This window comes from Melospiza melodia, unplaced genomic scaffold (genome assembly GCF_035770615.1).
Source record: "Melospiza melodia melodia isolate bMelMel2 unplaced genomic scaffold, bMelMel2.pri scaffold_55, whole genome shotgun sequence".
Classification (NCBI taxonomy): Eukaryota; Metazoa; Chordata; class Aves; order Passeriformes; family Passerellidae; genus Melospiza; species Melospiza melodia.
Genome location: NW_026948799.1, coordinates 2751903 through 2823991, shown reverse-complemented (window position 1 = coordinate 2823991; position 72089 = coordinate 2751903). Strand labels below are relative to the sequence as shown.

Genomic DNA, 72089 nt, shown 5'->3' with positions numbered 1-72089 from the left:
CAGAGGAGCTGAGCCCCGGGGCTGTTGGCCAAGGCCCAAGGAGCATTTCTCAGCTGGCGGGGCGGCCTGAGAAGGGGAGGGGGAATGCAGCAGCACAGGGCCATGGAACCAAGGGACCATTGTGACACTGTGGGGCCTTGTGAGACCAAGGGACCATTGTGACACTGTGGGGAATCATGGAATCATGGAGACCACTGTGACATTGTGGGGCTTCATGGAACCAAGAGGACTGTACTAACACTGTGTGCTTCCATGCAAGGTAGGGAACATTGTGACACTGAGAGGCCCCATCAAACCAAGGACCATTGTAACACTGAGAAGCCTCATGGAATCTAAAGGAGAGACCATTAGGACACTTCACAGCCTCATGGAACCAAGGGGCCATTGTTACACTGTAGGGCACCATGGCACCAAGGAGACCATTGTGATACTGAGAAGACTCATGAAATCACGGACACCATTGTGACACTATGAGGCCTCAGGGAATAAGCAAAGCATTGTGACACTGTGAGGGCTCATGAGGCCTCATTGTGACCCTGGGGCTCCCTACAGAACCAAGAGGACCATTGTGATACTCTGGGGCCTTGTGAAACCAAGAGTTCATTGTGACACTGCAAGGCTGCATGGAACCAAAGCTCCAGGGTGACACAGGGGCCCCTCTGTCACAATGGTCCATTGTGACACTGTGGAGCCAATGGAGACCATTGTGACAATGCAAAGCCCCAGGGTGCAAGGTCCATTGTGACACTGCAGGATCATGGAACAGCGGAGTTACGTGACATTGTGGGGCCTGGGGAACCACGGAGACCATTGTGACACATCAAGGTTTCATGGAATCATTGGGATCATTGTGACACTGTTGGACCCATTGAACCAAGGGTCCGTTGTGACACTGCAGGTCTTCTTGAATTCAACAGGCTATTGTGACACTGTGGGGTCCCACAAAACTAGCAGAACATAGAACAGGTCTGGCTTCACCACAAGTCTGGCTGACTGGTCCAGCTTTCCCTGACACATTGAGAGTCTCCTCATCTGCTATTGAAACACTGGGGCTCCATGCTTTTCTTCCCATGGAAAATAACTGGACTTGTCCTCCAGGCTCCCATGGCCAGAATTGGGATTTCACCTCCAAAAATTCCATATATCCAGGGATTGTTCCAATAGCAAGATTGCCAGGACAAGTCTGGCTGGCAATGGTTTCACAAGGGTCACCTTTCATCTGTCCCCAAAAAACTGGTGAAGGCTCTATGCTTTCCTTCCTATGGGAAAGAGCTGTCCTTCTAGTCCAGGTGCCCATGGCCAAGATTGGGATATCACCTACAACATTCCCTGTTGTGAGAGACTGGAGGAGATTGCTGGCTCAAAACATTTTGTTGGGAGGGGGGTCACAGGGGAGGAAGGACGAGGTCCAGCCTTGCCCTGCTCTGTAAGCCCAGCCCTGCCCTGCCCTGGAACCCCAGCCCCTCCCTGCCCTGGAACCCCAATCCCCCCAGAGCCTCTATCCCAGCCCAGGAGTTTCTGTCAGTCCCTGGCACAGCACAGACAATGCTCCACAGCCACCTCTGGAGCCCCAGCCCAGCTCCTGAGGGACCAAATGACCCCAAGTCCCACCTGGAGGAAGGGCCCAGGAAGACCAAGGGGTACAGAAGGCTGACCACAAGGCAAGCACACATCTTGACCCTGCCTCCTCCTGGAATTTCCATCTGAACAGTGTTGGAATCCAGGAGTTTGTAGCTCTGTGTGTACTCCTCTGTATCTTTTTTGTCTTTCTCTCTTTCAAATTCCCTCTTGCAAATTTTGATTAACATTACATTGAACAGTCTTGTAGTTTGTGAAGTTGAATGGGCCAAGGTAATGCTTTCAGGAGTGTTTTTTGTTGACTGGATGTTGTAATAAACCTTTGCCAAAGTTTTTCTCCTTTTATAAAGTTCGCAATAAAGACTGTTTAGTTGTTTGGAGCTCCTAAGAATTTCTTGTTGGTATTTCTCCGGTACATCCAACTAAGAGTACAGAAACAACTGTAATTCCTTTTAAATGTCTCATTGAGGGAGTTTTTTGGGGAATGGCAGTAAGGGCTTGTCTGTCCTGCTTGGCACAGCCCAGACAGGGCTTTCCCAGCCACATTCCACACTCCATTTCCCAGCTGGAGCCGCTGCTGCCTCTGAGTTGTGCTGCCCCAGGGACGCTCTCCTTGTCTGCCCATTCCCCCACGGTCTCTGGGCAGGGATGGCCTCAGTGGGGGCTGCTGACATCCTCAGCACCTTGGAGGCTGCTGCTGAATTTTCCTGCTGCAGAGGCTTGTTCAGCCTTCAGCTCTTCGGTGCAGGAATTCAGTGTCCCAGGGCTCATTGACATTCAGAACACCTTAACAAGCCAAGCCTCAGGGGAAAATTCAATTTAATGTTCAAATCATTTGCGGTTAATTTGACAGATTTCAGCAGTGTGTTCAAAGTGAATGCATTATATTTAAACATACAGTGAGAAAATATTTTTTACATCCTGTATAGGATTTTTTCCTGTTCATAAATTGATATGTGCAATCTCCAATTGTCACTGAATCCAAGTACCTCCTCATGCAGTTTGAATGGATATGAAAATCAAGACCCTCCATGGCTGACAATCAATCAGACTCTGTCCCTACCCCCACCCCACCAATTCCCCATTCAAGCCCTGGCACTCAGAACAGCCTTGTGCATATCTGAGCTCCCTCCAGCCCAGGCCGCACCTGCAGCTTTCAGATCCTTGGCTCCAACTCCCACCTGCTTTCCTTGGAGAAGGAGCTGTCCAAGACACAGAGGGATGTTCATTTCTTGTCAGCCAACAAAGTCGGGGGAAGGTACAGCTCCATCAAAGGCAAACATCATTTCTCTGCTGTATATTAAATCTACTTTCCACAGCTGACAGTCTCAGAGCAATGGAAAACACCTTCTGTGCCCAGCACAGATCCAAATGTTTCCCCAAACCTTCCCTGCCCCGATTCTGCCCAGATTTGCTCTTTGCACACATGAGTCACAGGCTGAAGTCAGGAGCTCCCTCCATGCCCAGAGGAAGGAAAAGAGAGAAAGGGGATGAAGAGCTGTCCTGTGTAGAGCCAAGGTCCAAGTGCAGCCCCTGCAGTGGGAACCACAACTCATCAGGTTTGTGTCCTTTGGGTTCAGGGACTGGTGACACTCAGAGGCACGGAAAGGTTTCATGCCAACAAACACAATTTGAACATTTGAACAGTTTAATAACCATCACAGCTCTTTCCTTAGCTCTCTGTGTTGTCCCAGCAGCATCTGACATGTGCCCCGTCCCCCAGGGATTTTTGTACATGAACAGTTTTAGACAAAGACATAAGGTAATTCTGTGATAGATAAAAACACAATTAAAAGGATATTTATTATATATTTATTTGAACTTCAGAAATATTGGGCAATTTTTTCCAGCTCAAAACATGAAGCCAGCCAGTTGAGGGGCACTTGAATGACCAGAGAGCATCTAGAGGAGGAAATCAGAGAGCAGTAGAAGTACATAGATCCACCTGCTGTAATAGAAGAGATGTCCTTAGACATTGCCATTTCAACAGAGGAGCTGAAAACACCTGAAGGAAAAGGGAGAGGAAGTAATAAACAAAATATTGGTCACACCAGTAGAAGGGAAGATCAGTATTTCTCCTCCTGCCATCAGTACACTTCCAGGAAATTCCTGTTCCTGGTGGGAAAATTGTGCCATTTCTTAAAAGTACTCAAATGACCCAGATAATAAAGATTTGTTTGTATATGATGAAACTAACAGGTATTAAAACCTGAGCCCCTTTCCAGGCAGACATCAGTTGTGCGCCCATGAACAGGCAGTGCCACTTGTGCCCTGAGGTGCCCAACTTCGAATGGATCTCTCCAAGAGCACCTGAGGGAGAGCAGAGCGCCTTGCAAGCTGCAGGTCCGTGACAGCCCCGCAGGGCTCCTGTCCCATCAACATCTACTCTGCTCCAGTCTGAAACAGGGCCCAGCATGGTGCTGGGATCCCAGAGAGCGGAGGTGTGTGCTGGAATTGAATGCCCTCCCCATCTCGCAGCAGCCCTGCATTTCCCTCCTGCAGCCTTGATCTCCAACACAGCCATGGAGGCTCTTTGGGCTCTGGACTGTTCCTGCAGCCCCCAAGGACAGCTGAGCTCTGCCTTAGGCACAGTCAGGCCTGGCCAATGCAGCCCATGCTCAGCAATTGCTTGTGTGTGCCTGGCCTTGCTGTCAGCCCTGGCAGCGGCTGTGTGGCCCCTTTGTGGCCCTGTGCTGGCCCAGCCATGGTGGCCCAGCCCCTGTGCAGGCCCAGCCCAGGCCAGGAGCATTGCGGCTGGGAACGGCCCCTGTGCCGTGGTGCCCACAGTAGCCTTGGGGCTCTGTGCCCCATGGCCTCCCTGCTGGGCAGCCTCTGCCAGCTCCTGCAGAGCCCGTGGCACCTGTGGGGCTGCACAGACAGCCCTGCCCTGGGCTGTGCCGGCCTCTGGGCCAGCAGAGAGGCAGCCAGGGCTGGCCATGGCTGGGAGCAGGCCCTGAGCCCCGCAGGAGGATGGAGCTGGGCCACAGCCAAACTCAGCCCAGGACAAAGCTGGGCTCAGCAGCCACGGCTGCCAAGGGCTGGGCACAGAGACTGGCACTGACAAATGTCCTGGGCCCCCTCCCTGCTCTGTCCATGCTACCAAAGGCACAGAGCAGCCTCCTCTCTGGGCCGCTTGCCTGTTTGCAATGCCTTGCACAGGCACTGGCCCTGCCCCACAAGGCCTGGCCTGAGTCCTGCCCCTGCACACTCAGCCAGGCTGAGATGGACACTGATGGTTTCTGGGCCAGGGTCTCTGAGCCCAGCCCAGCTCCCTGCAAGCTCTGCCAGCTGCCCTGAGCTCTGGGCAGCACCAAGGGCCTCTCCCCAGCCCAGCCCAGCCCAGCCGGCTCTGGCCCCACAGCTCTGCTCAGGCCGGGCTGCTCTGGGCACTGCCTCACGGCCTCAGCCCCTGGCAAGGGCACAGCAGCAGCTGCAGCTGCCACAGGACTCAGCCCCAGCCATGGGGGAAGGTGCTTGGCCAAGGCCAAAGGGGGCTCCCTGCCTGCCTTGCTCCCCTCAGGCTGAGGTGCTGAGAGCTCTTCAGCCCCTGCTGCCATCCCATCTACCCAGGGCAGCACAAGAGCCGCAGCCTTGGGGCCCTCAAGAGCTGCTCCTGCTCCAGGCCCAGGGCCCATGCCAGAGCTGGGGCAGCCACAAAGCTGTGCCCAATTCTACTAATTGCTGCTCTGATGGGGATGGATCCTCAGCCATTTGGAGGTTGCTGATGAATTTTACGACTCCAGAGGCCTCTTCTTTCTGGATCTCCTCAGTTCAGGAATTCAGTGACAAAAACTGATAAGTATTTGCTCAAAGGACCTGAACAAGGAAAGCTCTTGGGAATAACTTAGATTTTCAATTTTTCTGTGGTGTACACATTTCTAAAATATAGTAAAAGTTTATCTGCTATCTTTAAAAAAAATCAGAGAGAAATGTTTTTTCCTCTTTCCTTTTCCTCTTTATTGGTTTATATCTACAATTTACAATTGATATTGACCCCCAGCACCTTCTAATGCAGTCTGGACAGAGATGAAAACGAAGATCCTTCATGGCTGCTGACAACCAATCCTACTTTGTTCCTACCTCCTCCCCACCATTTCCCTCATGAAAGCCCTGGGACACCTATGGATGAGAAATGGTGTGGCCAGCAGGAGCAGAGCACCCAATTTTCCTCTGTGCGTGGCACTGGTTGGGCAGCACCTTGAGTGCTCTTTGCAGTTCTGGGGCCCCCAATTTAGGAAGGACATCGAGGGGCTGGAGCGTGTCCAGAGCAGGACAGTAAGGCTGAGGAGGGGTCTGGAACACAAGTCCTGGGAGGAGTGGCTGAGGGAGCTCGGGTTGTTTATCCTAGAGAAAAGGAGGCTCAGGGGAGACAAGGCGGTGTCAGGGCACAGGTTGGACTGGATGATCTCCAAGGACTTTTCCAATCTTGCTGATTCTGGGATTCTCTGAAAGCACCCTTGGAACAGTTGCAGGAGGAGCCCTGGGCCTCCTCTTCAGGAGCTCCAGCAGCCCAGGTCCCTCAGCTTCTCCTGCAAGCCCCAAAGCCCATCCTGTCAGTCCTGCAGAGCCTCTGCAGCTCCTCCTCACTGCCCAGAACAGGGAGCCCCATAGCCAGACACAGCAGCCCAGATGTGCCCCCCTGGCCTGGGGTGCCTCTGGCAAGGGAGCAGCCCCAGGCACTGCAGGAGCCTGCAGACAATTCCTGCAGCACTTGCAGGATGATCCCGCTGCCCAAGGGACGTTCCCATGGGGCCAAGTCAGGAACTGCAATGGGGAGTGGGGCCAGAGAGGAAAGGGCAAACAGGGATGGGCTGTTTGCAGGAGAGGGAGTAGGCATGGGTAATAGGAAGAAATTTGTAACAGGAAGAGTAAAGAAAGCAAAGGTGAAGCAAAGGAAATGCTCAGGGCAGTTTGGGGGTGGCTGCCAGGCAGCCCTGGCTCTGAGCAACAGCGTCTGCAGTGGGACAGGAAACTCCAAGCTGATGGGAACAAACTTGCTGGCTGACTGCAGACGCCAGGACAAAGCTGAGTGCTTTCCCTGGTGTCCCCAGCCCTTGCTGGCCTCAGGGGCTGATGGCATTTGTGCTCCCTCAGGTTCATGTCCCCACAGCAACAGCTTGGGGGTGCTCCCACCTGCTGTGTGCAATGCAAACGGGGGCTCTTGAGGCAGTGCTGCCGTGTCCGTGCCTGCAAGGATGGGGCACCTGTGTGAGCTGGGGGAGAGGCCAGGGCTGCAGAGGGGGGATGTTGTTGGCGGCTCCATGAGGACGCTCTGGGACGCTGCCCTGGGCTGTGCAGCGCACTGGGGATGGATCAGCCCCTGCTCTGCTGCTCCTTCCCATCTCCCCCAGGGCCCTTGCAGAGCCCCAGCCATGCTGTTTGCCCCCAGCCTGCCCACGGCCAGCCTGGGCTGCTCACGGGGGTTTTCTGTGCTGAGCATTGGCCTGCCTGTGTTCTTGAGAGAGTCTGGGCAAGGAGCCTGGAGCCCCCAGGTCCTGGCCTGAGGTGTCAGCGCTGCCCAGCAGTGCCCATGGCCTGTCCCTGCTGCAGCCCCAGCACTGCCACCCCCAGGGCTGTGCCCAGCCCCGAGAGCACTCAGGCCCTGCAGCAACACCAGGGCTACCAGGGCAGCGGGGCAGGGCCAGGGCAGCAGCACTGGCAACACAAAGTGCTGCTGCTGCTGGGCACAGCTGCTGTGCCAGCACTGATCTGCCCCCAGCTCTGCACACAGACATTGCTGCGGCAGCTCCAGAGAAGGCAACAAAAGGGCATCTCTGCAGAAAACTCTCCTGGGAGAATCTTTTACTTCATTTAAAGGCACCAAGAGCATAGCCCCTCATTGACACAGTCTGTGGCCACAGGGAAGGTGGAGAGAAACAAAATGAGAAATGGCAGAAAGAATGACACCTCTTTGTGGATAGTATGAAAAAATAGAGCAAAGATAACAAACTTCCACACTGAAGCCAATAAGAAGTATCAAAGATGATTTCATTAGAAGTGATTTGCAGAAATTGGCCATCAGTTTAATGTTCCTGAAAGCATCCAGTCATCAGTCTCCACACTTCAGCCTTGAGCTCCTGGTTCCTCAGGCTGTAGATGAGGGGGTTCAGGGCAGGAGGCACCACTGAGTACAGAACTGACAGGGCCAGATCCAGGGATTGAGAGGACATGGAGGGGGGCTTCAGGTAGGCAACTGCTACAGTGCTGACCAACAGAGAGACCTCAGTGAGATGAGGGAGGCAGGTGGAAAAGGCTTTGTGTCGTCCCTGCTCAGAGGGGATCCTCAGCACAGCCCTGAAGATCTGCACATAGGAAAAAACAATGAACACAAAACAGCCAAATACCAAACAAACACTAACTGCAATGACCCCGAGTTCCCTGAGATAAGATTTAGAGCAGGACAGCTTGAGGATCTGAGGGATTTCACAGAAGAACTGATCCAAGGCATTGCCATTGCACAGGGGCAGGGAAAATGTATTGGCCGTGTGCAGCAGTGAATAGAGAAAGGCAGTGGCCCAGGCTTGGGATCTCTGGGATCTCAGGGAGGGGGCTCAGCTCATTCCCCTTTCCCATGGACTGCTTTGCCCACAGCCCCACAGGTGCCAGGGAAGCTTGGACACCCCATTCCCATGGACAGCCCTGCCTGGCAGGAATGCCAAGGGCAGTGCCTGACTCAGCTGCTGCAAATGCCAGAGCCTCCCTGGGAGCAGCAGATAATAGTGACAATATCAGGGCAGGGCAGAACCAAGAGATGTTGTGGTGCTGTGCCTGAAAAGGCAGGGCAGAGACAGCCGGGCACTCAGGACAGTGTTCCTGTGCCCAGCTGTGCCCAGCACCTCCCACACACCAACAGTGCCCTCCTGCCCCCAGCACTGCTCTCTTCAGCCCCCTCTCCCTCCCTGAGCATCTCCCTGGGCCTGCACATTCCCTCCTGAGAGGAGCCTTGTCCCTGCCAGCGCTCACAGAGCCCATCCCTGCCTGTGTGCCCTGGTTGGGGCCCTACAGAAGCCTGCCTGTGTTCAGGGCCCTGGCTGGGGCAGGCGCTGTGTGCAGCTGGGCAAGGGCAGCTCAGGAGAGCCCTGCTGGGCCCTGCAAAGGTGATGCTGCTGCTGCCCAGGGCTGAGGAGTGGCTGAGGGCCCTTTGGGAGGCTCCCAGCATAGAGACAGACCATCCAAAGTTAGAGTTCTGGAGTCTCTGTAAATGTGCAAACATTCCTTGGATGATCCAGTGTGTCCCTTTCAACTCAGAATGTCCTGGGATTCTGGGATTACAATTCCTGTTCTTTTTCTCTCATCCCCTTGTTTTTTATAATCAGAAGAGAAAAAAAATCAAAAAACCCTTGCAACAGTGTTAGAACAGTAAAGTAAAAACCAGACACTTATTGGAAGCTTCCAGGTGTCCCAGTGGGGATGGGGAACACCCGGGCCCTCATTTACACAATTTATTAAGGTTGATTAATAAAGAAAATTTACAGGAACATCCAACAGGAGATTCACTTACCCCAGTTGCACACCCCTGGCTCAATCCATTGAAGTAAGTCCAAGGGCTTCTTTGCCTTCTATTTTTGTTATGACTGCTCACATTCTGGTCAAAAATCAAAATGTTCTTGTAGGTCCTCTTCCTGATAATAAGACTATACAGGATACTATATGTATTGTATACTATATGTATTTCAGGAATGTATTTAGAAAATCAGCTTATTTTTCTAAAATCATAGAAAAAGCTTAGGGAAAATAATAGAAAATACAGGATGATAGTTATAGAAGTATATAATAGTAATAAAGTTCATTAAGAGATTAACAGACTTAAATAAGGATTATAGATTTATAACTATGTAAAAGTAATTTATAGAGCTACAAATATATGAAAAATGCATAAAATGAAAAAATCTTTTTGTCCTCACCCCAACATTCCCATCCTTCTCCAAGCAAGAAATTGAAAACACTCTCAGGAAAGCTCCTGATCTTTACAGCAATCCCAGGCTTACCTTCTTTGGGAAGTGTGCTCTGGAGCTGTATGCATGCTGGTCTGGAGCTGAGAGCAGCCTGCCCCATCCAGCCCCTCTCAGCAGCAGCCACTGCCCTGCTCAGGGTGACTCCTTCCCCCCACAGCTTCTCCCCAGCGCTGGGAGAAGCTGCCAGGGCTGACTGAGAGCGTTCCCTGGCAGGCAGCAGAGTCCCTGCCCCAGCACAGCGCCCTGGGCTGCAGGACATCCCTGGGCACCTCTGGCTGCTCTGCACAAAAGACAATCAGAGAATGTACTCACAGGGTCTGTAGGCACTGGGATGTTCCAGGTTTAGGAGATGGCTCCAGGAGCTGCAGCTGCATTGTCCTGCAGCCAGAGGTTCCTGTGCCAAGGGCTGGCAGTGATTCTGCCCTGGGCACTTCTCAGCACCTTCCCAACCCTGCCTGATTGAAGCTCTCTGTGCCTCTGTGTTGTGCCCGGGGTGGCTGCAGGCAGTGCCCCAGCCCTGCTGGGCTGGCAGAAGAGCTGCTCATCAAGAGAAATGTGCTTTTGAAGCTCCTCTTGGTTACCAGGAGCTGCCTCTGTGCCAGCAGCCCAGCCCAGCTCAGCAGCACAGGCACAGCACAAGAACTTGAATGAACCTCTGGGGCTTTTTGCTCAGGCTCTGAACATCAGTCCCTGAGAGGGAGCTGAAGAAACCTCTCCAGAACTCCAGTCAGAATCCAACTCCAAAGTTTCTTGAAGTTTTAATGGCTCCCACTGAGGGACACGACTGAGAAAGTGTCCCCAGGCCCCAGGCAGAGCAGAGAACTGGAGGCAGTGATGACAGGTGGGGACAAAGAGAAGCCAAGCCTTGGTGCCCTGGGGCACAGCAGGGTCTGTGCCACCAAGGGCTGGGAGGACACACCTTGTCCTGAGGCCCTGGGGCCTCCTGGCACAGCCCCAGCCAGGCTGGGCACTGTCAGCCCCTTGTCCTGCCCTCAGCATCCCCCCTAGCCCACATCCCAGTGGCCTCAAGGATCTGCTGGAAAGAGTCCGTGGGGAGCATTGATCAGGAATGGCCCTGGGGCTCCTTCATGCTCCCTGAAGGGACTGCAGGTTTTTCAAAGGATTTTGGGTTTGGCTTTTGCCTGGCAGTCTCTGAGAAGTTTCTGCAATCATGGCCTCCAATTATCTGCTGTAATTAGTCCCTGGAGAGGCTTTGTCAGTAACAACACTCAGTGGGGCTCATTAATGCTTTCAGGTACTTCAGTTATTTTAAGGTAATTGGTGTTTCCCTTTTGATACAGACTCTCTGAGAGGTTTGTGCAATCATAGCCCCAATTATCTGTTTTAACGAATCCCTTGAGAGCTTTGTACTGACACTCAGTGGTGCTCATTAATACTTTGCGATACTCAAGGTTTTTAAAGTACTTTGGATTTTCCCTTCCACACTGAATCTCTTAGAAGTTTTTGTGCCATCCTGGCCTCCAGTTCTCTCCTCCAAGGAGTCCATGAGGAGCCTGTGTAGGGGATGGACCTCAGTGGGACCCATCCATGCTTTGAGACACTTTGGGGTTTTCTTCTGACTTTGACTCCTGGAAAGGTTTGTGGAATCTCCTCTCAGGCCGTGAGATTCCAAGGCTCAGCTCCAAATGCACCACGTAGCTCATTAGGATCAAACAAGTCTTGACAAACCATGGCTCTGCCTTGATTTCCCTCTGCTGCAGTGCAGCTCCTCAGAAATATTTCTGTAGTGGTTTTCGTTCACCAATTTGAGATTTCTTGGAGAATGCAGCAATTATTGTAGTGGGTTCAGTGTTGGCTAATTACCAGTACACTCACGAGAATATACGTACTCATTTCCTCCTGTGTGATAAGATTAGGAGAACGGCAAAGCAGGCTCAAAACTTTAAGAGGGTATAAGGAAAAGTTCATTAAGAGCAACTAAAAGAAAGAGTAAGAAGAACAAAACTTTCAGAACACTTCTCGTCTCCCTACAACCTTTTCTTTCTTACTGACAATATAAAGAGACAAACCTAGAATTTTCAGTCAGTTTACCCCAACTAGAATAGTCTTTCTTGAGTTCACTTAGGGAGAGGAGTCTCTCTTTCATGCTATGGAGACTTCTCCAGAAGAAACACTTCTCTTGTGGCCCTCAATTTCCATGAATAGCAACTGCCCAGAAAAATCTGCAACTGTGACACCCCTCCCAGTTTTTCAAAGCTCTTTTACAGTTGTGTTTATAAGCCATGTCAACTTGGTGGGGTATTAGTTTAAAGATGAGCTGTTTAAGAGCAAATTATCTCCTCATCTATTTCTGAAGTAATCTTCATCTCTGAGAACAGAGATATTTTTCTTCTCTCAGTGAAGACACAGGATCTCATCACTCTTCCATTTTTCAATGTTCTAACTTCTCATGAGATCACAGCTACTTCAACGTTTGCTTACTTTAGCATGGAGGTCTTTGCTGAACAAGTCAGTTCCCCATAATTTTCAATGCGATACAGGGAAAAAGAGAGTCTGATGTATCAGTTACATCCTTCTCTATTGCTTTACAAGAGGATTTCAGCCCCAAGATCAAGGCATCTCCTCATCCCTCCCATCTGGGACTCAACTTCCCCTTCACTGACCTTGGTGTCTTCATGTTGCTCCTCTGTAGGACTGCACTTTGTCCTTTTCTCTCACTTGAGGGAGGATGGAAGCACTGAAAGAGTTAATATCTCACCTGGGGCCTGCTGATTGTTCCGTGACCCCAGCTGGGCTCAGTACTTGCAGCCAGACCTGCTCCATGTTCCCTTGGTTCCATGGGGCCCCACAGTGTCCCAATGGTCCCTTGTTTCCATGAGGCCCTGAGGTGCCATAATGCCCCCTTGGTGACACGAGGGCCTGAAGGGTCACAATGGTCTCCATAGTTCCATCAGGCCCCAAAGAGTCATAATGGTCTCTTGGTCCATGGAGCCTTTCTGTGTCACCATGGCCCCTTGGTTCCATGGGCTCCAGTGGTGCCACAATGATCCCCTTGGTTCCATGAGGCCCTACAGTGTCCCAGGGATCTCCATGGGGAGGAAAGAACCCTGCCCCAGTGTTGCAGCGGCAGCCACCAGAGGGCAAGGCCAGCCAGACTTGATGGTACTGGCAGATTTTGCCTGGGAGCAACCCTTGGATATTCAGAATTTTAGAGATGGAATCCCAATTTCAGACATGGACACCCAGAGGAGAAGGATGGTTTTTTTCCATAGGAAGGAAAGCACGGAACACCGGTGTTTGAGAGGCAGATGAAAGGTGGCCATCAGAGGCCTAGGCCAGCCAGACTTTCTGTCCTGGTAGCTTTCGTCTGAAAGCAACCCTTGGATATACAGAATTTTGGGTGGGGGAGCCCCAGTTTTGGCCATTTCTGTGTAGATAAGAAGGACGGTTCTTCTCCAAAGGAAGGAAAGCACCAAGCCCAAGTGTTTCAAAGGCAGATGAGGAGAGAGGTGGCTCCTTGGATGCCAAGCCAGCCCGATCTCTTTGCCCTGGCAGCTTTTCTCATGGAAGAATCCTTGGATATATGGAATTTGGGAGGAGGAATCTCAATTTCTCACCCAAGTGACATAAGAAGAAGGATGGTTCTTTTCCATTGGAAGGAAAGCACCAATCCCCAGTTTCTGGAAAGTAGGTGAGAGGCAGCTCCCAAGAGGCCAAGGGCAGCCAGACCTGTCTGTCCTGGAAGCTTTCACCTGGGAGCAGTCCTTGGATGTGAGGAGTTTTGGAGGTGGAATCCCAGTTTTGGCCATGGGCACCTGGTGAAGATGGGTGTTTTTTTCCCACAGCAAACAAAAGCACAAAGTCCAAGTGTTTTGGAAGCAGGTGAGAGGTGGCCACCCTCAGGCCAAGCCAGCCACACCTGTCTCTCCTGGCACCTTTTGTCTAGGGGCTATCCTTGGGGATAGGGCATTTTGGAGGTGGAATCTCAGTTTTGGCCGTGGGTGCCTGGACAGGAAGAAGAGTTCTTTTCATTAGGAAGGAAAGCACAGAGCCCCAGTGTTTCAGAGGCAGATGAGGGCCAGCCCTCAGCAAGCCAAGGCCAGCCAGACTTTTTAGTCCTGGCAGCTTTTGTCTGGGAGCTATCCTTGGATATAGGGAATTCTAGAGGCAGTTGCCCAGTTTTGGCCATGAGTGCCTGGTTGAGATGGATGTTTTTTTCCCATAAGAAAGAAAACCCCCTGGTCTCAGCTTTTGAAAGGCAGATGAGAGGTGGCCCTTGGGTGGCCAAGGCAGCCAGATCTGTCTCTCCTGGCAGATTTCATCTGGGAACAATCTGTGCATATAAGGAAATTTAGAGAAGGAATCACAATTTGGCCATGGGCCACTGGAGGAGAAGGACAGTTCTCTCCCATAGGAAGTAAAGCCCAGAGCCCCAGTGCTCCAGGGGTAGATGAGAAGCAGCCCTCAACATGCCAAGGTCAGCTGGACTTGTCGGGTGGTCCCCAGGAGGCCCAGCCAGCCAGATCTGTTCCATGTTCCCTTGGTTTGGTGGGACCCTACAGTGTCACAATGGTCTCTCCTTGGTTCCATGAGGCTCTGCAGTGTCACAATGTTCCCCTTGCTTCTGTAGTGTCACAGTGGCCCCATGCTTCTATGGGACCTTGCAATGTCACAATGGCTTCGTGGTTCCACAAAGCCTCGATGTGTCACCGTGGCCCCTCAGCTCCATGCGCCCTTGCTATGTCACAGTGGCTCGTCTGTTACACTCTGGGCTGCACAAGGTCATCATGGACGCTTGGTTTCTTGGGGCCTCCGAGTTTCACAATGGTCTCCTTGATCCCATGAGGCACCACAGTGTCACAACAGCCCCTTGGCCCCATGAGGTTCCGTAGTGTTACCGTGGTTGTTGTCAGAGGCTGGATGAGATCAATGTCCCGAGACACCTTGGGATGCTCAGAATGCCTGTGTGGGGCCAGGGCTAGGTCAGGCCTTGCTTTGTGGTGGGACAGAGCCCCGCCCCCAGCTCTGGCCTGGCAGAGCTGTCAATCACACAGCAGGGGGGTGATGTTAACCCAGCTCTGATTGGTTGAGCTGTCAATCAATCACACACCAGGAGCAGCTGGTGCCTGCCCTGACTCTGATTGGACAAGCAACTGGAAGTCCCACCCCAGGGGCAGGCCCATGAAGGCCCAGGGGGTTAAAAGCCGGAGCATGAAGCCAGCTCATGGTGTGGATCCTGCCTTCTCCTGGGGTTCCTGTGTTGGTGATGCTGGAACCTGAGTAGCTGGTGCCTTTCTATATGTGCGTGTCTTTCTAAGCATCTTCTGTCTTTCTGTTATTTTCTATTTTTTCTCCTTCTAATCCTACTTACCTGAAATTATTTTGGGTAACTTAATATCATACGGGTTAAAGGTTTTGAGGTTAAATGGGCTAAGTTTAATGAAGTTAAAGCTATGATGAGAGATTTATGTTGAAGTGGATGTTGTATTAAAAAATTTGCCAAAGTTCCTCGACTGTCTATATTTTGTCAGTAAAATTTTGTGTCATTTTGACATCTTACCTCAGTTGGTTAGAGCATGGTGCTGGCATCACTGAGGCTGTGGGTTCAATCCCTGTGTGGGCCATTCACTTAAGATCCGGACTTGATGATCCTTGTGGCCCCTTCCTACCAATAATACTCTTTGTATCTGTCCATTTTGAGACTATCTGTTTGATGTTTCTCCTGTGCACCAAAACTCGAGTAAATGAACCTTTGGTTACTCCCAGCATTTCAGTGTTATAGGGTGTTCCAGCCCTGCAGGCTTACAGTGGCCTCTTGTTTCCATGAGTCCCCACAGTGTCCCACTGGCCCCTTGGTTCCGTGAGGATCTGCAGTGTCACAAAGGTTTATTACATTTGTCCTTTCTTGCCCTCACATCCCCCTGCCCCACAAGCAACCTTGAGCCATCCTTGAGGGACAGGCCCTGCTGGACCAGTCTGGGCTCAGGGCTTGGCCTTTCTGCTTCCCACAGTCAGCCCAGGCCTTGCTCAACATTGCAGTTCCCTGCTCAGAGCCTTTGACTCCCTGCAATCCTGGCCTCAAGGATCTGCCCTCATCAGTCCCTGGGGAGCCTTTGGCACTTCCTACCCTCGTTAGGGCCCAGTGATGCTCCAAGGGACTTGGAGTTTTGCTTCTGACTCCTTCAGCAGCTTCTTCATCCTTCTCTCAGTGCCTGAGGGTCCTGGACTCAGTCTCAACCCATGTAAGGGCTGATTAAAATGCAGAAAGCCCTCAGAAGCTCTTTCCCTTCGTTCAGTGGTGTTCATGTCTCCAGGCCTTGTGCAGCACACTGGAGTCTGTTTAGAGCATCTTTAAGGAGGAAGATTTCAAAGTGCACCTCATGACATTTTCATTAATCAAGTGAGTAATTTTTTATTTTCCAGTTACAAAAAGAGCTGATAGAAGCATTCCCAGGTGATCTTGATGCTTAGGAGGTCTGGGCACAGAGAAGAATGAGCCCCTTGAGGGCTGACCCTGTTTGGATAAGCTGTTCCTCACCCCCAGCCTCACCATGTCTGACATGACCCACCTGGCACTGACATCCCTGTGCCCTGCAGCAGAACCTTGTCCCCTGAGCTCTGCAGCTCCATATCCCAGCCCATTGCACCATGTCCCACCTGCTCTCCTCAGGGCTCTGCCTGCACACAGGCCCAGGAGAAGTTTTCCTTCTGGGAAGGAAAAAATGGAAAAGCCTGAGCAGGTTTCCGAAACAACAAACCCCACTCAGGAACCACCTGCTCAGGCCAGGCTGCCCTGGAAAGGTGTCACCTTTCTCCAAGGGACAGTGTGAGGAGAAGTGATCTCTGGAAGCAGAATTCTCTGAGTCTCCCAGCTGAATTCTCTGTCCCTGTCTTTTCCCTGGATCTCTGTTGCAGATGGAAGCTGCTGGTGCCATCCTCACCTTTAACCTCTCTCTTGAATTACAACAGATGTTCCCAGGCGTGTTAAGCAGGATTTACTCAATGTTTCTACAAAAATTTTGTCTTCCTTATGGAATGAAGGGGCCATTTTGGGACCAAGGGGTTGATGTGGAAGCAAGGAGTCAATTGTGACTCTGGGGTCCCATGGAACCAAGGGGCCATGGTGACACAGCAGGGCCAGGTGGATCCAGTGGTCCGTTGTGACACTGTGGATCCATGGAGACCATGGAGACACCCCCAGAACCTCATGGAACCAAGGAGTCCATGGTGACCCAGCAGGGCTGCATGGAGCCAATAGTCCATGGTGACACTGCCCCTCCAAGGAGGCCATTGTGACACTGTGGAAGCTCATGGAGTGAGGGAGGCCATTGTGACACAGAAGAACCTCATGGAACCAAATATCCATGGTGACACAGCAGGGCATCATGGGAACCAAGGAACCGCTGTTGGCAGTAGGGAAACTCGTGGACCCGGGGCCCTTGTGGTACTGCAGAACCAAGAGAGCTGCTGGACCTTGTACCCTGGCCCTGCACTTGGAGCTGCTGGACCTTGTACCCTGGCCCTGCACTCCCTGCCTTGGGAGGCACGGCAGGAGCAGCACCCTGGGAACCCTGGGAATGCCCCTCTGGGATCCATGGAACACACTCCCAGGGGCTGGAATTCCAGTTTACAGCCAGGAAAAGGTGTTCCTGCCCTGGGATGCAAAGACCTTAAAAGGAGATAAAAGCCAAGCGCAGCAAGATCCTACAGTGACATTTCACTGCCAGCCCTCATAACTTCCCCCATGGTTGTTGTAGCTCGTGGATTGGGAATTAAATCAGGGCAGGGTCTGTGGTGGGAGCTGCCCTGGGTCAAGGGAGACACTGAGAGAGAAACAGAGCAGGGAAAGAGAGGCAGGAGGGAAAGGAGGGCACAAACACAATCAGCTGAGAAGGTGGCACTCTGAAAAACAAACTGGAAATGATGGAAAATTAATGGGACAGAAACTAATAGTTCTGAAAATTTTATTTACTATCAAAATGCATCCCACACACCCAGGTCCCACAATCCCAATCCCACACCCTCAAATTTGGATCCCACTTCTCCCAGTCTGTAGCCAATCCCATCTCACCCTGGAGGCTGTGGAATTCAGTAATTTTAGCATAGGACTGACTTTTTTTGAGGTGGGAACAAGGCAATTTGAGGTTGGATTGAGCCCTTTGGGGTCAGATTGTGGTGTTTTCAGTGGGACTGAGTCATTTTGGGGTGACAGATCAATTTCTCTTTACTTTTGGAGTGCAAATATATGGAGAACACTTCCTGAAATGCCCCAAGAACCCACAAATCTTCCAGAATATGTCCCCAAACTATAAATGCCTTCTCAAGTAACTGTTAACTGATGGAACTTTTGACATCTTTGATAAATTTCTTTCTTTTTAATCCCATTTCAGATGTTTTTAAGCGATAAAGAAAAATCAAGAGGAAATTGGGACCAAACCAAAAGGATAGCAAGCCAGGTGTCCTCCCAGCACAGATCACTGAATGTGAGTTACCATGGCTCTGCCCAGCGTGGATCCTCCCAGGGTGTTGAAGCTGGAGCAGTGCACGAAGCTCTTCCAGCAGTTGGGGCATTTGCAGGGTTTCCCTTACCAGTGTGTCCATTGGTGTCTGGTAAAGTGACAGCTCATGGAGATGCTTTCTCCACACTGGGGACTCTTGTAGGGCCTCTCCCGAGTGTGGATGCACCAGTGGGTGATGAGGTGGGAGTTGTCCTTGAAGCCCTTCCCACAGCTGGGGCAGCGGAAGGGCCTCTCCTCTGTGTGAATCCACTGGTGCTTGAGGAGATTGGAGCTGGTCTGAAACCTCTTCTGACACTCACGGCACTTGTATGGCCTCTTCCCACTGTGGATCATTTGGTGGATGATCAGCTGGGACCTCCGACTGAAGGTCATCCCACATTCCCCACCACTGTATAGACTTTCCCCAGTGTGGATTCTCTGGTGGTGGATCAAGTGGAAGCTGCAGCTGAAGCTTATCCCACATTCCCCAAACTCATAGGGCCTCTTGCTGGTATGGATGTGCCGATGGTTGACAAGGGTGGAGTTGTGCTTGAAGCCCTTCCCGCAGTCAGGGCAGCAGAAGGGCCTCTCCTCGGTGAATCTGCTGGTGGTGGATGAGATGGGAGCTGATCTGAACCTCTCCTGACACATGGGTCTCTCATAGAGCCTCTCCCTAATATGGATGTGTTGGTGGATGGCAAGGGCGGATCTGTAGCTGAAGCCCTTCCCACACTCCCCACACTCGTAGGCCCATTCCCTGGTGTGGATCATCTGGTGGCTGATCATGTGGTTGCTCTGCCTGAAGCTCTTCCCACACTCCAAGCACTTGTGTGGCTTCTCCCCATCATGAAGCTGCTCATGGACCACCAGTTCCAAGCTCTGGATCAACCTCTGTCCACCTTCTTGGCACAGGGTGGGTCTTTCCTCCTCAGAGCACCCTTGGCTGGCTTTGGAGCCCCTCCTCTTGTGGGATCTCTGGGGATTTTCCTCCCCGTTGGATTCCTGTGCCATGAAGCCACTCAAAACAGCCGCTTCCATGAGCTTCTGTTGTGGGGATTTGTCCTCTCTGGTCTCCATCCTGAGCTCCTTCCTTGGGAGAGGAAGGACAAGGAAAGGATGGGATTTGCCTCCGTGCCACAGGGAAGGGGAAGGAGATCCCCCTAGTGCATCTCTGGCAGGATGGCATTGGCAGCAGGGTTGTCCTGCAGCTGGGAGCCGACCTGGGCTGGGAGATGGAACAGGAGAGAGAGGGAAAGGGGCACTGACTTCCTCCTCACCTGCCTGGGTGTCCTGGGGCATGTTCCTTTTCCTTGCAGCCTCCTCTTCCATCTGGCAAAGGTTTGGAAATGGGAAATCCTGTTTTTGGAGGAAAACAACAGATGAGCACATTTAGTTTTGTACTGGAAGGCAAACCTGGGGAAGGGTCTAAGCTGGAATTACAATTTAAGAGGAAAATTAAGATCAAGGCAATGATACTGCCTTAAACTGACAGGGTCGGGATATAACCTGCTGGTGAGGGTGGTGACTGAAGTGTAATTAAATGGTGGCTGCAGTCCTGTTGGAGAGATGAACATGATTCTGTCAAAGCAGTGATCCTGTAGAAGGGTCTGGTCTTCCTCTGAAGGCCCAGTGGTGGTTCTGGAGCTCTTGTCCTCTGGCAATCCAGTAGGCAAGCTGCTCCTGGTGTATCAAAGTGTCAGCTTATATCCAGGTAGGAATGCTTGGATCCTCCCCCTGGGCGGAGCATCCCACAATGGGATGATGGAATTTTATCAGTCCTGCAGTGTCACACAATGGCCCATTCACAGGAGATATCTCCCCTGGAGGGCGTTATCAGGGCTGAGTCATGGAAGAGGTAAAAAACACTGCCCCACCTGTTTATAACAGTTGATGAAGATGGGGATTAAAAACATGCATTTGGTTACATCTTGCATTGCAACCTGAAACAGTGGGGTAATCCCTGCTCAGGGGGTGAACACCACCCCCCTTACCCAAACTGGCTCAGCTGTAAAATCTCCACTCTGGGAAGGCCAGGCACACAGGTTGACAATATCACACTTACCCTGCTCCAGGGGAGGGCTCTTTTTCCTGTCATTCCCTTCCTGTCCCCCCCTTTTCTCTCCCATTTACTGTTCAATAAAATTCATTTTGAATTTGATTTCATTATCACCTTAACTGGGGAGAGGAATCTCTCTAACAATTTTCTTAACCAGACTAACCAGACTGTGAAATTATTTTGGCACAGTGAGTTTTGGCACTGTTCTCTGACCCCAAGTACCGTTGACAAACAGCATGGGTCCCTCCTCTGAGGCTGTTAGCATTCAAAAACACATAATCATGGGGGATTATATGCGGTGCTTTTTATTAGGAGCTCTGGGAATCGGGGTATATTCAACCCAAATCTGACTCTGACCATACATCCGAAATGATCATGTTTTATACTCTATCGTTACATAACTTTCATGTTAATTATTAAACTTATATTGTTCTATTGTATACATAAATTTAGACCCTCTCTGAATTTCCAAATCGTTTCTCACTATTCTTCTTATGGTTATATAATAATTACATGTATTACTAAACAATCATCACATCTAACAATTATATAATTTATCATACTGCGTACGCAGGTGTAGTTGATCTGGGAAAGCACAAAGCCTAACATTTTAGATTCTATCTCTAACTTTTTCCAGGGTTCCACTATCATTCTCCCCCCTTTGAAAGCATTTTCACTTCACTATAGGTGTAAATGTTTTCACTTGATACAGTCCTTTATTCCTCAGTTCGTACTTGGTTCTTCAAATCCAGGGTTGATGTAAACGTTGTCGTGGATGCTGTTACGAACTGGAGAACCAGAAGATGGTGGGCGTGGATCTCGTGTTAGTGCCTTTATTATCCTCTGGTTCCAGGATGTTTTCTTCTGTATCTCTCCCTTTAAGATGCTGTAAACTAACCAAATTGCTAAGAATACAATTGGTAAGATTATCACATTCTCAATGATACATTTAATCCATGAACTCACATTCCCCCCTAATCCTTTAAAGATTTTTCCTAATCAGCTTGTAGTCAAATCCTTTTGCTCTTCTTGTGCTTCATGATCTATTTGTTTCAACTGATTGATGTCATATTCTACATCTGCAGTTACATTTGGGATATGAATGCAGCAATGATCAACTTGTCCCTTTAAAAATCCACATACTCCATGCTCTTTCAGGAGTAACATATCTAGGGCCAATCAATCTTGTAAAGTCATTTTTGTGGTGGTTTGTAATTGTATATTTAATTCTTTAAATCCTTCCCGGGTAACTCTTGCCAGTCTACCTACCTGACCTGTAAGTTTGTACAGCATCTCTCTGCTCTTATAGTTTGCTATAGGACCAAGCAATGACTCTAGGGCCCATCCAAATTTCACTCCACTAGAGGGTTCTTGCCAAGTGTCATCTGGATTTTCATCATCTAGAACTTCTCGTCTTGCTCTTATCTGCAGAAGTTCATGTTTTCCATTAAATGGGGACCTTTTCCAAATTTCCAAATTGGACATAAGGTTGGGAGACCTAAAGTAATCTCCTTTACTTTCCTGTCTACAGGCAGATGTGTTGTCCAGGTACCATCACTTGCTGCCCATACAAATTGTCCTGGACCTCGGACTGTAATCCTGGTACACCCTATAATTACTTTATAATTCACTCTGCCTTGTTTATGTTTGATCCCTCTGCAAGCACAACCAATTTGTAGGGCTATTGCCAGGGGTGGCATCTGTTTTATCTCTTCATCATCTGAAGTGCAGTCGTAAGTTTTATTACATGCCCACCAACTTACTTTGTCTGCCCTCGTTCTGCTACTAGTGTCAGTGTTTGTTATTGCTGGATCTGTTTCATTCTCGGGGCCTTCCCACTTAAAACACCAAGGGGTGTTTGCCATATATTGGAATCTTTGAAGAATACTCATAGACCACGCACTGTCCCAAGGTTCTGTCTGATCTTTCTTATCCTTGGCCTCACATTCCCATACCAGAGTTGTTTCTGTAACTTGTCTCGATTCGGGTACCAGTTTACATGTAATTATTTTGTTCTTTTGTATTTCAGGTAGTTTTGATGTTATGATTCCCCAATTTACTGGGTCTCCTGCTGCCTTTGGTGTTGGCAGACAGGCAGTTATTCGGCTGGTGTTTTGCATTTTGGCAAAATCTTTGACTAATCCAATCATTACATTCTCAGCCCAAACTGCATTAGAAACCTTTATCACCTGTGTTTCTGTTTGTACCTTTCTCTTCATTCTAGAATGAAGAGTGGTTGGTTGATCATTTTGCATTCCACATCCCAAAGATATTAATACCATAATGTTAGCACAATTACTGATAGCATTCTGAAAGCAATTGAACACGTCTTATCTGCAGCCTTTGTTCATTCCAGAGTTTATACAGTCTGTGATCCAGGATGGACTTTCTTCACTCGGGTATAGTGGGTCCAGGGTTCCACACCGGCTACTTTGACTGCTGTAAAGGTGGTCAGTAGTACCTGATGGGGTCCACTCCACTTTTCTTTCAGCGGTTCCTCGTTCCATTTCTTGATGTACACCTCGTCTCCTGGATGTATGTTATGAACTGGGTTCTCAATGGTTTATTCCACACGAGGATACTCCGGAGCCGAGCTAAAGTTTTCCCAAGAGACAGAACATAATTATACACTTCCTGCTTTCCTGTGACATGTACATTAGGGTTAGGCTCAGGAGATTCATATGGTTTCCCATACAATATCACATAAGGACTGACTGACATCCCACTCCTAGGCTTTATCCGAATCCTCAACAGTGCTATTGGCAAAGCCTGGGGCCACTGCAATTTGGCTTCTTGGCATATTTTACTGATTTGCCTTTTTAGTGTCTGATTCATCCTCTCTACCTGTCCATTTGACTGGGGTCTCCACGGTGTGTGGAGGTCCCAATTTATCCCCAGCAGGCTACTTACCTCTCTTACTACTGTAACTATGAAATGGGGTCCCCTATCTGATGATACCCCTAGGGGTACCCCAAACCTGGGAATAATCTCCTGTAGTAACCACTTAACCGTTTCCTTTGCTTGGTTCGTGCGACAGGGAAGGGCTTCTGGCCACCCAGAGAATGTGTCAACCCCCACTAACAGGTATTTGTATCCTCGAGTCCTTGGTAGTTCTACAAAATCTACCTGCTGATAGTCTCCTGGCTCTATTCCTATCCGAATTCTTCCTAGCTGTGCCTGTCACCTGGCCACTGGGTTGTTTTTCAAGCAGATATCACATTTTGACATTACTGATTTTGCCATTGTTAGCATCCGTATTAAACTCTGCTTTAGCAATTTTACCAATGCCTCTGCTCCCCAGTGACATTCGTTATGTTTAATTTGTAGAACCTCTCTCATTATCAAGGGGGGTACCACTATTTGTCCTTGTGCAGTTACATACCATCCCTCTGAATTCTTTTGTGCATTTAGCAAATGTGCCAGTCTCTCATCTTCTACTGAATATTTTGGTTTTGGAGGCAAATTGAATTGGGATACATTAAGCTTCAAAGGTATCAATGCCATTGTTGTTTGTACCTTTCGAGCAACCTGTCGGGCTGCTCAGTCTGCCTTTCGATTTCCCTCACAGATTTTGGAGTTTCCTGATTGGTGTGCTTTGCAGTGAATGATTGCTACTTGTTCAGGTTTTTGTACTGCCTTTATCAATTGCAGGACTGCATCCTGATGTTTAATGTGGGTACCCCGAGAAGATAACAGTCCTCTTTCTTTCCACAGTGCTCCGTGTACATGCACGACTCCAAAAGCATATTTTGAGTCAGTCCAGATATTTACCTTTTTCCCTTCACTTAATTCTAGTGCCCTGGTTAAAGCAACCAGTTCTGCCTTCTGGGCAGATGTATTTGGTGGTAATGCCTTTGCCTCCACCACTGTATTGACTGTTGTTACCGCATATCCAGCGTATCTGATTCCATTTTCCACAAAGCTGCTCCCATCTGTAAACAGCTCCCACTCCGGCTGCTCTAGTGGGACATCTTTCAGGTCTTCTCTTGCTGAATAGGTGTACTCTATTACTTCTGCACAGTTGTGTTCTAATGGGCCTTCTTCAGTTGTGGTACCTAGGAACAAAGCTGGATTCAAAAGGTTAGTTGTTTTTAATGTGACATCATCCTGCTCAGTCAAGACTACCTGGAATTTCATCATCCTGCTGGGAGATAGCCAATGGCCCCCCTTTTGTTTTAAGACAGTGGTTACCATGTGTGGTACATAGACATCTATGTGCCTTCCCATAGTAAGTTTCCTGGCTTCTTGTATCAGGATCACAGTAGCTGCGACTGCCCGCAGACATGGGGGCCGGCACTTATGTTGTCAAGTTGTTTGGAAAAGTAGCCCACCGGCCTTTTCCAGCTTCCCAGACCTTGTGTCAGGACTCCTAGTGCTAGGCGCAGCCTTTCATGTACAAACAGCTGAAAATCTTTAGACAGATCAGGTAACCCTAGTGCTGGAGCAGTTGTCAGTGCTTCCTTTAATTTTAGGAAGGCTTCTTTCTGTGGTTTGCCCCAGGTGAATGGCTGCATCTTCTGAGCTTCATAAAGGGGTTTCGCAATCAGTCCATAGTCCATGATCCACAAGCGACACCATCCTGCCATCCCGAGGAAGACTCGCAGCTCATGTAAATTGTGGGGCTCTGGAATAGCACAAATAGCTTGGATGTGGTTAGTACCTAGTTTTCATTGCCCTTGTGAAATTTCACATCCCAGGTAAATCACAGTCTGTTGTGTGATTTGTGCCTTTCCTCTGGATACTTTATAGCCTCCCATCCCCAGTGAATTTAAAATCTCAATGGTTACCTTTATACAGGTTGCTCTTTCTTCTGTAGCTATTAGTATATCACCAACATACTGAAACAATAAGTATTGGTCTCTTGGTACTTGCCCATTTTCAGTCCAAATCTCCAGTTCCTTTGCCAGTTGGTTTCCGAATAGGGTGGGACTGTGCTTGTAGCCTTGTGGTAATCGTGTCCAGGTGAGCTGGGTCTTTCTTCCATTCCCTGGGTTTTCCCACTCAAAGGCAAACAGTTTCTACTTTCTTTGTCAAGGGGGATGCAGAAAAAGGCATCTTTTAAATCAATTACGGTAAACCATTTATATATCTCCTTTACGGATGTTAGCAATGTATAAGGATTTGTTACCACTGGATAAATGTCCTTTGTTATTTTATTTATTGCTCTCAAATCCTGCACTAATCTATATTCACCATTTGGCTTCTTTACTGGAAATATTGGTGTATTAAATTCTGATTCACATTCTTCTAAAATTTGGTATTTCAAGAATTTCTCAATAATCTACTATTCCTTGCTGTGCTTCTGGTTTTATGGGATATTGTTTGACTTGTACAGCCCTTGCCCCTTCTTTTAACTCCACATGCACTGGTTGTGCCAATTTAGATTTCCCTGGTATATCCGTCTCCCATACAGAGGGAATCACTGCATCTTCTACCTCCCTAGGGATAGAGGGGAACAGGTTTTTCTTTGATCATTAATATCTGTCCCATCTTTGATTCAGGTATTTTCATTATAAGCTCTCCATTTTCAAAGGTTATTACCGCATCAAGTTTAGCTAGAAAATCTCTCCCTAAAAGTGGAATTGGACACTCAGGTACATATAAAAATTCGTGTGTCATGACCTTATTTCCAAAACACAAATTTAGGGGTTGCAGGAAAGGCCGTTTTTCCTCTTTCCCTGTAGCGCCCACTATTGTCGTTTCCTTGTCCCCAATTTGTCCTTGCAAATCATTCAATACAGAAAAGGTAGCTCCCGTATCTATTAGAAATCTGACCTCTTTATGCCCTAACTGTATATTTACAACAGGTTCCTTAACTTGTTCTACTGGTTCTACGTCTGGTCAGCTGGTATACTCCCCCAGGACCATCTCCTTAGTAGCCTGCTGGAACTGATTGCCCTGGTCAAACTGGTTATTCAAACTTGGGCAATTTCGCTTCCAATGTCCCACCCCCTTGCAATATGCACATTGATTCAGGCTTAACCCCTGGGTAACTGGTCTCCTACCCCGACCATTCCTGTTACGCCCCCTGAAATTTGGGTTCCCTCTCCCCTGTATTACTGCCAAAAGATTCTGCTGCTGCCTTTTACTAGCTTCTTTTTCCCGATTGTTGTATACCTTCCAAGCGACCTCGAGTAACTTATCCAAATTCCTTAATTCTTCCCCTTCTAATTTTTGCAATTTTCTATGAATGTCATCCTGTGATTGGCCCAAGAATATGAGAGCAAGCTGAACCTTTGCTTGCTCTGTATCCATTTGGAGGTCTGTATATTTCCTTGCTACCTCCTCAGGCCTCTCCAAAAATGCAGTGGGAGATTCCTTCTTTTCCTGTCAAACCTCCTATAGTTTGGGCCAATTTATAGTTTTGGGCACAGCATTCTGAACTCCTATTTGGATGCACTCTTGGTATTTCCGTAATCTCCTCATATCGCACAATAAATTAGGATCCCAATTTGGATCCTCAATTGGGAAATTCACATCTAAGTTCCCTGTTACCAGCCCATTTCTAATATCTTCTCTTGCCCTCTCTTTGGCTGCCTTGAGTACCATTTCTTTTTCAGTAGAATCCATCAGAGTATCTAATATCACGTTTATGTCATCCCAGTCAGGATTTTGCGTTTTCATAACCATTTTTACTACGCGTGCCACTTTATCAGGATTTTCTCTGTAAGTTCTGGCTGACTGTTTCCAAGTAACTAAGTCTGCCGGGGAAAAAGGCACTTTTACAAATGCTGGCCCTTCCACTCCGACACCTTGTCGCCAGGGGGCAATCACAGTCTGTTTTTGTTTCCTTATGCCATCTCTATGCACAACTGGAGCAAGCTTTGCCCTACCCCAGGTTCTATGAGCTATTGGGGTCACTGATTCATTACCATTGCTATCTTTTTCACTCGCATACCTCTTTCCCCTTTCTATCACAGTTAGGTTTTGCTCATCTTCCGAGGCAGAGGGATCAGGTGATGATGGGAGAGGAGGATAAAGAGGGAAATGTGTACTAGATGAAACAGGTTCAGGGGTAGGTGGATGAGGAGCAGGTAGTGGGATAGGGACAGATGAAACAGGTTGGGATAGGGTTAGGTTCTCTTGTTCCTATTGGAGCTACTTGTAAATCAATATCTGTATAATTTTCTCTACTCAAGCTTTCTCTTAACGCCAAGTGTTCTAAACAACGTTCCTCACAAACCCCACACTTTGCAGATGTTTTAACCATTAATAATCCACATTCATTCTGCCATTCTGGCTTTCCCCATCAGTAGAAAAACAGATCAACATATGGGACTTCATCCCGTTTTCCTTCTTGTTTACAAAACGACATTAACTGCAAAATAGTGTTACATTGCAGAGTACCGTATTTTGGCCATTTTTCACCGTTCTCCAAGGCATATTCTGGCCACCATGAATTACAATAATCAATCAACTTAGTTTTACATAATCCTTCTCCAAAGTTACCTTGTTTCCAATGTGCTAATAAGCACCCCAAAGGAGAATTTTGCGGGATAGGGGTGTTACTGCCCAAAATCCCTTTAAGTTTGTCCATTTCAAAAATACCACAAATGCCGAACCTGCAAAGCTTTCGCGATTGTCTTACGGAACGGTGCCTAGGCTTACACCAACAGGAATTCCTTTAGCCCAACCAAGCGTAGCTTTCAGTGCGTCTTACTGGCAGGCACCCAAACCAAAGTAAAAAGCACCTTACCTTTCTCCCGGGGACGTTTGTGAGTGGCGGAAGCGGTCGCGGCCGATGGGCTCCCTGAGAATCCCTCGGTGCCGGCTGGAGCGTGATCGAGTCGCGAACTCGCTCAGCAGCACTCACAACGGCTCCATCTGGGTCGCCAAAATGTTAGCGTTCAAAAACACATAATCATGGAGCGATTATATGTGGTGCCTTTTATTAAGAGCTCTGGGAATCGGGGTATATTCAACCCAAATCTGACTCCGACCATACATCCGAAATGATCATGTTTTATACTCTATCGTTACATAACTTTCATGTTAATTATTAAACTTATATTGTTCTATTGTACACATAAATTTAGCCCCTCTCTGAATTTCCAACATAGTTTCTCACTATCCTTCTTATGGTTATATAATAATTACATTTAATTACTAAGCAATCATCACATCTAACAATTATATAATTTATCATACTGCTTACGCAGGTGCGGTTGATCTGGGAAAGCACAAAGCCTAACATTTTAGATTCTATCTTTAACTTTTTCCAGGGTTCCACTATCAATTTCAGGGTTCCAGGGTGAATTTTTGGGGTTCCCACGTTGGATTTTCAGGGTTCCTCGGCTCCGTCCCCCATCCCCAGCACCCTGAGGGCGCAGTCGGGCGCGGGGGCGCTGTGGGTTGGGCACCCCATGGACACGACGGCCCCGTGGGGCCCCAGGAACCGGGGCAGGGCCTGCAGGGCTGGGGGGCTCCTGGGGCGGATTTTGGGGTTCAGGGATGGATTCTGGGGTTCCCGGGATTTCATTGGTTCCAGGCTGGGTTTGGGGGGTTGGATTTTGGGGGTTCCAGGTTGGATTTTTGGGGTTCCTGGGACGGATTTTTGGGTTCCTGGGACGGATTTCAGGGTTCCAGGTGTCTCTATGTTTCACGTTGGATTTTATTGGTTCCAGGTTGGAATTTGGGCATTCCTGGGATGGATTTTTGGGGTTCCCCGGTTCCATTTTGGGGTTCCCAAATTTCAGGGTTTCGGGTTCGATTTCGAGGTTTCCAGGATGGATTTTGGGGTTCCAGGTTGGATTTTGGGGTTCCAGGTTTGACAGGTCCAACGTTGGACATTATTGGTTCCAGGACGGATCTCCAGGGTTTCGGGTTGGATTTTGGGGTTTCCAGGCTGGATTTTTGAGATTTTACACTGGATTTTGGGGTTTCTGGGTGAAATTTTGGGGTTTCCACGTCGGATTTTCACTTTTCCTCACTTCCACTCCCCATCCCCACCACCTTGAGGGCGAAGTCGAGCGCGGGGGCGCTGTGGGTCAGGCACCCCATGGACACGACGTCCACGTGGGGCCCCAGGAAGCTGCCAGGCTCTCCAGGCCGATGCCCCCGCTGGCCTCCACCAGCACCCGCGGCTGCGCGGCCTTGACGCGCGCGGCCACCGCGTGCAGCTCCTGGAAATGGGGGGAAAACGTCAAAAAACCCAAAATTTGGGGTTCATTGGATGAGTGGGGGTCCAGTTCATTGGGGTTGGGCGGGATTCGAACCCAAAATTGGGGTGTCCCTGCTCAAATTTGGGTTTTCCCCATAAAAATCCCCACAAATCCAGGGATTAGTCCACCCAAAATTGGGGTGTCCACCCCCAAATTCCCCTTAAAGCAGAAACACCAAAAAAATTGGCATTTTTCACCCAAAAATTTGGGGTCTCTCCCACCCAGAAAAATCCCAAATTTGGGATTTTCAACCTAGAATCTGCCCAATTTAAGTCCCTAGAAAAACCCATTAATTCTGGGATTATTTAACCCAAAATTGGGGTGCCCACCCCCAAATTCCCCTTAAACCAGAAACACCAAAAATTTGGGATTTTTCACCCAAAAATTTGGGGTCTCTCCCACCCAGAAAAATCCCAAATTTTGGGATTTTCAACTTAAAATCTGCCCAATTTCGGTCCCTATAAAAACCCATTAATTCTGCAATTATTTAACCCAAATTTCGGGTGCCCACCCCCAAATCCCCACTCAACCAGAAACCCCAAAAATTCGGGGTTTTCCATCCAAAACTTGGGGTCCGAACCACTGAGAAAAACCCCAAAATTTGGGATTTTCAATCTAAAATCTGCCCAAATTCGGTCCCTATAAAAACTCATTAATTCTGGGATTATTTAACCCAAAATTGGGGTGCCCACCCCCAAATTCCCCTTAAAGCAGAAACACCAAAAAAATTGGGATTTTTCACCCAAAAATTTGGGGTCTCTCCCACCCAGAAAAATCCCAAATTTGGGGGTTTCCAACCCAAAATTTGCCCAGTTTGGGTCCCCAGAAAAAATGATCAATTTTGGGATTGTTCCACTTAAAATTGGGTGTTCAAAATTGGGGTGCCCACCCCCAAATCCCCTTCAAACCAGAAACCCCAAAAATTTGGGGTTTGCAACCCAAAACCTGCCCAGTTTCGGTCCCACTTCTTGGGTTTATCCCAATTTCTTTTTGCTTATTTCCCCATTTTTTTGGGTTTTTTCCCATCTTTGGGGGGTTTATCCCCATTTCAAAAAGTCCACAGCCCCATTTTTGGGGTTTTTCTTCCTATTTTTTGGGGTATGTCTCAATTTTTTGGGGTTTTTTTCCCCCATTTTTTAGGGTTCATTCCTTTTTATTTATTTGTTTGTTTTTCCCATTTTTGGGGTTTCATCCCAATTTTTGGGGCTTATCCCAAATTTTTGCAGCATGTCCTCATTTTTTGGGTTTTTTTCCTTTTTTTTGTTTTTATTCCCATGTTTTTTTATTTTTTCCCACTGTTTGGTTTGGGTTTTTCCATTTTTCTGGGGGTTTCCCCCATTTTTTGTGGTTTTTCCCCATTTTTTTGGGAATAATGCCATTTTTTGGACTTTATCCCTATTTTTGGTGTTTATCCCCATTTTGGGGGCTTTTATCCCCATTTTTTGGAGTTTTACCCCCATTTTGCGGGTTTTATCCCAATTTTTTGGCATTTATTCCATTTTTTTGGGTTTTTTCTCAATGTTTGGACTTTACCCCAGTTTTTTGGCGGGTTCATCCCCCCTTTTTGGGATTTTTTCCTCATTTTTTGGGGGTTTTCCACCTTTTTTTTTTGTCGATTCCCCATTTTTGGGGTTTATCCCAAATTTTTTCAGATCTTCCCCACCCCCCCGTTTTTTTTTTTTTTGGGGATTTATCCAAATATTTTTTTATTTTTCCCATTTTTATGGGTTTCTCCCCATTTTTGGAGTTTATCCGAGTGCAGATCCTGGTAAAGGGAGACAATGTCAGTGAACCCCAAAATTTGGGGTTCGGTTCATTGGGGTTGGGAGGGATTTGAACCAAAATTGGGGTGTCCCTGCTCAAATTTGGGTTTTTCCCATAAAAATCCCCACAAATCTGGGGATTTGAACCCAAAATTGGGGTGTCCCTGCTCAAATTTGGGTTTTCCCCATAAAAATCTCCACAAATTTGGGGATTTGAACCCAAAATTGGGGTGTCCACCCCAAATTCCCCTTAAACAAGAAACACCAAAAATTTGGGATTTTCCACCCAAAATTTGGGGTCCGACCCACCAAGAAAAACCCCAAAATTTGGGATTTTCAACCCAAAATTTGCCCAATTTGGGTCCCTAAAAAATTTATCAATTCTGGGATTATTTGACCCCCCCAAAAAAACCCGATTTTTTGCAGTTATCTCCCCCAAAATTTCACCGTTTTTCCCCAAATTTTCACCTTTTCCCCCAAAAATTTCGATTTTCAGGGTTCCCGAATTTTGGAGCTCCCCTGTGGGCTCAGAGCTCAAATCTCCACCACCCCCACCCCAATTTTGGGGCGATTTTTTTGAGTTTTTCCCCCAAATTTTCACTGTTTTTCCCCAAATTTTCACCTTTTTCCCCCAAATTTTCACTTTTTATCCCCCAAATTTCCCCTCTTTCCCCCAAAATTTCGATTTTCGGGGTCCCCCGATATTTTGGAGCTCCCCTGTGGGCTCAGAGCTCAAATCTCCGCCACCCCCACCCCAATTCTGGGCACATTTTTGGGGTTTTCTCCCCCAAATTTTTGCCTTTTTTCCCCAAATTTTCATCCTTTTTCCCCAAATTTTCACCTTTTCCCCCCAAATTTTCACCTTTTATCCCCAAAATTTCACCTTTTCTCCCCCAAAATTTCGATTTTCAGGGTTCCCGAATTTTGGGGCTCCCTCGTGGCCTCAGAGCTCAAATCTCCGCTACCCCCACCCCAATTCTGGTCACATTTTTGGGGTTTTCTCCCCCAGATTTTCACCTTTTTTTCCAAATTTTCGCCGTTTTCCCCAAATTTTCACCTTTTCCCCCCAAAATTTCCATTTTCAAGGTTCCCGAATTTTGGGGCTCCCCCGTGGGCTCAGAGCTCAAATCTCCACCACCCCCACCCCGATTTTGCGCCATTTTTTTGAGTTTCTCCCCGAAAATTTCACCTTTTTTCCCCAAAATTTCACCTTTTCTCCCCCAAAATTTCGATTTTCGGGGTTCCCCGATGTTTTGGGGCTGCCCCGTGGGCTCAGAGCTCAAATCTCTGCCACCCCCACCCCAATTCTGGGCACAGTTTTTGAGTTTCTCCCCCAAATTTTTGCTTTTTTTCCCCAAATTTTCACCGTTTTTCCCCAAATTTTCGCCATTTTGCCCCAAATTTTCGCCATTTTGCCCCCCAAAATTTCAATTTTCGGGGTCCCCCGATGTTTTGGGGCTCGCCTCTGGGCTCAGGTTGTCGAGCAGGACGACATCGGCCCCGGCCTTGGCCGCCTCCAGCGCCTGCTCGGCGCTCGCGCACTCCACGCCCAATTTCCGCGTGAAGCCCCCGGCCCGGCGCGCCCACACAATCAGCTGTGGGACCCCAAAATAAACCCCAAAATTAGGGATTTGCCCCAAAATTTGGGTTTTTCTATTCAAAATTAATCCTCAAAAATTGGGGATTTCTACTCAAAATTTATCCCCAAAAATTTGGAAATTAATCCCCAAAAATTGGGGTTTTCTATTCAAAATTAATACCCAAAAATTGGGGATTTCTACTCAAAATTAATCCCCAAAAATTTGGAAATTAATCCCCAAAAATTGGGATTTTTTTCCCCAAATGAATCCCCAAAAATTCGGAAATTAATGCCCAAAAATTGGGAATTCTTACTCAAAATTAGTCCCCAAAAATTGGGATTTTCCCCTCAGATTCATCCCCAAAAATTGAGAATTTGACTCCCAAATTAATACCCAAAAATTGGGGATTTCCACTCAAAATTTAAACCCAAAAATTTGGAAATTAATCCCCAAAAATTTGGGTTTTTCTATTCAAAATTAATCCTCAAACATTGGGGATTTCTACTCGAAAATAATTTCCAAAAAATTGGAAATTAATCCTCAAAAATTGGGGATTTCTATTCAAAATTAATACCCAAAAATTGGGGATTTCAACTCAAAATTTTTCCCCAAAAATTTGGAAATGAATCCCCAAAAATTGGGAATTTCCCACCCAAAAATTGGGAATTCCTACTCAAAATTAGTCCTCAAAAATTGGGATTTTCCCCTCAAATTCATCCCCAAAAATTCAGAAATTATTCCCCAAAAATTGAGAATTTGACTCCCAAATTAATACCCAAAATTTGGGGATTTCTATTCAAAAAATATCCGCAAAATTTGGGGATTTCTACTCAAAATTTATCCCCAAAAATTTGGAAATTAATCCCCAAAAATTGGGATTTTTTTCCCCAAATGAATCCCCAAAAATTTGGAAATTAATCCCCAAAAATTGGGAATTTCCCACCCAAAAATTGGGAATTCCTCCTCAAAATTAGTCCCCAAAAATTGGGATTTTCCCCTCAAATTCATCCCCCAAAATTCAGAAATTAATCCCCAAAAATTGAGAATTTGACTCCCAAATTAATACCTAAAAATTGGGGATTTCTACTCAAAATTTAAACCCAAAAATTTGGAAATTAATCCCCAAAAATTTGGGGTTTCCTATTCAAAATTAATCCTCAAAAATTGGGGATTTCTACTCGAAATTAATTTCCAAAAATTTGTAAATTAATCCCCAAAAATTGGGATTTTCTATTCAAAATTAATACCCAAAAATTGGGGATTTCTACTCAAAATGAATCCCCAAAAATTGGGAATTTCTATTCAAAAAATTGGGAATTTCTACTCCAAAATAATCTGCAAAAATTGGGAATTTCCCCGTAAATTAATCCCCCAAAATTGGGAAATTCTACTCAAAAATAATCCCCCCAAAATGGGGAATTTTCCCCTCAAATTAATCTCAAAAAATTGGGGATTTTTCCCAAAATTAACCCCCAAAATTTCAGAAATTAATCCCCAAAAATCGGGAATTTCTACTCAAAATTTCCCCCCCCCCCAAAAAAATTGGGGATTTCTATTCAAAATTAATCCCAAAAATTGGGAATTTTCACCCCAAAAATTGGGATTTTTTCCACCAAAATTATCCCCAAAAATTGGCAATTTCTACTCAAAAATTGGCAATTTTCCAGCAAAATTAATCCCCAAAAATTCAGAAATTATTCCCCCCAAATTGAGAATTTCTACGCAAAATTAATCCCCAAAAATTGGGAATTTTTCCTCAAAATTAATCCCCAAATTTGAGAATTTCCCCCTAAATTAATCCCCAAAAAATAGGATTTTCTACTCAAAATTAATCCCAAAAAATTGGGAATTCCTACTCAAAATTAATCCCCAAATTTGAGAATTTTCCCCCAAATTAATCCCCCCAAAATAGGATTTTCTACTCAAAATTAATCCAAAAAATTGGGAATTTCTACTCAAAAAATTGGGAATTCCTACTCAAAATTAATTCCCCAAAAATTGGGAATTTTTCCTCAAAATAAATCCCCAAATTTGAGAATTTCCCCCTAAATTAATCCCCAAAAATTGGGAATTTCTACTCAAAATAAATCCCCAAAAATTGGGATTTTCTACTCAAAATTAATCCAAGAAATTGGGAATTCCTACTCAAAATTAATCCCCAAAAATTGGGAATTCCTACTCAAAATTAATTCCCCAAAAAATTGGGAATTTTTCCTCAAAATTAATCCCCAAATTTGAGAATTGCCCCCTAAATTAATCCCCCAAAAATAGGATTTTCTACTCAAAATTAATTCCCAAAAATTGGGATTTTCTACTCAAAATTAATTCCCTAAAAATTGGGAATTTCTACTCAAAAATTTGGGAATTTCTACTCGAAATTAATTGCCAAAAAATTGGGAATTTCCCCACAAAAATTGCAAATTTTCCCCGGAAAAATTGGCAATTTCCCCCCAAAATTAATCCCCCAAAATTTCCCCAAATTTGGGGTCCCCCCACACCCAAAACCCCCCAAATTTTGGGGTCTCCCCACTCATTTCCCCCCATTTTCCCCCCAAATTTCCTCCTCGTTTCACCTCCAATTTCGGGGTCCCACCGTGACCAAACCACCCCAAATTTGGGGTCCCCCCACACCCAAAACCCCCCAAATTTTGGGGTGCTCACCTTTGCCAGCGCTCTGGCATTGTCCCGATCCCCCACAAATTTGGCCCCCAAATTTCCCCCATTTTTACCCCAAATTCGGGGTCCCCACAACCGGAACCCCCCAAATTTTGCCCCCAAATTTTGGGTTTCCCCATCCCATTTTCCACCCATTTTTTTTTCCCATTTCTCCCCCATTTCCACCCAAATTTCCCCCATTTTACCCCAAATTTTTCCCCATTTTCCCCCCATTTCCCCCCCAAATTTGAGTGTCCCCACAACCAGAACCCCCCAAATTTTGCCCCCAGATTTTGCCCCCATTTCCCCCCAAATTCGGGGTCTCCCCTCCTCATTTCAGCCCCATCCCCCCCCCCAATTTTTCCCCCCATTTCTCCCCCATTTTCCACCCAAATTTTTCCCATTTCCACCCAATTTCGGGGTACCCCACAGCGAATTTCACCCCAAATCCCCCCAAAATTGGGGTCCTTACCCGTTTAACCCCTTCCTGTCCCTCACTCAGTTCCACCACCGCTCTGTGCTTGTCCTTGAGCAGCCCGGACCCCCCATTTCCCCCCCAAATTTCCCCTCATTTTACCCCAAATTTTTTCCCCATTTCTCCCCATTTCCCCCCCAAATCCGGGGGTCCCCACAACCAGAACCCCCCAAATTCTGTAGGGTCTCCCCACAACCAAAACTGCCCCAATTCAAGGGTCCCCCCACTTATTTCCCCCCCAATTTCTGGGGTCCCCACCTGCCGGATCCCCCCCCCCCATTCTCCCCCCATTTCTTCTCCATTTTCCCCCCAAGTTTTTCCCCATTTCTCCCCCATTTTCACCTATTTTTTTCCCCAATTTCGGGGCTCTCCCACCCCAAAATTCCCCCAAATTTTGGGGTCCTCACCTGTGTCACCCCCTCCTCTGTCTCCAGTGCCACCGCTCTGTGATTGTCCAGATGCCCCCTCCCCAAATTCCTGATCCCCCTCCCCATTTTCCACCCAATTTTTTCCCCAATTTCGGGGTTCCCCCACCCCAAAACCCCCCAAAATTTGGGGTCCTCACCCGTTTAACCCCTTCCTGTCCGCTGTCGCTCTCTCTGTGATTGCCCCCCCAAATTTCCTCCCCATTTTCCACCCATTTTTCCCCATTTCCACCCATATTTTTCCCATTTCCACCCACATTTCGGGGTTCCCCCGACCCCAAAATTTGGGGTCCTTACCCGTTTAACCCCTTCGTGCCCGCCTCCGCCCATCTCGGCCACGGCCCTGTGCTTGTCCTTGAGCAGCGCGAACGCCCCCAGCCCCTCCCAAATTTTTCCCTCATTTTCCCCCAAATTTCGGGGTCTCCCACAACCAAAACCCCCCAAAACCGCCCCAAATCCCCCCAAAATTTGGGGTCCTTACCCATTTAACCCCTTCGTGCCCGCCTCCGCCCATCTCGGCCACGGCCCTGTGTTTGTCCTTGACGAGGCCGAACGCCCCCAGCCCCTCCCAAATTTCCCCTCATTTTACCCCAAATTTTTCCCCATTTCCCCCCCAAATTTGGGGGTCCCCACAACCAGAACCCCCCAAATTTTGCTCCCAAATTTTCCCCCCAAATTCGGGGTCTCTTCTCCCCATTTCTCCCCTCATTTCTCCCCTATTCCCCCCCCAGTTTTTCCCGCCATTTCTCCCCCATTTCCACCCAAATTTTTCCCCAATTTCGGGGGTCTCTCACCCCAAAATTTGGGGTCCTTACCCGTTTAACCCCTTCCTGTCCCTCACTCAGTTCCACCACCGCTCTGTGCTTGTCCTTGAGCAGCCCGAACGCCCCCAGCCCCTCCCAAATTTCCCCTCATTTTCCCCCAAATTTTTCCCCATTTCCCCCCCAAATTTGGGGGTCCCCACAACCAGAACCCCCCAAATTTTGCCCCCATTTCCCCACAAATTCGGGGTCTCCTCTCCCCATTTCTCCCCTCATTTCTCCCCTATTCCCCCCCCAAGTTTTTCCCGCCATTTCTCCGCCATTTTCCACCCAAATTTTCCCTCATTTTCCACCCAAATTTTGGGGTCTCCCACAACCAAAACCGCCCCAAATCCCCCCAAAAATTTGGGGTCCTTACCCGTTTAACCCCTTCCTGCCCGCCGCTCAGCTCCGCCACCGGCCTGTGATTGTCCCGATTCCCCCTCCCCATTTCCACCCAAATTTCCCCTCATTTTACCCCAAATTTTTCCCCATTTCCCCCCCAGATTTGGGGGTCCCCACAACCAGAACCCCCCACATTTTTCCCCCAAATTCGGCGTCTCCCCACCCCATTTCTCCCCCATTTCTCCCCAGTTTTCCGCCCAAATTTCTCCCCATTTCTCCCCCATTTTCCACCCAATTTTCCCCCCAATTTCGGGGGTCCCCCGACCCAAATGCCCCCTAAATCCGGGGGGTCCCCACAACCAGAACCCCCCAAATTTTGCCCACAAATTCCGGATTCCCCCCATTCATTTCTGCCCTAGTTCCACCCCATTTCTCCCCAATTTTCCACCCATTTTTTTCCCCAATTTCGGGGCTCCCCCACCCCAAAACCCCCCAAAATTTGGGGTCCTTACCCGTTTAACCCCTTCGTGCCCGCCGCCCATCTCGGCCACGGCCCTGTGCTTGTCCTTGAGCAGCCCGAACACCCCCAGCCCCTCCCAAATTTCCCCTCATTTTACCCCCAAATTTCGGGGTCTCCCACAACCAAAACCGCCCCAAATCCCCCAAAATTGGGGTCCTTACCCGTTTAACCCCTTCCTGCCTGCCGCTCAGCTCCGCCACCGCTCTGTGATTGCCCCGATCCCCCCTCCCCATTTCCTTCAAATTTCCCCCATTTTACCCCAAATTTTCCCCCCATTTTTCCCCATATGCCCCCCAGATTTGGGGGTCCCCACAACCAGAACCCCCCAAATTTTGCCCCCAAATTCGGGGTCTCCCCACCCCATTTCTCCCCCATTTCTCCCCCATTTTCCACCCAAATTTTCCCTCATTTTCCCCAAATTTCGGGGTCTCCCACAACCAAAACCGCCCCAAATCCCCCCAAAATGTGGGGTGCTCACCCGTTTAACCCCTTCCTGCCCGCCTCCGCTCATCTCGGCCACGGCCCTGTGCTTGTCCTTGAGCAGCCCGGACCCCCCATTCCCCCCCCAAATTTCCCCTCATTTTACCCCAAATTTTTCCCTCATTTTACCTCAAATTTTCCCCTCATTTCACCCCAATTTTTTCCCTCATTTTACCCCAAATTTTTCCTTCATTTTACCCCAAATTTCCCCTCATTTCACCCCAAATTTTTCCCTCATTTCCCCAAATTTCCCCTCATTTTACCCCAAATTTTTCCCGCATTTTCCCCCAATTTTTTCCCTCATTTTACCTCAAATTTTTCCCTCATTTTACCCCAAATTTTTCCCCAATTTCGGGGGTCTCTCACCCCCAAAATTTCGGGCTCCTTACCCGTTTAACCCCTTCCTGCCCGCCGCCGCCCATCTCGGCCACGGCCCTGTGCTTGTCCCTGAGCAGCCCGAACACCCCCAGCCCCTCCCAAATTTCCCCTCATTTTACCCCAAATTTTTCCCTCATTTCACCCCAAATTTTTCCCTCATTTTACCTCAAATTTTTCCCTCATTTTACCCCAAATTTTTCCCTCATTTCACCCCAAATTTCCCCTCATTTTACCTCAAATTTTCCCCTCATTTTACCCCCAAATTTTTCCCTCATTTTACCCCAAGTTTTTCCCTCATTTTACCTCAAATTTTTCCCTCATTTTACCCCAATTTTTTCCCTCATTTTACCTCAAATTTTTCCCTCATTTTACCCCAAATTTTCCCCTCATTTTACCCCAAATTTTTCCTTCATTTCACCCCAAATTTTTCCCTCATTTTACCCCAATTTCTTCCCTCATTTTACCCCAAATTTTTCCCTCATTTTACCCCAAATTTTTCCCCATTTTCGGGGGTCTCTCACCCCCAAATTTCGGGCTCCTTACCCGTTTAACCCCTTCGTGCTCGCCGCCCATCTCGGCCACGGCCCTGTGCTTGTCCTTGAGCAGCCTGGACCTCCCCATTTCCCCCCCAAATTTCCCCTCATTTTACCCCAAATTTTTCCCTAATTTTACCCCAAATTTTTCCCCAATTTCGGGCTCTCTCACCCCGGGAACCTTCGGGAACCTTCCAGAGCACGGAGCAGCCCGACAGCGCCAACACCGCCCGGCGAAAAACGGGGCGGGGTCGAGGGGGTTAAATTCGGGGGTTTTAGCGTTAAATTGGGGGGTTTCAGGGTAAATCCGGCGGTTTTGGGGTTAAATTGGGGGGTTTTGGGGTAAATCCGGCGGTTTTGGGGTTAAATCCGGGCGTTTCGGGGTTAAATTGGGGGGATTCGGGGTTTCGGGGTTAAATTGGGGGGGTTCGGGGTTAAATTGGGGGGTTTCGGGGTTAAATGCGGGGGTTTTGGGGTTAAATTGGGGGGTTTTGGGGTAAATCCGGCGGTTTCGGGGTTAAATTGGGGGGTTTTGGGGTTAAATGCGGGGGTTTTGGGGTTAAATTGGGGGGGTTTGGGGTTAAATCCGGCGGTTTCGGGGTGAAATGCGGCGGTTTCGGGGTGAAATGCGGCGGTTTCGGGGTTAAATCCGGCGGTTTTGGGGTTAAATGCGGGGGTTTCGGGGTTTTTGACGAGGATGTGGGCGCGGATCTCGGCGTTCCCCAGCGGCGCCACGGTGGGGTCGGGCCAGGGCGCGTCCTCGTCCAGCCAGGAGCGCGCCAGGGCCCGCAGGCGGTGCGGGTAGGGGGGGGCGGCCAGGGGGTCCCCGCAGGGTTCGGGGGGTTCGGGGGTCCCGCGGGGTTCGGGGGCGCAGAGCCGGACATGGTGCGGAGAGACCTGGGGAGAGAGAAAGGGAATTAGGGGGAGGATATTGGGGTCCTTGGGGGGCATTTTGGGGGTCTTGGGGGGGGTCTCTGTGAGGATTTGGGGGTCCCAGGAGGGTCCTTGAGGGGATTTTGGGGTCCCCATTGGGATCTATGGGGAGATTTTTGGGTCTGGGGGCGATTTTGGGGGTCCCAGGAAGGTCCCTGAGGGGCTTTGGGGGTCTTAGGGGGGTCCTGGAGGGGATTTGGGGGTGTGGGGAGGGGGCTTGGGGGGATTTTGGGGTCCCAGGGGCGTCTTTGGGGGTCCTTGAGGGGGTTTTGGGGTCCCAGGGGGGTCCTTGAGGGGGTTTTGGAGTCCCCATTGGGATCTCTGCGGAGATTTTGGGGTCTGGGGGGGATTTTGTGTCAATTTTTGCCAATTTGGTGCCGATTTTTGCCCCTTTTTTCCCATTTTAGGGATTTTTAGATCATTTTGTGTCAATTTTTGTCCATTTTGTGCCGATTTTTTCCCTTTTTTTCTGATTTTGGGGCTTTTTAGCCGATTTTGTGTCAATTTTTGCCAATTTTGTGCCAATTTTTGCCCCTTTTTTCCAATTTTAGGCATACTTAGACCATTTTGTGTCAATTTTTGTCAATTTTGTGCCGATTTTTTCCCTTTTTTTCTGATTTTGGGGCGATTTTGTGTCAATTTTTGCCAATTTTGTGCCGATTTTTTCCCTTTTTTCCCATTTTAGGGATTTTTAGACCATTTTGTGTCAATTTTTGTCAATTTTGTGCCGATTTTTTCCCTTTTTTTCTGATTTTGGGGCGATTTTGTGTCAATTTTTGCCAATTTTGTGCCGATTTTTTCCCTTTTTTCCCATTTTAGGGATTTTTAGATCATTTTGTGTCAATTTTTGTCAATTTTGTGCCAATTTTTTCCCTTTTTTCTGGTTTTGGGGCGATTTTGAGTCAATTTTTGCCAATTTTGTGCCGATTTTTTCCCTTTTTTCCCATTTTAGGGATTTTTAGATCATTTTGTGTCAATTTTTGTCAATTTTGTGCCAATTTTTTCCCTTTTTTCTGCTTTTGGGGCAATTTTGTGTCAATTTTTGCCAATTTTGTGCCGACTTCCCCCCTTTTTTCCCATTTTAGGGATTTTTAGATCATTTTGTGTCAATTTTTGTCAATTTTGTGCCGATTTTTTTCCTTTTTTTCTGGTTTTGGGGCGATTTTGTGTCAATTTTTGCCAATTTGGTGCCGATTTTTTCCCTTTAATTTCTGCTTTTGGGGCTTTTGGGGCGATTTTGTGTCAATTTTTGTCAATTTTGTGCCAATTTTTCCCCCTTTTTTCCCATTTTAGGGATTTTTAGACAATTTTGTGTCAATTTTTGTCAATTTTGTGCCGTTTTTTCCCCCTTTTTTTCTGGTTTTGGGGCGATTTTGTGTCAATTTTTGCCAATTTGGTGCCGATTTTTTCCCTTTAATTTCTGCTTTTGGGGCTTTTTAGCCGATTTTGTGTCAATTTTTGTCAATTTTGTGCCGATTTTCCCCCTTTTTTCCCATTTTAGGGGTTTCTAGATCATTTTGTGTCAATTTTTGTCCATTTTGTGCCGTTTTTCCCCCTTTTTTTTCTGGTTTTGAGGCTTTTGGGGCGATTTTTTGTAAATTTTAGCCAATTTTGTGCCGATTTTCCCCCTTTTTTCCATTCTAGGGATTTTTAGACAATTTAGTGCCCATTTTTTGCTCTTTTTTCCCATTTTAGGGATCTTTAGATGATTTTGAACCAATTTTGTGCCGAGTTTTCCCCTTTTTTTCCCGTTTTGGGCCGATTTCTGTTGATTTTGTGTAATTTCAGCCGATTTTATGCCAATTTTTGCCAATTTTGTGCCGATTTTCCCCCTTTTTCCCCGTTTTGGGCCGATTTCCGCTGATTTTGGGTAATTTGTCTAATTTCAGCCGATTTTGTGCCGATTTTGGCCCTTTTTGCCCCAAATCCCGCGGTCCCGGGGCCGTTTTGGATCTTACCCGGGGGGGCGGGGCCACAGCTCGGGCGCTGATTGGCTGCCGCCGCTGATTGCCTGCCACGCCCACCCCCAAAAAAAATTTAAAAAAATCCGAAAAAACCCAAAAATAAACCCGGAAGTGTTTGAGGGGCGGGGGGGAGGGGAAATGGGGGAGGGGAAATTGGGGAAAAATGGGGGAAAATTGGGAAAAATGAGATTTGGGGTCATTGGGGGGACATTGGGGACAATGAGAAAAAAATGGGAAAAATGTGGGGAAAGTTGAGAAAAATTGGGGAAAATTGGGAAAAATGAGATTGGGGGACATCGGGGACAATGAGAAGGAAATGGGAAAAATTGGGGGAAAAATTGGGGAATATTTAGAAAAATGAGATTTGGGGATATTGGGGAAATTTGGGGGGAAATTTAGAAAAATGAGATTTGGGGACATTGGGGGGACATTGGGGACAATGAGAAAAAATGGGGAAAATTGGCGGTAAAATGGAGAAAAATTGGGGAAAATTTAAAAAAAAACTAGATTTGGGGACATTGGGGACAGTGGGGGAAAAATGGGGGAAAAAATGGGGAAAATTGGGGAAAATTGGGGAAAATGAGATTTGGGGACATTGGGGAAAAATTGGGGGAAAATTGGGGGAAAGTTTGGGAAAAATGAGATTTGGGGACATTGGGGAGATTGGGGGCACATTGGGGAGAAATTGGGGGAAAACGGGAAAATTTAGAAAAATGAGATTTGGGGAGACATTGGGGACATTGGGGGAAAAATGGGAAAAAATGGGGAAAAATTGGGGGAAAATTGGTAAAATATGGGAAAAATGAGATTTGGGGACATTGGGGGACATTGAGGGAAAATTGGGGGAAAATTGGGAGAAATGAGTTTTGGGGACATTGGGGACAATGAGAAAAAAATGGGGAAAATTGGGGGAAATTTAGAAAAATGAGGTTTGGGGACATTGGGGACAATGAGAAATAAATGGGAAAAATTGGGGAAAATTTTAAAAAATGAGATTTGGGGACATTGGGGTAAAATGGGAGAAAATTGGGAAAAATTGGGGGAAATTTAGAAAAATGAGATCTGGGGACATTGGGGGAAAATGGGGGAAAATTGGGAAAAGTTGGAGGAAAATTGAGAAAAATCGGGGAAAATTTAGAAAATGAGATTTGGGGACATTGGGGACATTGGGGGAAAAATGGAAAAAATTGGGGAAAAATGGGGAAAATTGGGGAAAATGAGATTTGGGGACATTGGGGAAAAATGGGGGAAAATTGGGGAAAATGAGATTTGGGGACATTGGGGACAAAGGGGGAAAATTAGGGAAAATTTGGGAAAAAATTGGGGGAAAAATGGTAAAAAATGGGAAAAATTAGATTTGGGGACATTGGGGGAAAATGGGGAAAATTGGGGAAAATTTAGAAAAATGAGATTTGGGGACATTGGGGGAAAAATTGGGGGAAAATTGGCGGGGAAAAATGGGGAAAAAGAGATTTGGGGACATTGGGGACAATGGGGGAAAATTGGGGGAAATTGGGGAAAATTTAGAAAAATGAGATTTGGGGACATTGGAGAAAAAATGGGGAAAATTTGGGAAAAAATTGGGGGAAAATTGGTAAAAATGGGAAAATTGGGGGATAATTGGGGAAAATGAGATTTGGGGACATTGGGATCATTGGGGAAAAATGGGGGGAAATTGGGAAAAAAGAGATTTGGGGACATTGGGGACACTGGGGGGACATTGGGGAAATTTGGGGGCAAATTGGGAAAAATGAGATTGGGGGGATTGGGGAAAAATTGGGGGAAAATTTGGAAAAATGAGATTTGGGGACACTGGGGACATTGCGGACATTGGGGGAAAATGGGGGAAAATGGGGAAAAAATGAGATTTAGGGACCTTGGGGACACTGGGGACATTCCAAGGCACTCCCTGAGCTGGTTTATTTCCCTTTATTTCAGGCACTGTCTGAGCTGGTTTGTTTATTTATTTGTATTTACTACTATTAGATATTAAATATATTACTATATGTGTTTTTAAACATATTATATTATATTGCATTATATTATATTGCATTATATTATATTGTATTATATTATATTATATTATATTACATTACATTACATTACATTACATTACATTACATTACATTACATTACATTATATTATATTATATTATATTATATTACATTATATTACATTATATTTTATTTTTAATTTTTTTTATGCTGGGGATCGGTGACTCTGCCCTACAATTCTGTCCTTCCCCAGCAAAACTCGATTTTATCTCTGGTTTTCTTCAGATTCCAAATTCCAAATTCCAAATTCCGTCCTGGGGCTGTGAATGCTCTGCAAACACAAAAATCCAAAAAACAGAGTTTGGTTTTTATTTATTTTTATTTCATTTCATGTTTTAATCCATTTATATTGCATTATATTATATTATATTATATTATATTACATTACATTACATTACATTGTATCATATCATATTATAATACATTATATTATATTATATTATATTAATTATATTATACTATATTACATTATATAGTATTATATTTTATTATTTTATATTTTATTTATTTTATTTTATTTATTATTTTTATTTCATTTTATTTGTAATACAATTTATTTTATTTTATTTTATTTTATTTTATTTTATTTTATTTTATCTTATCTTATTTCATTTCATTTCATTTTTATTTTATTTTATTTCATTTCATTTCATTTTTATTTTATTTTATTTTATTTTATGTTATTTTATTTCATTTGTTTATTTTATTTTGCTTTATTTTATCTTATTTTATTTCATTATTTTATTTTATTTTATTTTATTTTATTTTATTTTATTTTATTTTATTTTATTTTATTTTATTTTATTTTATTATATTTTATTTTATTTTATTCTGTCCTTCCCCAGCAAAACTCGATTTTATTTCTGTTTTTCTTCAGATTCCAAATTCCAAATTCCGTCCTGGGGCTGTGAATTCTCTGCAAACACAAAACACAACAAACAGATTTGGGGTTGGGGCTGAAGCCCTAAAGCAGATAGCCTTCCAGAAGTAATGGGTTAAAACATGGAATGAGAGGCATGTAAAGAAGGGCCTAGCACTAGAACACACGGAGAAAGCACAGCACTAGGAAAACAGAGCAATAAATTAGATAAAGGTAGAGCAATAAAGGTAGAGCATCATGACAGGGGAAGAGATAGGTATAGGAGAAACTAATGGGCTAAGCAGGTTTAGAGCCAGCAATGTCGAAACGACCCTAAGGGTTTTGCCAAGCCACGGGATCTAATCCAAGTACACCGGGAATTGACCAAATTAGGAGAGGAGTTCAAAAGTTTAAAGAGGAAGACTCACCGGAAAGAACCCCTCTATGATGAAGGCAACAGGAACGACCACCTGAGAATCCCCAAAAGAGATGTCTCCACCTACGCTCCGCCCACGCTCCGCCTACATCACGCCCCATATGAATATGCATGATTATGTATCTGATCTGATGTAATCCTATACCCAAAAATGTATATAAGGCTTGCTTTTGCTATGTGAACTCAGAAATCCATTTTGTGATTTCTCCGACGCGTCGCTAATAAAAATACCTCCTGCTTAATTGACTTAAGCTGAGTCTGATTAGGCAGTCACTCTGCCTGTTTGGGGCAAAATTCGGCATCATTTCTGGCGAGCCAGGGAGGAGGAATGGCACCAGACAGGAGATCCAAGCTTTAAGGGTCCTCTCCCGAGCCGGGTCCGGGGCCGGGGTCTTCTGGGCGCCTCTGACGGCTTTTCGTCGGAAGAAGCTCCTTCCCTGGACCGGTGCTCTCGGATGGACACTGGCTGCATCTCCTGCTCAATTAAGAGGTATTTTAATTGCCTATTGGCTTTAAGAGGTATTTAAATTCTTTATTGGTTTTAGAATAAAGCGCTTTTATTGGGAAACGGGGGTCAGACGTGACCGCCCGAAGGGAAAGCTGGGGGACGCCCCAGTAAAGAATCCCAGCTGGGTTGAAATCCTAGCATTGGTTTGCTAGCATTGGTTAGCTAGCATTGGTTTGCTAGCATTGGTTTGCTAGCATTGGTTTGCTAGCATTGGTTAGCTAGCATTGGTTTGCTAGCATTGGTTTGCTAGCATTGGTTAGCTAGCATTGGTTGGCAAGCATTGGTTTTGCTGGGGTTAAAAATCCCAGCTTCGATTAAAATTAATTGGGAGAAAACACAGGTTAAAGTCCTGCTGGAGGGAGTATTCGTTTATCTTGGTATCTTCGATCTGTTTTCACTGTGTGGGAACCGTTTTAAACATTGTGCACTGTGTTATAACACTGTGGATTGCTTTCTGAGAGGTCTGTCAGCCAGAGATCCTTTTGTGTCTGTTCTATGTGCCTGTTGCAAAATCTTACAGGAAATATCTTGTCGCTCTCTCTGTAATCTTTTAGAAAAGACTAAGTTGATAGACGTCCGGCAAGAAATTTGTCACCCCCTGCAGTTGTTATACTGTCTACAGTTGTGATTGCATGAGTCTGGCAAACCGGTATCTCGCGGTCTATCGGCGACCTCTTGTGACCAAACCCGGTAAAACAGTCTGTTCTGACATAAGACCATAAGGTAGGAACCTTTCACTGTACGGGTGTGTGTGTGTGGAGTGAGTGAGACGCAGCATCGCTGCGAAACGAGAGCGGAGTCCCGATCCGCATTTTCTGGACGAAGCGAATGGAAATTGTGTGAATGAAGTGTTAAGGTATATTGGCATATAGTACTTGTGGAAAAGAGCACGAATACAGAGAATAGCCATGGGAAGCCAACAGAGTAAAGATATAAATATGAAAACCCCTTTAAGATGTATCCTAAAACACTGGAAGGACCTGGAAAGATTCCAGAGAGAAACATAAGTAAAAAGACACTTCTTAAGTATTGTACACAATGGTGGCCCCTGTACCGTCTTGATGACGGAGAAAAATGGCCACCAGAGGGAACAACTAATTATAACACTATTTTGCAACTAATACTCCTCCTCCGCCGGCTCAATAAATAGAATGAAATAATGTACGCAGACATGTTCTTCACCCTAAGGAATAAACCTGAGTGGCAAAAAGAATGTGAAATTAATGTAGCCCCTCAGGATCCCCTAGTACTAGCCCTAGAAAGGGATAAGAAGGGTCCAAAGCCCAAGGAACGTTGCTGTGATGCATGTAGTGGAAATGAGAAAAAGAAGGGTGTGGGACCTACCTGTTTTTATTATCATAAAAAGGGGCACCTGCAAAGAAATTGCAAAAAGAAACAGCAAGATGAGAAAACCTCTCAGGAGAGTCAGAAAGGGCAAGGGTTTTGTCTAACAAAAAAGATCGAATTACACCCAGAAGAGCCCTTGATAATAAAGCTAAGAGTAGGTCCTCAGAGTGAAGAATTTGTATTTTTAGTAAATACAAGAGTTTCTCGGTCAACAGTGACAAAATTACCCCAGGAATGTGAAGTGAGCTGTGAGCAAGTTTCAGTAGTCGGAATTACAGGAGAAGCTTTCCCTGTTCCTATAATAAAAGGGGTGAAAATTGAAACAAATAACAAATTTGGAGTAAATGATTTATTGTTGGTACCAGAGGCCGAGGAGAATATGCTACGCAGAGATTTAATAGTAGCCCTAAATTTACAGATAAAACCCTGTGAAGGAAAACTTGAAATTTATTCTTTACCTAAAGAAGATGATCTAGAAATTGATGACATGGGTTGCCATTCAGGTGAAGTAGAAAAGTTTAGAGTGAAGGAGTCTAGTCCCTTTAGTCCCTCCTGGTCAGCGCAAGCTTGTGGATTTTAAAAAGGCAAAAAGGGACTATTTATACAGACTCCAAATATGCTTTTAGTGTAGTACATACTTTTAGAGAAATTTAGAAAGAAAGAAGACTTATAAACACTCAAAGGAAGAGGTTGATATATGAGGGGATAGTTCATATAAAGGAACACCAGAGGGAGAGGGATATTAAAGTCAGAGAAATAATTTGGCTAATAAAAAAAAACAAAAGGCAACCTTAAGAAAGAAAGATATTGAAATCATGACCTCACAAAAAATAGAAATTCAGCAAGAGACTCTTTCCCTTCCACTAGTAGAATTGGCAGCTATAAAGAAATTAAGAGCAACATTTAAGGAGAAGTGAGTTTTCCTGATGATAGAATTATGATGCCAAAACCAGTGGTACATTAGATCTTAGATAACTTGTATAGACAGACATATTAAGAAGCAAGAGCCTTTTGTGATCATTTTTTTAAATTTTTTTGGATGTATGAAGTTAAAAGGTAAATAAGAAAGTGCTTAAGAGCCCTCCCTCTGGAGAATGCAAAACAGCCTAGCGGCTATTTCAAAAGATCCAGGTTGATTTTGTAGATTTGTTTAAAGTAGGTCGGTGGAAATATTTGTTATTTATAGTAGATCAATTAACTCAGTGGGATAAAGCACAGTTTAAACAGTACTTTTGATTAATACGGGAGCAACTTTTCAGTTTTAAATCAGGAATTGGTACCTAAAAGTGATGGATTTATACAATTTGTGGGAGCAACAGGCCAACCAGAAAAGCCTTACTTTCTGAAACCCATTAAATACAGTATTAGGAAACAGATGGGAATTCATCAGTTCTTATATTTACCAAATTCACCAAAGCCCTTATTGAGAAGAGACCTATTGGAGAACTTGAGAGCCATAATAAAATTCAATAAGGACAAATTGGAATTTCAAGTAAACGAGGAACAACTGATTACAGCTCTAAGCCTAACAATCAGTTGTGTGGAACCTTTACCTGAGAATCACAATTATTACAATTTCAAGCAAATCCCGAGCGAGACTTACCCATTAGTCTGAGTTACTACTCGAGCGGCAGATAAAACAGCTGTTAATTTAGCAGTAACCTAGAACTCGCTCTTTGAAGTTTTAAAGGAATAGAGAATAGAGAGAGAAACGGAGCAAAATGCAGACAAAAAGTCAAGGCTGATACCTAATGGGGGGGGGGGGGGCTGAAGTTAAAGGGGGCTCTGATGGGGAACTTGGTGAAGAAAGTTCGGATGCCATGGGAGTTACCTGGCGTGCTGCCAAGGCTTCTGGGAAAGCTGCCAAGGCCTTGGGGAAAGCTCCTTATCAGTTTCTTCTTCTTACTTCTCGCTCCTTTAGCTAACAGGCCCACCGATAGCCCCTTTCACAATCCCCCCTGAAATCAAATAAGCAGCACCGATTGTTGTTGAACTTAAAATTGGGGCAGAATCAGTGGTAAGAAAACAATACCCTCTGAAGATAGAAGAAAGGAGGGGATTGAGCCCATAATCAAAAGGTTTTTAGAACTGGGGTTATTGATAGAATGCGAATCGGATTTTAATACACCAATCCTGCCAGTAAAGAAACCTAATGAAGCTAATAGACTAGTTCAAGATCTGAGAGCAGTAAATGAAATAACCAAAACATTACATCTGGTAGTTGCTAATCCATACACGCTTTTAACTAGACTGAAGGATAATTTGGCCTGGTTCACCGTATTAGATTTGAAGGACGCACTCTTCTGCCTTCCCTTAGCTCCCGAGAGTCAAAAGATTTTTGCCTTAGAACAGTAAGAAAAAGCCGCTGGGAGATGGCACCCTTCTGCAGTACGTAGACGACCTCCTAATAGCAACAGTGACAGAGGAAGAATGCATTGAATGGACTATTTCCTTGTTAAATTTCCTGGGTTTAAGTAGATATCGAGTCTCTTCAACAGAAAGCACAGCTGGTACAAAAAGAAGTGGTGTACCTGGGATACGAGGTCTCCAGAGGACAGCGATCCCTGAGAACAGCTAGAAAAGGGGCCATCTGTCAGATGCCTAAACCAGAGACAGTGAGAGATCTGCGTGCCTTTCTGGGAATGACAGGTTAGTGTCGGCTATGGAACTACCAGTACGGGATACTCGCTAAACCACTGTATGATTTATTGAAGGAAGCTAAGGACGTTCTAGTTTGGACCCCAGAGGCAGAAGGGGCCTTCAGAAAGTTGAAGCTAGAACTAATGAGAGCACCGACCTTAGGTCTCCCAGAGGTATCAAAACCATTCTAGCTGTTCTCCCATAAACAACAAGGAATGGCCCTAGGAGTCCTAGCACAGCAGTTGGGACCACACAAGAGAACTGTGGCCTACTTTTCCAAGCGATTGGATGAAGTAAGTAAAGGATGGTCAAGCTGTCTGAAGGCAGTGGCCGCAGTGATAATTAACATAGAGGAAGCCAGGAAGCTTACGTTGGGCCAAAAGATGACTGTGTTAGTATCTCACACCATGTCGGCTGTACTGGAACAAAAAGGCAACCATTGGTTGTCGCCTTCCAGATTCCTAAAATACCAGGCCATCTTGGCTGAATCACATGACATAACCATTCAGGTAACTAACATTGTGAACCCAGCTTCATTTCTAGAAGGGAGAGCCCCAGCAGAACCCATCGAACACGACTGCCTGGAAACAATTGAAGCCGTCTACTCCAGTCACCCAGATCTCAAAGAAGAGCTGCTCGAAGACGCGGACAACTGGTTTTCGGATGGCAGCAGCTTCGTGAAGCAAGGAGTAAGAATGGCTGGCTATGCAGTCACCACTACAGAAAGGGTAATTGAGTCAAACCCCCTGCCTGCAGGGACTTCAGCTCAAAAGGCAGAGCTGATAGCTCTGACCCGAGCCCTGGAATTAGCAGAGAACATGCAAATTAATATATGGACAGACTCTAAATATGCCTTTTCTGTCGTACATGCTCATGGAGCCATCTGGAAAGAAAGAGGACTGTTGACTACACAAGGAAAAACAGTCAAACATGCAAAAGAAGTTCTGCGACTGCTGGAGGCGGTCCAACTCCCAACACAGGTGGCCATAATGCATTGCAAGGGGCATTTGAAAGGCAATACTATTCCAGAAATAGGGAACAGGAAAGCAGACACAGAAGCTAAATTGGCGGCCGCAAGAAATAGGGAAGCGGAAATAGCGGCCCTATTACCAGGGGAGCTGGATATCAATACCCAGCCAGATTACCAAGAATCAGATCATAGGTGGATTCAAAGGAATAAGGGCAAAATACTAGAAAATGGTTGGGGTCAATTAGAAACAGGACAGTTAGTGATACCAGGAAACGTGATGTGGCAGTTTGTGAAGGCAGAACATGAGAAGGCCCATTGGGGCCTAGATTCGCTTTACCAATATTTGCAGACCAGAATAGCAGGACCAAAATTATTTACTACTATAAAACACGTTACGTCCCAGTGTGAACGGTGCCTGAAGAACAACCCGAATACAGGAACCAAAGTACACCAAGGAGCCATAAACCGAGGTAAATTCCCAGGTGAGGTATGGCAAATTGATTTTTCCGAACTCCCAAGAAAAGGGGGGTTTCGGTACTTGTTGGTATTAACTGACACATTTTCTGGGTGGCCTGAAGCATTCCCCTGTAGGACAAATAAGGAAAGAGAGGTAACTAGAGTACTGTTGAATGAAATTATTCCACGGTTCGGGGTACCGAAGAGCATTTCTTCGGATAGAGGTACACATTTCTGTGCAAAAGTAGTGAGAGCAATAGGCAAAGCATTACAAATCAAATGGCAATTGCACACGCCCTACCGTCCACAGGCCAGTGGGCAAGTGGAAAAGATGAATCATCTTATCAAACAGCAAATTGCTAAAATATGCCAAGAGACTAATTTGCAGTGGTATCAAGCTTTGCCTATTGCTCTGCTGAGACTGAGAGTCAAGCCAAGATCGAAGGAAAAGTTAAGTCCTTTTGAAATTCTGTATGGTAGACCTTATGCTATGCAAGTTGTAAATGGGGATGTCATAGACCAGATCGGTAATCGATACATTTACGATTATGTAATTGCGGTGAGGAAACAGTTTGATAAGAATGCTACTGTGATGATCGAGCACCAACCTAAGCAACCTGATTGTAAATTGCATCCGTTTAACCCCGGTGATTGGGTGTATGTTAAGAATCTTTTAGGAAAACCCCTACAAGAAAAGTGGAGGGACCTTTCCAAGTGCTGCTGACTACCTTCACCGCGGTTCGGATCAAGGAACGACCTACGTGGATCCACTATTCACGGGTCAAGAGAGCTCCGGAAAACAAACAAGAGGAGCTTAAACCTGCCCTAGATGTACAGACTTCTGAGTCAGCTGTCTCCGCAGGATCACGTGAGAATCCAACATAAACTAACATTGACTTTGCCAAAACCTTTGTCTCTCATAGCAGAATTTAATGCCGAAGCTAGAGCTGCATTGCGTAGCACGCCAATACAGTGGACAGGGTGGGTTGAAACATATAGTCAACAAGGACCCACAGGACCCTATTCACGATCAGCCGTGTTTTGGGTGTGGGGAAAGAAATTGTGTGGGACTAATTGGATTTCTTTGTGGAGGTTGTGATAGAAAATTTTGGAACGTACAATGTTGTTTACAGGACCTCCAATGTTATGAGTGTAGCTGCAAAGAAGCAAGGGAAAATGACGACTATTTGGCCTTAGAGAAATTCGCCAACAGACCCATTTTAGAGGCTAGGGAATTGTTTGAAGCTCCCGAACAAATTGTATTAGGGTGGTGCCATTGGAAAGTACACCGCTGGTTACAATATTGTTTGAAACTTAGTCGTTCTAAGGTTTTATCGACCCGTTGCTATTCTTCTGTCCCACGACATCCACTAACAAGTGACCAAATTGGACCCTTTAAAAAAACAAAGAGATTTAGACACTGAACTAGAAAAGGTTATTTTACGGGTAGAACAAATTCACATCAAGTAACGAGAGCGCCAAAAGAAACAAAATTGACAGCCAGACATCATGACCCCGACTCCACCTCAAACCTTTACAACTCTGATCATTGGACTCTCGATAAGTATAGCTCTTCCCCAAGACTCTTCCCCAATAGACCCATGGTCTCATGCACATCAGTGTATCCACCCGGAATTGGGAATGAGCGGACCCTATTTCGAGGTTTATGCCTTACGTAACAATCAGCCATATGCAAGTGAAGTATGGGATCAGCCCTCCATGATAGCATACAAGGGAGACCAAATCCAAATTGGGTGTCGAGAGCTTGACCCAGCAGAAGGAAGAGAAGGAAAAACAAGGCGGCTGGTATTAACAATTCAACCCTCGATGCCAGCCTCTGAACATAACCTAATTACCTTTAGTCTAGTGAAAATGGGCAAGCCTATTGCCTGGACTCAGCAAAAGGGCCCAATTTCATGTCAGTGGAGCGACTTCAGGGAAGATCCACCTGGATCACAACCCCGAAACTCGGTGACAATACACCAAGAAGTCGTTGTCAGGCCAATAAACCATAACGTCTGGGCCAGTTATGATTACACCAAAAATAGGTGGCAATCGGTTAGCACAGAAGCATGTATCCCTAGAGGACAATTAGGCTATGTTTGCGAAAATGCTGTGGTAGAAGCCGAAGATTTATGCTTAGATGCTGAAAATAGTGTATGTACCTTAGAAATGCTTCCGCATGATAGAACACAATCACAAGTTTACTATATAGGAAATGGGTGTGCTTGCGTAAGGACAGCTTGTGACAACGTCACTATAGATAATTGCCAAGAAGAGACTAACAATACTAACTTTTGTGTATGTAACTTTACCAAGATCGTAGGTTGTGATTTTTATTACACTGTCCCAATAACCACCCAACAGCTAATTAACGCAAATTTCAACCTATATCAAGAAATACCGAAATTACAAATAGGGATGGACGTCAAGATTCTCAAAGCAATGCTTGCACACCCTGAAGTAAAAAAAATTGGTGCAAAAGGTGAATCAAACAACTAAACGAATGGTATGGCAGATAGAACACAATTCAAAAAGAATAAAGAATGTCCTGACTGAAGTAGAACAAGTAGGCCAGCATCACTGGTAGGACATCTTTACAAGATATTCCCCAACAGCTACACAGGTCTTCCATTACCTGGTGCACCCAATGCTAATAGTAATTGTAGCTTTGTTATTACTAACTCTTACAAACATTTGTTTGTGGTGGAGACTAAGGAGCATAATGAAAAAGGACCCAAATGATTTGGACAATGGTACGAACCTATCAGCGTCCTGTGGAACCAGAACTTGACGAAAGAATTCGTAAGTTACAAGAAAAGGGGGGAAATGAAGCCCTAAAGCAGATAGCCTTCCAGAAGTAATGGGTTAAAACATAGAATGTGAGGTATGTAAAGCAGGGCCTAGCACTAGAACACACGGAGAAAGCACAGCACTAGGAAAACAGAGCAACAAATTAGATAAGAGGTAGAGCATCATGACAGGGGAAGAGATAGGTATAGGAGAAACTAATGGGCTAAGCAGGTTTAGAGCCAGCAATGTCGAAACGACCCTAAGGGTTTTGCCAAGCCACGGGATCTAAGCCAAATACACCGGGAATTGACCAAATTAGGAAAGGAGTTCAAAAGTTTAAAGAGGAAGACTCATCGGAAAGACCCCGTCTATGATGAAGGCAACAGGAACGACCACCTGAAAATCCCCCAAAAGAGATGTCTCCACCTACGCTCCGCCCACGCTCCGCCTACATCACGCCCCATATGAATATGCATGATTATGTATCTGATCTGATGTAATCCTATACCCAAAAAATGTATATAAGGCTTGCTTTTGCTATGTGAACTCAGAAATCCATTTTGTGATTTCTCCGACGCGTCGCTAATAAAAATACCTCCTGCTTAATTGACTTAAGCTGAGTCTGATTAGGCAGTCACTCTGCCTGTTTGGGGCAAAATTCGGCATCACCATGGAGAACATTATGGCCCTTTGTAACCCATCAGAACCAAGGGGCCATTGTGACACTGCAGGGCCTCATGGAATCAAGGGGACCACAGTGACACTGTGGGGCTCCATGGGACAAAGGGGCCATTCTGACACTATGGAACCAAGGAGACCATTGCTCTGCTGCAGGACACCATAGAACCATGGAGGCCATTGTGACACAGCAAAGCCTCATTGAACCAAGGGCACAGTAGTGACACTGTGGAGCTCCAGGAGACCAAGGGGAGGATTCTTAAAGTGCAGAACAAAGGAGACCACTATGACACTCTGGGGCATCATAGAACCAAAACTCCATTTTGACACAGAAGGGCCTCATGGAACCATGGAGGCCATTTCTACACTTTGAGGCCTTGAGAAACCAAAGGGCCATTGTGGCACTTTGTGTCCCCATGGAACCAAGGAGTCCGTTGTGACACTATGAGACCCTGTTGGGCCAAAGGGCAATTGTGGCACTGTGTGGCACCCTGGAACCAAGGGACCATTGTGACACTACCGGGCCCCATGGAACTAAGGATTCTTGGTACAATGTGGGACTTGTTGAACCAAAGGTCCATTGTGACATTGCAGGGCCTCTTGGAACTAAGGGGGGGGGAAATTGTGATGCTGTGGGGCCCAATGGAAGCAAGGGGCCAGTGTGACACAGCTGGGCCTCATGCAGCCAAGGGGCCACAGGGATCCTGAGGAACCCAAAAGAAACAAGGGGCCGTTTTGACATTCTGCAGCTGTGGAGACCCTGAGAGGCATTCCCTGGGGTAGGGAGACAAAAGAAGCTTCCCTCAAAAGCTGTTCGACCCCATTGGCTCCTTCCCTATGTTCTGTGTCCCTCAGCCACTCCCTCCCCATTCCCCCACTGGCCCCATCTTTGTACTGCTCCCATGCCACTGATCAGCCCCTTCCTCTGGAGATACAGAAACCTGGACCCCCCCCAGGAGTCCTGCCTTGTGACCCAGAACATCTCACTGCACGGCCGAATTAAACATCTGTGGGTACCATGCAAAGGACCTTTTTGCTTCCCTACCCTGGGCTTTATTAGCAGCTATTCTGGCTGCAACAATGGTCTGTTATGGCAGTGTGGATCCAAGGACACCATGGTGACACTGTGGGACCTCATGGATCCAAGGGGGCATTGTGACACTGAAGAACTTCATGGAACCCAGGGTCCATTGTGACACAGCAGGGCCTCATTGGAACAAAAGAACCATTGCTGACAGTACAGAAACTCATGGAACCAAGGGGCTGTGTTGACACAGCAGGGCCACATGGAACTCAGGAGGCCAGTGATATTTAGGGACCTCATGGAACCAGGATCCATTGTGACACTGCAGAAACAAGGAGACCATTGTTGATGCTGTGGAAGGTCTTGGAACCAAGCAGCCATTGTGACACTCCAGGGCCTCGTTGAACCAGGCAGACCATTGTGACACCACAGAACCTCATGGCACTGAGGGTTTATTGTGACACAGCAGGGACATGGAGCCCATTGTCCATTGTGACAATGAGGATCTGAAGAGACCATGGTGACACCATGGAAGCTCATGGAGCCACGGGTCCCTTGTGACAAAACAAGGCCTCATGGAACCAAGGAGAGCATTGTGACATCATGGAACCTTGTGGAACCAAGGGTCCATTGTTACAGTCCAGAACCAAGGAGACCATGGTGACAGTACAGAACCTCACGGGAACAAGATTCCATTGTTATGCAGTGGGGCTTCATGGAACCAGGGAACCAGTGCGACACAGCAGGGCCACATGGAACCAATGGTCCATGGAGATACTGCGGATCCAAGGAGACCATGGTGATGCTGTGGAACCTTATGGAACCAAGGGGCTGTTGTGACACTGGGGAACCTCTTGGAATCAAGGCAACCATGTTAGACTGTGGAACTTCATGGAACGAAGGGGCCAGTGTGGCACTATGTGGCCTCATAGGAACAAAGGACATGGTTGATTGGACAGAAGCTCCTGGAAACAATGGAACATTGTGACACTGCAGAGCCTCATGGAACCAAGGAGACTACTGGGACACTGAGGAGCCTTATGGAACCAAGCAGCCATTTTCACACCACAGAAGCAAGGAGACCATTGTGACATCATAGAATCCATGGAACCTCATGGAACCAAGGGTCCATTGTTACAGGCCAGAACCAAGGAGACCATTGCTGACAGTACAGAACCTCACGGGACCAAGACTCCATTGTTATGCAGTGGGGCTTCATGGAATCAAGGAGCCACTGTGACACATCAGGGTCACATGGAACCAATGGTCCATGGAGATACTATGGATCCAAGTAGACCATGGTGATGCTGTGGAACCTCGTGGATCCAAGAAACCACTGTGACACTCTGGGTCCCCATGGAACCAAATTATCATGGTGTCACAGCAGGGCTGCTTGTGACCTATTGTCCATTGTGACACTGCAGATCCAAGAGACCAGGGTGACACTCTGGCAGTTGATGGAACCAAGGGGCTGTTGTGACACACCAAGGCCTTGTGGAACCAAGGAGAACATTGTGGCAGTGCAGAACCAAGGAGGCCATTTTGACAGTACAGAACCCAATGGAACCAAGGGTCCATTGTTATAGAGCAGGGCCTCATGGAACCAAGGGGCCATTGTGAAACTGTGGGGCACAATGGAGTCAAGGACACCGCTGATACTGAAACTCACTGGACAGAAAATTCTGAACACTTTTGAGTATTTGAAAGCAGGTGTTCTTTATTATAGCATGGTGGTCACTTGGGCCATCCTTCCTCCATTGGAGTGCACTGAGCATCAAATGAAGAGAGTTTTTATCACACACGTTGATTATGTATCCATTAGCTGTCCCCACTTCCTTTGAGTTTATTTGACATAGCTTCACCCCTTATCTTTGGGTTTTTTCTTCAACATCCAGTGTCCTTTTAGGTGGCTGTTCCTTGACCCCCCACTTTTGAGTATCGCAATATTATTGTTTTGCATAACTTCTGCTTTGTCAGCCTTGCAGAGCTGAGCTGGCATCCTGCTTGCATTTTGTGTGACTTCTGTTTGCCAGAGGTACATTCTCAATCAGTTTCTCCAAGGATGTACTGTTCTGTTCTACTGTCCTTGACAAGAGTAAATGTTGTTCTGTTCTCCTGTCCTTGTCTCAGTGCTCACCCCGCATGAGGCGTCCGCAACCCCCCAGCCTATGGACCTGGGGTGGGCAAGTGTTCCTGGGGAACAGGGATGGGACAGCTGGGCTGGACTGACCGAAGGGATGTTCCATTCCATGTCACACCATGATCAGCAATTAACTGAGAGAAGCAGAGGGGCAAGTAGGGTACGGGATTAATTTCTTATTTAAGACATTTTTCTTTCAAAACAGCACCTACACATACAGGATCCTCTCCTGCCACAAGGTGGTTAAATATTTTCTGCTGATAGGAGATTTCTTGTGAATTTGCTTTTCTTCTTTTTTGACCTTTTCTTTTTGTGGTTAGTTTGTTTGTGTGGTTTTTGTGTTGTTGTGGGTGGGTCATGCTTTGGTTTTTTTGACTGGGTTTGGGGTTTGTATTTTTTGGTTGGGTTTGGGTTTTTCCCTATTGAACTGCCTTTCTTCTGTTGTATAAGCTTTTTCTGCCCTTTCTTGTAGATTGCCTGCCACCTGATGGTAAGACAAATTTACCCAACTCAATCATCTTGCCCAATTACATTTTGCAGTCACCATTAACTAGATGAGTTCAGTCACAGACTCCCTGCAATTTGGCAGCATCCACAAAGGAATTGAAAGTACATTTCATGGCATTTTAGAGACAATAGAAATATTCCACAGTGGTGGCCAAGGGCTGGTCACTGAGGGATGTCACCAGCGCGTGGCTGCCAAGAGGACTCTGTACCATAGATGACATTTAACCCTCAATGTTCAGCCAATTTCCTACCCAGCCCATGTTCCACTCCTTCAGCCCAGCTCTCTCCAGTCTGGATCTGAGGAGACCACATCAGACCCTGTCCCAGGCCTGGCTGAAGTCTGGGCACACAACATCCCCTTTTCCCTCCCACGTGGGTTCTGCAGCCCCTGTCCTGTCCTGCCAGTGCCTGGAATGGCTGCAGGAGGAGTTGCCACATCCCCTTCCCTGCTGAGCCTGACCAGGCTGTGACTCTCCCAGTCCCCCTCCCTGCCCTGTTTGCAGACTGGTTCCACGTCTGTCCTTCCCAAGTGCCCAGGACTCCCTGGGATGGCTCTGGCCTTTCCAAGGGGTTTGAGAGAGATCCCACAGTGACACTGCCCAGCCTTCTCAACAGCCCTGATACCAAAAAGCTGTTCCAGTGGAGTGCCCAGGACACAGCCCTGTCCAGCTGTCCCTGTCATGAGGGTCAGTTTTTATGGGTGGCTCCGGTGTGTTATTCCCCCACTCAGAGCTGCCCTGAGCATTTTTCTCAGTGCCTCTTTAAGCCCATCCTTTCTGCTCCACAGACTGTAGATGAGAGGATTCAGCAGGGGGGAGGACTGTGTTTAAAAAATGCTCTGTCAGAATTTCTCAGGAGACGCAACTAATCTGGGCACTGGTGACACTGAAAATCATGAGGATGCCCCAGAAAACTGAGGCACTGCGAAGTAAAAGGAGGAGGTAGAGAAAACCTTCCCTAGCCATCGGCCCTGGCACAAGCTGCAGAGCGCCAGGAAGGTTCAGCACAGATCATTCATCATCTGATGGGCACTGGCCACGCACAAGGAAAACCTTACCCAGACTTGAGTCCCTTGTAGGTGAAACTGGGACCCTGATCTGATCCCACTGAGCCCCGGGAGAACAATGAGCCTCTTTAGAATCCATCCCTTGGCATGTTCTTGAGACAGACTGTGACAGAAGCCCTCAGGCACTGGGCTGAGGAGATCCCTTTGCTGATGACTGTGCTGGAATGGAGGTCAGCTCTCTCACAAAAGCTGTCATTGCGGTCCCTGCTTCCAGAGCTCTCAGACCTCAGAGCACAACAAGGGCTCCAAAGGGGAGTGTGGAGGAGCCGAGAGGAGCTCTGAAAAGATCACATGCTGGTGCTCCCTGTCTGTGCTGCTGTGCTGCAAAGCATCACAGCTTTTACAAAAGTCTCAGTGGAAGGGTAGTAGAGAAAGCATTTGAAGCAGGGTCCTTTATTTTTTTCAAAAAACCAAAGCACAATTCCCAATTTTAAAAAATCTCTGAGTCAAATTCAAGAGGAAAACACTTAAATAGAAGAGGGATGAATAATAAGATTATGTTGTGATCAAGATAATCACAAGAAAAACAAAACTATCCACCCACCACACTACCAATACATGAAAAGGTAGACTGAGCCAGTAATGAGTTATACTCTAAATCTTATGCTATACAAAAGGGGTACTTTATTCCTTCTGAAAAGCATCCAGTCATCATTTTTCTTATGCCATGCTTGAGCTCCTGGTTCCTCAGGCTGTAGATGAGGGGGTTCAGGGCTGGAGGCACCACTGAGTACAGAACTGACAGGGCCACATCCAGGGATGGGGAGGAGATGGAGGGGGGCATCAAGTGTGCAAATATATCAGTGCTGAGGAAAAGAGAGACCACAGCCAGGTGAGGGAGGCAGGTGGAAAAAGCTTTGTGACGTCCCTCAGAGGGTATCCTAAGCACAGCCCTGAAGATCTGCACATAGGAGAAAACCATGAACACAAAACAACCAAATAACAGAAAAGCACTAACTACAATGAGCCCAAGTTCCCTGAGGTAGGATTTGGAGCAGGAGAGCTTGAGGATCTGGGGGATTTCACAGAAGAACTGGCCCAGGGCGTTGCCATGGCACAGGGGCAGGGAAAATGTATTGGCTGTGTGCAGCAGTGAATAGAGAAAGGCACTGGCCCAGGCAGCTGCTGCCATGTGGGCACAAGCTCTGCTGCCCAGGAGGGTCCCGTAGTGCAGGGGTTTGCAGATGGATACGTAGCGGTCATAGCACATGATGGTCAGGAGGGAAAATTCTGCAGAAATGAAAAAAACAAACAGAAAGAGCTGTGCAGCACATCCTGTGTAGGAGATGTCCCTGGTGTCCCAGAGGGAATTGTGCATGGCTTTGGGGACAGTGGTGCAGATCATGCCCAGGTCGCTGAGGGCCAGGTTGAGCAGGAAGAAGAACATGGGTGTGTGCAGGTGGTGGCTGCAGGCTACAGTGCTGATGATGAGGCTGTTGCCCAGGAGAGCAGCCAGGGAGATGCCCAGCAAGAGGCAGAAGTGCAGGAGCTGCAGCTGCCGCGTGTCTGCCAATGACAGCAGGAGGAAGTGCCTGATGGAGCTGCTGTTGGACATTTGTTCATTTTGGCATCATGGGCTGTTGAAAGAAGACGCTGATAAGCTGGGAAAGAATTAATTGTTTATACTTATCCTTTTTTATTACAAATCCCCTCAAATATACTTCCTTTTTTGGGGAATTTGCTGAACCTTTTTATCTCTGAGCTCAGGTTTGTGCTGCTGCCTTGTCTTCCGCATTGCTTTGTGCCAGGGCACTGGGGAGCCCAGAGGGAAAACAGGGCTCCCTGTGCTCCAGCACAATCAGACCCACTCGTCCCACACAGGTGTGCTTTGCTCATTTTACCTCTCACTATTTCACGGTGATTGCACTTATAACTTGATTGAACAAAAAGGTGGGACTTTTGAATGCTCCAGTTTAAAAATAATTTTCTCCAAATCCTTCTCTCTTTCCCTGTCCACCTCAATGGAAGGGATACCAAGGGTTGGTCTGGCTCTCTGCTTCCTGAAGTTGTGCCTACTGGGAGCAGTTTCTCCATATCCAAGCCTTGTCCCTGCCAGTGCTGCCAGAGCCCAGCCCAGCCCTGGGGGCTCAGCTCTGGCCTGCAGACCCCTCCCAGCACAGGGCACTGCCCAGGGGCATCTCCCTGGCACCAGGGCCTTAAGGGCAGGCCAGACAAACAGAGATGCTGCAAGCCAAGGGGCTGCTGCTGCTGTCTGTAGGGAGAGGAGGTTGAGAAGGCACTTTCTGAGGGAGATCTAAGGCCCATCTGCTGATGCCCAGGCTGACAGTGCAGGAGTCTCAGTGACACAGCCAAAGCTGACAGCCCCTTTCCCTTCCCTTGAGGAGAAAGCTGAGAGCAGCCCTGGCCATGCAGCACCATCTCCAGAGCAGGAGGAATCTGCCCTGATGGGGGTGGCTCCCTCCACCTCCAACTTCTCCCCTGCAGTGTCCATGGGGAGCTGCCAGGCAGGCTGAGAGCTGCCCCTGGCAAGTGGCACATGCCCTGGGCTGGCCAAGAGCCCTGAGGGCTGCAGGAGCTGCTCTGCAGGACAGCCCTGGGCAGCGCTGGCTGCAGCCCCAGCTTCACCCCCTGCAGCTGTTCCTGGCAGCAGGAGCCGTCCTGCCCTGTCCCTCTGACGGTGCTCAGGGCAGCCCCGCTCTGCAGCACATCCTCCTCCTGCTCCTGTGCCACAGAGAAACTGGGAGAGTCCTCCTGACACATCCCCCAGGCTGTGGGGTGTTCTGGCTTCAGGAGATCCCTCCAGGAGCACAGGGGACATTGCCCTGCACCCACACACTCACCATGCACAGGGCTGTGAAGATCTCCCCCCAAGTGAAGTCTCAGCTCAATGTCTTCCCAATCCTGATTGTCTTCAGCCTGACTCTGCCTGGCTCCTGTCCCCTTAGTGGCTGCAGGCAGAGCCCTCAGCCCTGCTGGGCTGAGAGAGGAGCTGGTCCTGGGAAGTGCTGTTACTTTAAAGCTCAGCAGCACAGACACAGCACAAGGATTTTAATGAGCCTCTTGGGGCTTTGGTGTTGTTTACATCAGACTCAGTCCCTGAGAGAGTGTTCAAAAAACTTCTCAACAACTCAAAATTCAATTGAAATTCCAAAGTTTCTTGAAGTTTTAATGCGTCCCACTGAGAGACATGACTGAGAAAGTGTCTCCAGGTTCCAGGTAGAGCAGAACACTGGAGGCAGTGATGACAGCTGGGGACAAACAAGGCAAAGGTGTCTCTGGTGCTGAGCAAAGCTGGATGTGTTTCAGAAATGCAAAGGGCCAAGGCCTGAGCCCCAGCCCCTGGCCAGGCAGATCCTGTCCCTCCCTCACTGCTCAGGGCTCTTCCCGGGATGGGCACTGGCATGTGGGGATGCGCAATGGCAAGGGCAGAAGCATGGGGCGGCCCCTGCCAGGCTGCTGAGCAGGAACAAGGAGGCAATGAGGCCCCAGCCTTGCAAGGGTCACTTGTCTCCTGCTCCTGCCTCAGGCCCAGCAGCCATGGCCAAAGTGCTGCCCAAGTTGGCTCTGGCAGGGCTGTCTTGCAGCTGCTGCCCATCCCTGTGCCCTGTGCAGCCCAGGCTGTGCTACGGTGTCCCTGCCCTGCGCTTCTGTCCCTGCAGGCTGTCGGCATCCCCCGGCTGCCCCACCTGGCTGGGCCCTTCCTTTGCTGACTGCTCTGCCTCCTGCCTGCCTCTGCCTGCCCACACAGAGCCTGGTTCTGACCCAAAGTCCTGCTGGTGGATGTGTTGTGCCACAGCCCTGCCCTGGGAGGGAAATTCATCTCTCTTGGTTTCCATTCTGGGTCTTTACAGCTGCATTTGTTGACATTTTTTTTATCTCAGGCTCATTTCCATTTTGAAGAAGAGGTCCAATATATTTGAATCTACCTTTGTTGTCATCACAGTCTGTTCTCAATCTTTCCTCAATCTCCACACAGTTGAACCCACAATTTCCAGCTGCCATAAAGTGATCATGTTTGGGGCCTCCAAAGCACATCCTGGGAGATCTCTGGGCCCTCTCAAATATGTTCAGCCTTGGAGATGTGATTTACATCCAGGAATGGCTGTGTACCTTTTTGCCTAAAAGTCTTATTGGGGAATATAATACAGATTAATACACTGTACCTTTAAACTAACTGAGGGCAGATTTAGATTTTCTGTAAGGATAAAATATTTTATGATGATGGTGGCAGAACACTGGCACTGGTTGCCCTTTAAATAGAAATCCCACCCCTGGAAATGTTTAGGTCAGGGGCTTTGTACAACCTGAATGAGTGAAGGTCTTCCTGGGTCATGGAAGGGGAGTTTTACCAGAGGCTTTTTAGGTCTCTTCTAACTCAAACCATTTTACAATTCTTTGATTCTTATATCCCAACTGCTTCTGCACAGGGCTGCAAGTACCTATGCACACCATGCCAGCATTTTATCTGGCCAAATTCTCAACACTTACATAAAAAGGAAAGAATTTCCATATCATGGACAAGAATTGCCTTTTTTTATGGAGGAACCATTAAAAGGCTAAAAAGTAATGAAACTGAAAGGAAGGACTAACATCTCAGTGTGAAACATTCACAAAGTGGGACAATGGCAGAGACTGTAATGGTGACCTCCATGCTTTGGATGGGCATTTCTGCTTTGGGGTCTGAGTATCAGGATGGAAGGTCGCTCCCAGGAGGAGTCCCTGTGCATTTCCCTCCCCCATGGCTCTGCCCTTCCTGATCCAGCAGCTGTGGGGCGGCAGAGCTGGGGTAGTGCAGGGACAGGGCTGGTTCTGACAGGGCAGTTGTGGTTTAGGAATGGTGCTCTCCCATTTCCTACTCCCACTACCAAGACCATGTGCCTCCCCACATTTATATTCCCACCATTGTCCCCCATACCACAGGGGCTTTACCTCCCTGGCCCTGCTTGATCTCAGCCCACATTTCACAGTCAGGGATAACCTGGAGATGGTGTCCAGGGTTAAATCCACCCCTCGCTCATGAGCCCATCTGGAGGTTGCATCTCTTCCCTGATGATCTGAGGTGTCCAGAAATAACTCACCCTTGTGTGGCCATTCCAGACCCTCAGACACTTAAATCCTGGCAGCCCCATCCTCCTGTCCGTTGTTGTGATACTCTTCAGTGCCCGACTCTTGGGCACGTGAGCATCCACAGGAGGGACTTTCACAGCCAACTTCTCCCCCAGACAGCAATGTCTTGCCCCAGTCCAGCAGCCCAGCTGGGCTTCCCTCTGCACAGCCAATTGTCCTTTTTCCATCATTCCAGCCACCCCACAGAGCATTTCCCACCATCCCTGAGTCAGTGCAGAGGTGCAGCACTGGCCATTTCTCTCATTTAGAGCTCCAGGGATGGTCCCAGTGCTGCAGTGACTGCAGGAAAGGGGACCTCACAATGGGACATTTCTTGGTCAAATACAGACAGGAAGAGTGACAAACTGTCTGTGACTCAGGTTTTGGCCTGGCAGCCCCTGCTGTGGTTTGCAGGGAGCTGCAGTGTGGCCTGGCCCTGGCAGTGCCCGGCAGTTCTGGCCTGGGAGAAGGTGTTGGTGCCAGCTGGCCCAGGGAGCTGCAGCATTTGGGGAACGAATCCCTCCTGGCCTCCTGCCCCAGGGTGACATTGCAGGGCCTCATGGAGCCAAGGGGCCATTGTAGCACTTCAGGGCCCCATGGAATTAAGGAGACTGTTTGGACATTGTGGGGTCTTGTGGGACTGAGGCCATTGTGACACTTGAGAATCAAGGGGCCACTGTGCAACTGTGTGGCCTTGAGGAACTGATACTGAAATCACCCAAATAGCAACTTTCTACACAATTTGAGTATTAGAAAGCAGCCATTCTTTATTGTAGCACTGATCACTTGGAGGATCCTTCCTCCATTCGAGTGCCCCAAGCGTCAGGTGAGCAGAGGTTTTATCACACACATTGATCATATATTCATGAGCTATTCTTCTGTGGTGGTCTACAGATGGTCTATAGGCCTCACAGTATAAATAATTCCAACTTTATAACTGAAATAAGTGATTTATTATATAATTACCTTACTTATGTAATTTGGCCATTAAGAGCAGGCCCAGGCCATTGGGGACTCAGGCTGCTTTTGGCTGGTTAGCTGAGTAGTAACTGGCTCAGCCAATGAGGATTAACATCATGGGCCTTTTTATTTATATAAGAAAGTAGGATCTCAAGCTGGCTGTTGCTGCATGAACATGGAGTGTCTAGTCACCTGTCTCCTATCACTACAGGACACGGCTGCACACAAGGTGAAGAAAAAAGGGAAGTTTAATTTCTGACTCCAACATTTATAGTTTTCCAAAAGTGACAGTGGATTTGAGGGTGACAGTGCCACCTCTCCAATGACACTGGACAAACCAACAGTCCATCAAATTTCTCCTCCTCCATAAAAGAATGTAAAACCATGAGTTATTTACAGAAAGTGTGTGAGAAAGTTCATTACCAGAATGTGAACATCAGAAGGCTTAGAAAATCTTAAAAAATCAGGACGACATCTCACGCTTTTCCATTTAAAAAAAGAAAAAGAGAAAAGAAAATGAACAATGTAAAAAAGAAGGCATGAACAATGTTCAGTGTCCATTTGCAGAGGAATCATCGGAGTGTTCACTCTCATCACCTGCATCTGAGTCATCACTCAATGATTCACCCGCTTGATGCCTTTCATGTTGGTCATGGTTTCCATTTTGCCCATTGGCTGGATTCTTTGTCTGCTGTTGCAGGTCAGGACGAAGACACTTCAAAGGTACCCAGCATACCCCAGTATCTGTGGACACACAAGCATACCCGTGCCCCAAAGCAATAAGGTCATAGAGACCTTCTCCCCGTTTGATGACTAAATTCTGCACCCAAACCTTTGCTTGAGGCTGATGTGCCTCGTCCACAGCCTGCAATGAGAGATGGTGATTCTAAATGACAGGATTATTTGAGTTCTGCGGCACAGTGAGATGATTGTGCACAAAGCTTTTGGCAACTGACTGTGCAGAGTTTCACCCTGCATTCCCCTTTTTTGTTTTTGAAGAACCCGCTTCAAAGTACCGTGAGCACATTCGACAATAGCTTGACCAGTCGGAGAAAGAAGGATACCAAACTTGTGTGAGACACCCCACAACTGCAGGAACTGCTGCACCTTTTGCAATGCATAAGCAGGACCACTGTCAGTTTTCACAGCAGAAGGTATGCCCAGAACAGAAAAGGCCTGCCTCCAGTGGGTGAGGACATCACGGGCCTTCTCCCCAATGTGAGCAGAAGCCCACATCCCAGAGGAGAACGTGTCCACAGTGACATGCACACGCTTGAGCTGGCCAAACTCGGCAATCTGGGTGACATTGGTCTGCCAAAGCTTCAAGGCCTGAAGGTCTCTGGGGTTTACCCCAGCCGGCAAAAGCGGAGCAAGTGCGTGGCAGTCATCACATGACACAACAATGTCACGAGCCTCAGTTGGCGTCAGCTGAAACTGCTTCTGCAGGGTATGTGCGTTTTGGTGGAAAAGCCCATGCGATGCTTTGCTCCGCGCGAGTGTATCAGGTTGAGGCGCTACCCATGCTGGGTTAGCCAACTTGTCAGCCCTTGCATTACCTTCCACTATAAAGTCCAGCAAATTGGTGTGACTCCTCACATGCAGAACATAAAATGGATGAACCTGGGCCTGAATGGCACACCACAAGGTCTTCAACAAATGAAACAAAGCAGGATTACTGACCTCCTTCAAAACCGAATGACCCAACTGCTGTGTGATATTGGCCACAGAGGTGTAATCCGTGACCAAGTTGAAAGGTTCCTGGGAAAATTTCTCAAATGCCATGACAGCAGCCCTCAATTCAACCAACTGGGCTGACCCATACTCATGACCGTCCAGAACCTGCCACTCTGATCCATCCCTCCAAGTAACAATGGCCTTTCCTGTTTTCCCTGAACCGTCAGTGAAGATGGTGGATCCTTGCACAGGTTCCTGACTATTTTTGGGCTGCAAAGGGATTTGTGCGAATTTTGCCATATGCAGTAGCCTATGGGTGGGCAGATGATAAGTGATCTGCTCTGAAAAGTTTTCCAGAGCACTCTGCAGGGACACAAAGTTGGCAAAGCTCCAGTCAAATCCTTCTGCTGTACTGGGAGTATGATCTTTGCTGGACCCACACCCATCAATTGCAGACACCGTTGCCGGCATTTGATTATCAAGCAAGCAATCAGCTCAAGCAATGGGGTTGCCGTCTTCTGTGGCTGATGGGGTAGGAAAACCCATTCCAAGATGAGCAAGGAATGGACCATTTGTCACTCCATTGGCCAATGATGCCTGTGGGATGTGAATCTGGAGTGGTGATGAACACAGTGACATCAACGGAGAGATCAATGCGATGAACTTGGCAAGCATAAACAGATTGCTGAACCACTTCCAGCACCTGACGTGCTTCCAGGGTCAATGTGCGAGGTGACTTTAGACCAGAGTCCCCTTTCAACAAATCAAACAGAGGAGACAGCTGTGCGTCGGTTAGTCCCAAGTATGGACGTAACAAAGTGATGACACCTACCAATTTCTGAGCATCATTCAGTGTCTTCACAGAATGCACAGATTGCACTTCCTGGTGACGCACCGTCTGTTCCAGAATTTTGACCCCCAAATACTTCCAAGGCAGTTGAACCTTTTCTGGAGCCACCTGCAGCCCATGAGAATGCAAAACGTTGAGTAGCCACAGCTGAATCCTCAGCAGCTCATCCTGGGTGGACATGGCCACCAAAATGTTGTCCACATAATGGTACAGATGCGCATCAGGAAACTGCTTGCCAACTCCAGACAAGGCCCGGGCCACATACCACTGGCATATAGCCAGAGAATTGCGCATGTCCTGGGGCAAAGTTCTCCATTGATATCTCTGTGCGGGCTCAGCCTCGTTAATCGCTGGCACCGAGAAGGCAAACTTCGGTCTGTCATCGGGATGCAAAGGAACAAAAAAGAAACAATCCTTCAGATCCACAATGAGGACCGGCCAGTCTGCGGGAAGCATGGTAGGCAATGGCATGCACACCTGCTATGTTCCCATGCTTTCCATCACAGCATTGACCTTTCAGAGGTCTTGCAACAAACTCCATTTCCTAGATTTTTTTTCTTGATGCAGAAGACAGGAGTGTTCCAGGGACTGGTAGAAGGCTCCAGATGATCCTGGTCCAACTGCTCCTGCACCAGATTCCAAAGGGTCACCAATTTATCTTGAGAGAGGGGCCACTGGTTCTCCCAGACAGGTTTGTCCATCAGTCACCGTATAGGGAGCATAGGACACTCTGCACCCTTCATCACAGTGGCCCCCATCAAAAACCTGTCCCAATGTGCACCCTCCAGTGCAGACAGAACATCCCTCCCCCAGACGTTGGCAGAACTAACATGAGACCTAACCCAGGCTGTCTGACCCTCCATGTTCGCAACCAGCACAGGCCGCTGGCTCATGTAACATTGCACCATTCCTCCTAGGCCTGCGACAGGCATCTCCACCAGATTCAGGGGCCACTCCAGGGGCCAGGAGGCAAGGGAGAGAACCATGACGTCAGCACCGCTGCCAAGAAGCCTGCAGAGGCAGATCTCTATCGGCATCACACCAAGAAGGGACAGGGTACACAGCATCTCGGGACATTCTTTGGTCAGGACAGCAGTCCAATGAACTTGAAGCAGCCTCATGGATCCAAAGCCACCAGCTCCATGTGACCAGTCACCTGTCCTGCGAACAGAGGACTTAAAAGCACAAGTTGAGCAAGTCGCATCCCTTTTGGGATTGTGACGGGGAGGGTGGGTGTGGAGACCATGGCAAAAATCTGCCCTGTAAAATCTGCATCAATGAGCTCCAGGTGCACAATGATGCCCTGAAGAGTGGCACTAGACCTCCCCACCAGGAGAGCACTCATGCCCCCACCCAAGGGATCAAAGGCATCCAGGGCAATCTTGTGTATTTAACAAGATTCTAAAACAACTGTTGCTGTGGTGCAGACATCAACACCTGCTGAGCCACGGGTGTTGGCTGCAAGCCAGCCAAGCAAACCTCCATCGGCTTCAGGGTCTGGAGAGAAGCTTGTGTCTGGGCATGTCTTTCCTTTGCGCTCTGCTCCTCATTTCCCAAGCCCAGCAAAGCTTGGCCATTAACCTGAACAGTCACCTTACAGACATTTGCAGTATGGTTCAGCCTTCCACGCCGACCACACAAGAACATGGGAATTTTGATTTTCTGTGCTTTCTTCCCCTGTTTCTTGCTGGCCTGAGCATTCCCCTGCTGTGGCCACCTGCCCTGAGGCACTGCCCAGACCGGTTGCACAGCAGTAGCCAAGGCAGCCGTCTTCTGAACTGGGGAGCCTTTGTTTGCACAGGCCTCTGCCATGTGGGAGACAGTAGGCTCACCAGGAAGAGCCTCTATGATTCTCTTACAATTGTCATTGCAGTTACTTCTCACAAGGTTTGCAATCACAAGTCTCCTGGCCACAGGAATCTGCCAATTGCCTCTCCACAGAGGCAGTCAGCGTCCCTGCAAATTTCATGAAAGACTCATCAGCCCCCTTGACAACGGTCGCAAATGGCTGCTTTGGAGCAGTCATTTCCAGGGTCCGGTCCAAACCATTGCTGCAATGCCGATTGTCTGGAACTGGTCAAGAACGAGGGGATCAAAGCCAGCTTGCCCCAAAGGATCAGCATGATTTCCTGTGCCCAACAGCATGTTAGTGCCAATCACACACCTGGGATCCTGCAGTCCCAGCGTAGCATTCTGCTCCTCTGCACTGGCTGCCAAACGCGCTCACTTGGTCTCACTGGAGTGGGGCCTGACGGAACACCGACCACTGCCCCACCCCCGGCAGCTTCCATCGCCCGCACCTGCCCGACACACTGTGCAGACTCAGAGACGGGTGAAGCTGCCCCCTTTGTCGAAGAGCCCAACTCGGAGGCAGATGAACCTGCTCCCACCGTGCCCAGGGGTAATGTCGTGGAATCACCGCAATTCAGACAAGGAGTTGTCATTGAATCAGACTCAGTCGGAGGCAGAGGCTGATCCAGAGGCTCCCCGCCGCCCCTAAGCACCAGAGCACTAAGAGAGGGCGGGGGTGGGTCCTCGCCCGAGGGTGGGGGTGGGTCCCCCCACCCCACCGCCCACACGACATGGGACAGAGTGGGGACGGCTGAGCCTATTCCACAGACCCCCCACAAGCCCGTGGGTCTCAGTGCCCTGGACTTGAGGCCAGCTGGCTGGGAGCCCAATCCACCCCGGGGGAAACAAACATCACCCTCCAAGACAGACCCATCCCCCAGCTCACCATCCTGGGATGGGTGGAAGGGTCCTGCATCACACAGAAACTCAAACTCCCCCTCGTCCACCTCCAAGATGGAAAGGTCCCTGTGGAAATTCTGAGAGCTACAAAAACCAGTCCCCCACCAAATATCGTCAAACTTTTTCCACTGCACCAGCAGTGAACCCACATCTACAGAGCAGTCATCATGCAGGGCGTCCATGAGATTGTCTCCCACAAGAGACCACACCTCCCTGGAGAACACCTCCACAGGGTTTGAAAAAAACCCTTGTCTGGCCCACAAAAAAATTCTTTCAAAATCACTCTAGAAAACAGAAACTTGTTTCCACTCCAGAAGATTCCTCCAGAGGTCCAAAACTAGAGAATCCTCCACAAAACCCACAGAGGTTGCCATCACCACAAGAGCAGCAGGCAAAGCACCAAACTGGGAGGGGGGTAAACGACACAACCTCACCGGCAGCGCGGACTCTGTGCCTCAGCCTAGGCTGCAGTTCACGGCGGCGGTCACCAGATGTCGCTAAAGCACACAAAAGAACACAAGCGCACACTGCTGCTCTCAAGGTGAAGGAAAAAGGAAAGTTTATTGTCTGACTCCAACATTTATAGTTTTCCAAAAGTGACAGTGGATTGGAGGGTGACAGTGCCACCTCTCCAATGACGCTGGACAAACCAACCATCAACTTTCTCCTCCTCCATAAAGGAATGCAAAACAATGAGTTATTAACAGAAAGTGTGTGAGAAAGTTCACTACAAGAATGTCAACATCAGAAGGCTTAGAAAATCTTAAAAAAACAGGATGACACCCCCTCTCTGCTACCCCCATCCACGGGTGTTCTTGTTGGGCTGGCTGCCCCAGCCCCAGTTCTGGGCAGAGTGGTGGGCAAAGGCTGCCATCACAGCTGGAAGCTGGGTCCCCACTCAGCCCTGCTCAAAAAAAACTCAACTGAAGACTCAGTGCCACTCAGGGCAGCAAAAGGGAGAATCCCTGCTGCCACACCCAGCTTGGGTTCATCCCCGCTTGGCACGGCCCAGCTTCTGCCGCTGGCCCCGCTCATTCACCAGCTCGTCCCAGTGCCAGACGCGCTTCCGTGGCACCCTTTTGATGGCCAACTGCAAGTCAAGGGCAGCAGCGGGCTCAGCTCGCCGCCCGCCCTGCCCAGACCCATCCTCTGCCCTCCTCCTCCTGCGGCGGCCGCCGGCCCCGCTGTTCACGGAGGCACCGTCTGAGTGCCGCGTGGCCGTGAAGACTCTGCCGAAGCCGCCGCGCC

The 72089-nt window shown here is 47.5% G+C and overlaps 1 protein-coding gene across 1 annotated transcript; it reads right to left on the bottom strand.

Annotated features, from left to right (window-relative positions):
- Positions 1–28605: 28605 nt before the first annotated feature.
- Positions 28606–66220, bottom strand: LOC134413885 (nicotinate-nucleotide pyrophosphorylase [carboxylating]-like). Its single transcript, XM_063147914.1, is given in 5 exon segments — positions 28606–29083; positions 29086–29170; positions 32436–32567; positions 39794–40060; positions 66194–66220. Coding segments are annotated over 5 exon segments (630 nt in total). The 3' UTR covers positions 28606–28964.
- Positions 66221–72089: the final 5869 nt, after the last annotated feature.